This window comes from Brachionichthys hirsutus, chromosome 12, assembly GCF_040956055.1.
Source record: "Brachionichthys hirsutus isolate HB-005 chromosome 12, CSIRO-AGI_Bhir_v1, whole genome shotgun sequence".
Classification (NCBI taxonomy): Eukaryota; Metazoa; Chordata; class Actinopteri; order Lophiiformes; family Brachionichthyidae; genus Brachionichthys; species Brachionichthys hirsutus.
This window is the reverse complement of record NC_090908.1, coordinates 7,731,777-7,791,541: the sequence shown is the minus strand read 5'-3', so window position 1 is coordinate 7,791,541 and position 59,765 is coordinate 7,731,777. Positions and strand designations below refer to the sequence as shown.

General features: G+C 42.9%; 3 protein-coding genes across 3 annotated transcripts; 1 reads left to right on the top strand and 2 right to left on the bottom strand.

Moving 5' to 3' along the window:
• Positions 1-3,718: 3,718 nt before the first annotated feature.
• marchf4b (membrane associated ring-CH-type finger 4b) lies at positions 3,719-12,910 on the bottom strand. Its single transcript, XM_068746498.1, has 4 exons — positions 12,545-12,910; positions 6,407-6,562; positions 5,469-5,661; positions 3,719-4,137 (listed from the first exon to the last, which is right to left on the bottom strand). Exons 1-4 carry the CDS (start codon positions 12,908-12,910, stop codon positions 3,719-3,721), a joined length of 1,134 nt encoding a protein of 377 aa, XP_068602599.1.
• A 3,369-nt stretch (positions 12,911-16,279) lies between these two features.
• smarcal1 (SWI/SNF related, matrix associated, actin dependent regulator of chromatin, subfamily a-like 1) lies at positions 16,280-26,573 on the top strand. Its single transcript, XM_068746227.1, has 17 exons — positions 16,280-16,567; positions 16,698-17,037; positions 18,828-18,878; positions 18,983-19,243; positions 19,728-19,778; positions 19,880-20,063; positions 20,251-20,401; positions 21,836-21,997; positions 22,091-22,156; positions 22,510-22,650; positions 23,562-23,780; positions 24,429-24,499; positions 24,600-24,702; positions 24,862-25,044; positions 25,819-25,919; positions 26,088-26,199; positions 26,306-26,573. Exons 1-17 carry the CDS (start codon positions 16,280-16,282, stop codon positions 26,417-26,419), a joined length of 2,598 nt encoding a protein of 865 aa, XP_068602328.1. The 3' UTR covers positions 26,420-26,573.
• A 450-nt stretch (positions 26,574-27,023) lies between these two features.
• nme9 (NME/NM23 family member 9) lies at positions 27,024-33,684 on the bottom strand. The gene is made up of 17 exons (XM_068746535.1): positions 33,652-33,684; positions 33,520-33,577; positions 33,218-33,321; positions 32,967-33,038; positions 32,077-32,193; positions 31,421-31,505; positions 31,163-31,245; positions 30,998-31,090; positions 30,342-30,496; positions 29,891-30,087; positions 29,613-29,757; positions 29,440-29,547; positions 29,069-29,220; positions 28,833-28,977; positions 27,979-28,241; positions 27,608-27,798; positions 27,024-27,095 (listed from the first exon to the last, which is right to left on the bottom strand). The coding sequence occupies exons 1-17, from the start codon at positions 33,682-33,684 to the stop codon at positions 27,024-27,026; spliced, it is 2,073 nt and encodes a 690-aa protein (XP_068602636.1).
• Between the last annotated feature and the right edge of the window lie 26,081 nt (positions 33,685-59,765).

Here is a 59,765-nt window from a genome sequence, read left to right as displayed (position 1 = left end):
ACATTTGTTTCCCATTGAGTATGATTATTGATTAGAAACATTAGATTATGTTTGATCCATAAAACTGTCTACATTGTTCAGAACAGTTCACAATTGGATTACGGCAGTTTCTGGACCAGACTATTTTAGTCACAGGAGTGACAGCCATTTGGAATGCGTGAACGTACACGGCTGTTTATCAAAGCTCGAGGCGGTGAGCTCAGGAAGTCCCTCATCAGCAGCTCAATTAGAGAAAGGCACTGATGCTGCTATTGACCTGCTCACAGAGTGTTGCTGCTGTTTGCAAAGCAGTGCAGAGTGTGTGTGTGTGTGTCTGGTGTGTGTGTGTGTGTGTGTGTGGAATTGGTGCATTTCTGAGGAGATGCTGAGTGAGCAAGTGAGGGATTACGAGAGAGGCAGGCTATCTGGGATTCTCCGGGGCAACATCCAGTGTCTGCAACACACGAGTATCTTACGGTACACCCTTTATTCATGTTATCACATTGTATGCACAATATAGATACTGGATTTTTAAAAGGTTATTAAGGGAGTACAGAAGACAAATGTAATTGACAGAATTAGAAGGATCAGTCTAGACACTGGGGAAAAACAAGGGAATTAAATTCAGGTCTGTGATTTGACCCCCCTTTTAGTGTCAGTGTCCGGTCTTGTTATTTCACAGAAAGGTCATCTTTGTCTGTGCTATTCTTCCTGTCGTGGGCTTTTGGATCATTAGAAGCCAACCATTTAAACAGTTTCTTTTTCTGTGATAATGTATCCCAATTATTCCACCTCTGACTCTGAACAAATATAGAGGACGATTTGACCAACTCTGCTTTCCCTACATGACTTCAGCTTCGTTTTTCATATCTGTCATTTCCTCTCAGCTCTTCAAAATGCATCCTTTCCTTTTCAGAGATAGGAGCAAATGCTGTGAGTGAGATTCAGGCATGCAAGTTATCAAGTTTCATAGGTTCAGTCTTTTCTATCGCTTGCAATAAATCTTTTTGGGGCTATTTTTCTGCAGGAATGCTTACAGCACTTTTACTGCAGTGCGCTGGAGAAAGATAATGATTCTGAAATCACCAATTAGTGTGAATTTGACACATTCTGAATTTCCAAAGTGCTAATTAATTGTTTGTCTAGGATATTTAAAGCTTAAAATTGTTGTTGAAAAGTAGATTGCTTAGTTGTATAAGAGTAATTAATAGTTTAAGCAATAGCAAAGCTAATATTTACCATAGCTCTGCAGAAATTGCAAATTTTAGCAAAAAAATAAATATATATATATATATAAGTATATGAATGTTACATGCTCTGCAGGGGTTGGTGCATTGTGTGTTGAGAGCAGAGATAACTTTAAAACCAAAGAGACAGCATCCACAGAGAGTTTGACTTCATATTCCCTGCAGCAAATACATCTACAGGAACCCATTTTTAACATGCAGCATGCTTCATGAGCATGAAATGGATTTGAGCACATAAACCATATCGCATTTAAACACCTATCTACTAAAGAGTCTCTGTGCAATAATCAGCAATAATCAGGCGATACATTCCTCTTCACTTGGTTGTTTTGTGAGTTTTGAATTCAAAGAGACTATATAGGTGTGAAGGAAACTGAAAGAAGCAGATTCATGAACTCTCTGTAACCCCCCCCAGCTCCGCTCAAATTGGCTCTGCATGGCAGCTTTTCTACTCATTGATAGCAGCGCTTCATTGCTTAAATAATTCAGTTGAAAATCACTCCACTACCTTGATCCTCTCTATATTCTGGAATTTGATTAGAATGAGGAATTACAGAACTGGAAAAATGGAAATCCACCTTGTAATGTGGATTTTAATTACTAGGCAGAATAATAGAGGCTGAAGAAGGAGCTGGCCATCACGGTCATGGCCTTTGACAGCTAAATTTCCTACACGTGGAATACTTGAACCTTGATGAAGCAATGGAATTAATTAAGTTGTTCAACTCGTAATCTAAAATGAACAGTAAGATACTGACAAGACTACAGTGTGCTGCTGCAGTGGCAGAACCGACAGGGATAAAAATAAACGACACCAGCTCCAGTGTCATGTAAATGAAGGTAAATCAGTCAAATCAGATGCATTTTTAAGTTAATGTGTTTTAAAGTAATCCAAGATTTTTTTTTCTTGTGTAATATTAGCATTAGAACATTATTAGCATTAATGTTCTAGTCTCTCCAAATGAGAGACTAGAACAACGAGTCGCTTCACTGCCTGTCTGCTGAGTTGTGGAAATTAACAGTCGACATCATCTTTGTTGCTTTGAGCACATGTTTAAGTCTCCTTCCTACCGCGTGTTGATGCCTCCCGGGATTAAGCTGATCTCCTACAAACACGAAACAAGAAGAGAAGAAATATCAAAGAGAATCTCTGAATCTTGGAGTCTTGAGATGCAGAGATAACTAGATATTCAGCATCAATGGGAACACGTCCCTAGTGGACTGCCAGCGACACCACTGCTTTGGAGTAGAGACGTGTCTTCACATGAAGAGATCCTGGCATAAAAGCAATTATGCCAACAAGATGATGACTGTTCTCGGCATTGTTATTCTTCATTGTTCAGATTTATTGTTAGAAAAAAGGGATCCATTTTGAGATTGGTGCATTATTGCTGCCAAAGGTACAAATGCACTCTCCAAATTCTCAATCCAGTCGGTAAAACTCCATAATGGCCTCTGAAAAGAAAAAATGACCCTCGCTTTCAAAAGGGTACATAGATTTGGTGGTGGCGAAAAACGGAAAATAAGCTTTTACAGATTATTCACACTTCCTATTCACTTCTTAATATCTGGTCATTTCCATCGGGTCAGCTAATTCACACTGCACTGCCAGGCTGTGCCCACACTATTGCTTCTGTTTATTTATTTATGTAGCAGGTGTCACGCCGAGTATGACTTTGTATGGCTTCACACAGATAATCGGCTAAACGTTTTTGTACCTTTTTCTACCCAGATATAATTTAAAAAAAAAATATTTGTTAATCTAATCAAATTTAATCTGAAATTTAAATTTGATTCTTGGGTGAAAAGTAACAGCCTGGGCAAAAAAAAGAGAAGTTTTGGATCACTGAATTAGCATTCTGAGACAGACCATAATACAGGAGATCTGGACAATAAAGTGCATTTGCAGTAAACTGTTTTGTGATTCTACTAAAAGAAACTCACTCACTACAATACATAAAGCTCCAAATGCAACCATAATTGACACAAAAATGTATTTAATGCTATAATAAATCATGATGCCAAACTAAAAAGCTGAAGCTTTTGTATTTGGTGCTCTCAAGTCTTATGTTGTGTCAACATGCCATCATTTTATGATGAGAACACTGGAGGTCAATGATCGTTTTTATTAACTGGGACTTTTACACATCCCACATTCATGGAATAGAACTCACTGGGGCGTCGCCTGAGATGTGGTTGAAAGAAATGTGATCAATAGTGGAAGGCGGCTTTAATACTATTCACCAAAAAACAGATTGACAAGCCCAGGCAGGATCAGATTCATGCCCGAATGCCAAATGTGCAAAATAACTATTTTACAACCAATTCTGCAAATCAAACAACTTTTATTCAATTAGTGTAAGGACATCTGAAGCAGTTTAATGAAAACAACAAGGTCTGAATCCAGTGCAGTAAGAGAAGACTTCCCTGCATTTGTCAGCTGGTTCATAAATCCCCTCCCCTCCTTGTGGGATAAGGCCTCAACCGACTCCTCAGACTGTGGTGACTCTCATGACCAACTCTCGTGTGCCATTGCTGGCTTGGCTTCGGCCTTCTGGCTGTCTCAGGTGACTGAGGAGATGCAGGATGTTATAGGGACTGTGTTGGTCGGGGACTGTGCCACCGTTATGGGGGTCCACACGTGTTCCAAGTCCCCCTGCCATTGCCACGGCAGTGGAGGTGGAGCCAGCGGCTGTGGAGGCTACCACCATCAGAGAGGACGTGGAGGTGGACGCTCCTACTCCAGTCTGATAGCCCGGGCTGGAATGAGTCAGAGTCCTGTCCACAGCGGCGTTCTTCAGGTCACCGCTGTCCGTAGACCTATTGTAGTTCAGGACCTTCCACTGCTGGTTCACGGCCTGCCAGCGGTGGAAGATACGAAACACCGAAGGGCCCTCGTGGACAATTAGAGCTGCGGAGACAAGAGCATCAATTAGACGATGTTGGGAGACGCAGCATGTCTCTGCAGCGGTCGATTTACTGCAGAAAGTATTAGCTGAGGGAGCAGAGGAACGAAACACCTATAAAGCATCACACCACAAACCCTGGAAAATGTGAAGAAGCGGCTCAAAGTACGACACAGGAATAGACACCGCTTTTAGATTGATCTTTCGGCTAGTGTTATCGATTGCTGTCCACTGAACTTGGCATCTAGAAAATTGAAATCAATCTGTAACAGGAGATGCTTGGCCCAATAATGTTCCGCGTTTCCCTCTGAATTTCAGTCACGTAGGGGAGAAGCACCGTGTGAATGGATGCTGCTTACACTCTGTACCGTATCAGAACAGGACAAGAACAACACTGCCCTCAAGTAAAAAAAAAAAAAAACTCTGTCAGCCAAAGATGGACGTTACATAATTCCCATCCTCCTCTATATTTATTGACTTCACACACAATCCTCGCCACCAAAACCGGAGGCAATCAATCTCCTCTGCCTCAGCGCTAGTTAGAATTTTCTTCACGTGAAATGATATCACACAGTCACCACAGACAAGGCCTTCAGAGAAAGAGAGGACTGAAGGCTGCAAGTGGATGCTGCAAACCTCAATTTGAACATACAAAGAAATCCAGAGGTTTCATGTTTGTATTTTATCAGTGGATGCTGGAGTCTTAATTGATTACCTAAATTGGAGGCTGCGGCTTGTATTGTAGGGAAGAATGCATTTTAAAATCAGCTCTAAAAAAAACAACTGCAGTTGATGCAAAACTGTCACGGCTTGTTTAATCCGACAAGGTTCCACGCACTCTGGCATTAACAATCATCTGTGCCCCTGTGGACAGTATAAATATCGATTGCTTTGAAGTTGGATCAGCTTTGCCTGTTGAATGCAGATTGCGCCTGGAATAATTTGAACACACTTTAACACAGGGGTGGGCAAACTTTTTGTCTCGCGGGCCACAATGGGTTCTAAAATTTGACAGAGAAGCCGGGCCAGGCTGGAGTGTTTGTGTGAACTAATATAAATTACATGTAAAAGCCATTACATGAAAGGATTTGACCTTTTGCAGGTAGCATTACAGGGAAAAAGGTAAAATGAATGAGGTTTATAATAAAATTTTATTTAATGATATTATTTGGACAAGTTCGGCAGGCCGTATTATAAAGCATAACGGGCCATATATGGCCCCCGGGCCGTAGTTTGCCCATGCCTGCTTTAACATCATCTTCAGTCTTCCAATGCACACATTTATTGCAAAAAGGAATTATGGGAATAATAAAAAAAAAAGTAAGGACTGGCTCACCGATGCAGACGACATCCATGAAGCCGTACATTCCATAGCAGATCTGGAAGAGCAGATCCTGTCTCTGCCAGCGGGCTGACGGGCTGAAGGACGACCACACCAGCCAGGAGATGCTGGCCATCAGGAACAGGGAGCCCAAGATGGCTGCAGCTATCTGCACTCTTTCTATCACCGTCAGGGAGATGGCCTGCCACTGCGGGGAGACACCGGCCACGGCACAGCTCAGCGCTTTGTAGCTTACTCCTAGTTCTCGTTCAATTTATGCAATAGTTGACGTGACGAGAATGAGAACAAGAAGGGACTGAATGCACTGACAGCATGAATTAAGGCTTTCATATTATTGGGAGCAAGAATTTAATACTATTCCAGCACAAAAACACTGACCTGCAGGGAATGCTGCGATGAGAGGACACAGATGCGAGTAAGCATCTCTATCATTTGCTTTAATGTAAATTTGTTCTTAAAAAAGGTGCCGCTGAACAGTTTGTATGTAAATCTGTCGTTCTCACTCCTAAAAGTAAGAGACTAGCATCTTCTATAAAACGTCCTGCCTTTGAGAATAGTAAAACAAAACAACAACAACAACAAATCTTTGATTCTTGAATAAACGTTTCAGTTTATGATCAGAACACAACAAGAGCTGGCGAGGAGGCAGTGTGCTTTCTGAAGATACTGGTCTATTGTCCCTCGTAAATCTTTTATATGAAAACCTAAAATGCATCCAAATGAGTCTCATGGGGGAAAAAGACTTGAGGCTACAAACCCCTATTATCATAAAACTCACCAATTTTCTTAATGGCATGGCAAAACAGTCATTTTAGCGCTCAGTGTTTTAAGTGCTTCGTCAGACTGATAGTTCAGCCAAAGGGTTCGGCAGCCCATAATTCCCATGGTGATGGAGTAGAAGGACGGTTTGCCCCTTTATACCCACAGCTCACCTGTAGCGGGTTCTTGGTGCTGATGGCGATGACCTGGTATTTATAGTAGCAGAGCTCACAGGCCCAGGAACCTCTCTCACTGATCCACTTTATGAGGCAGGGGTGGTGGGTGCAGCGGACCGACCCACTGCACCGGCATGGGCTCAGGAGCTCCCCCTGTGGGGCAGAGGCAGAACAGCTCATAATTTAGCTCGTGGTTTTCAGATTTTTGCTTCTCGTGGATATGCTGTATAATTCAGTCCCAGATGGATGCTGATGGGATGAAGGCTGAATGTTCTGAACTGAAGTTTAAAAATACATTATTAGTCCTGCAAATCAGATGAAATAACTCCTTATAGCAAACACTGAGCAGCTGATATTCATCTCCTCCTGCAGAAAATCGTTTTAAATGATCTATGAGAAATCAAACTCAGAAGTGAAGAAGCCTTCTTGGACGAGAGGTGAAACGTCTTCAACATTTTCCTACAAGTCCAGTTGACTTTATTCCACACAGCGCTCTACCATGACCTGGACGACTGAGAATGATTGGACTTGGCCTGACCTACTGAAAATATGAAAGAAAACTGCTTCAGCCTCGTTCCTTCTTTGCTCGCACATCTAAACAATAAAGCAAATAAGGTACTTAATTAAAAGACAGTGTGAAAGCAGAGCGAAGAAACAAAAGACAATATAAAACAGCAAGATAAAAATACACATCTATTATTATTATTAAGTAGAAAAGAGTAAAATAAAGTAGAAAATAAACATAAAGTAAAATAGAAACAGACATAATGGGAGAATGCAGCATGAAATAAGGTAGCTCCCAGTTTATAGACTTAAACGTTGGAGCTGACCTCAGGAGTTCTGGGACTTTGTTCCAGATATAAGGAGAATAAAACCCTGTTTAATTTTGTGTAAGCGGATTAGTCGTGATATTGACAATGGAATTGCAAATCAGAAAGTCTGCGTCTGGACCTGCCAGTGCTTTGTCAACCAACACGAGCATTTCAAAACTCGTCACTCAACAAGCGATTGTAGTAAACAAGAGTATTCTGAATCATTCATCTGACTGATGATTTACAGAGAGTTGTGTGCATGATTGATTTCACTGAAAGACAGAATGACATTTCCTGTGCGTTTAACCTCAAAGCTCGTGGAGTAAATGTCTGCTCTCAAGGGGCGTGCGATGGTTTTACCTGCAACGAAAAATCTCTCATTTACTCAAGCAACCACAGTTAATTAGGGTTTATTTATTAAGCCTAACCCTCTACTGTCGAGTCACCTGCTTTCAGGCAGCTGCTTAACAGGATACCTCGTCAACGCGTCCCCCAAAAAGTGATATGCAAATATGGAAAATGATTTTAAGAGCAATAGACCGGGATGGAGCATATCTCCACCACGGCAGGTGATTATTTATCCGCACCAAGCGCTGCATTACAGCAAAGGCACATTTAATGTGGGAAAGCAAAGGTGTAATTGAGAAACTATTTTTATTAGGAAATAATTAGATGTAAACAATAACTATTTGGATGTAAATAACGCAACACGAGTCAAAAGAAGTGTACTTGTGACCTCTTGGTACTATTTACCCAAGAAAAAAAGTACAGTATTTTTCTTCCTATAGATCTGAAATTCATCACCCAAAGTGAAACTATGACAATAACTTGGAATTATGAGCTTTATATGCAAGAGCAATATGCTCATATTAATCACAAATTAAATTCAGCCCCCGGAACAAATTAAAGATCCATAATTGCTCACCTTGGGCTTCCAACTCTTTAAAAGATATTAATAGTCTTGTCATAATTGACGATGACTCAGAAGATGTACGCCTGCCATCTTTTTAAGATTCTGACTTGCAGTTAAAGAAATGTGAGGTCCTGAAATTCCAAGAGCAACCTTTGTAACCTGGCTGCCTGTTAATCTCAATGGCGCTGAACAACCGCTTATGTCGGAATGAAGGCCTTCAAACTGAAGCGCTAATTTTCTGATTCATGATATTTATTTTTTCATTCCCTGTTCATATCATTATTGAGATTTTATTTTTAACTAATGCAAAACGCAGCGAGCTTTCCATTGATTTCTCCAAAGCCGTCGTTGTGCTGACATCCCACAACAGATGGAGGAGCACCCCGGCTGAGGAGAAGGGAGAGAAATGCGGGGAGTTAGAGGAGAAAAGGCCCATCTACAGATGGCTAATGGTGGGAGTGTGTTGGCAGGAGTACCAGAACACTTCAGCCCGGTCCAGTGGGACTCGGACCACTAACTGTGACTGGCTTGATTGCAGCCAAGAGCTGAAACCCAGATCACTCCTTTACAACTCAGGCTGGAGAGAGCGCAAGAGAGACTGATAACAAATGTGGCATTACAGCACACACACACACAGAAAGTGATAACTAGATGCCCTTTTGTTGATCGGACAGCAATGATGATAGAAAAAACACAATAGAGTGGCGTAATAAAAAGATGTCTGAAAGTCGTGACGGTCTTATTCCATTCCGCTGTGCTGCATTGTCCTGAAAACTCCTTAGCTCACCTCATTTTCTCCTTGTAAATTGTATTCCAATCCCAGTGTATACAGCAAAATGCAACTAAATTAGAGATAGCTATTTGCATTTCTTCAGGGTTTCAAATCAATGGAAGTCAATTCCTTTCACGCTAGGTGCAGGGAAAATGAGTTATAATAAAGTCGCGCCTGCAGAGAGAATAAGAAATAGTCTGAGAAATAGTCTCACATAGATATTATCGCCATGTTTAACAAGTTAGAGGGACGGGACCATCACTGAAAATATCAATTGAGGGCTGTATAATTTCAAATGCATTTCTCTGCTGATTGCTCATAAAACATACGCTGGTGTTTGCAGTCATTGCTTATTTTATGGGAACCATTAGGCCTCCAGTGACAGTTAGCGGCGCTTTAAAAGTAATTGAGTTAAAGCGCGACCATGGGTTTATAATTTCAGTTCATGAATTCACAGCTGCTGTCTATAAACTTCAGATGGTACAGATATTATTGTGCTTATGTAACTTATTTATATCCCATTTCCAACACATGGCAGAGGAGCGGTGCTATGATGGAACCATATAGATAGAATGATGGCGGCGCGACCCCTCGAGGTTTCTCATTGTGCCTCAGACAAACACGCTGTGCGAGTACATTATCTGTGTTATGATTTAGAAGGGAACGCTGACATTTCTTTATGCGAGCAACGGAGGCTCACATATCCTCAGCATCCTGCTGAAGCAGTGACAGGGCAGCAGACGCATCTGCCCCAAAGGGCACGTCAATATAATGCTGTATGGCGTGCTGGAAAAGGTTTCCATGCACAAGGAAATATACTGTGACTTTTCTTCCTTGAACTCTTTTTAAATATCTTTATCCGAATACATTTGTGTACCACATGACTATTTCCTGATGGTATCTGAAGACAGGATTTATTCAATGAGAAATTGAATAGACAGACTCAGTAAAGACCAAATCTGAAAGCGCATGCTTGACTGCAGTAAACACCAAGCGAGCACACGAGATTCCGTTGTGAAGATACTGCCTGGCCTTCAGCGACACGGAGAATATGATGGATTGAAAAACTAAAACATGAATACATTGGGCCATAGAGGTAAACGTTTGATCAATTCATTGTATTTCATCTGGTCTAGGGCAGCTGTTCGTTGTGCTGTACATTATGTGGATTGAAAATAAACACAAGCATTCTGGATTTAAGTCCATCTTAATATAAAACGATCTTGTATTAAGTGTGTTGGTGTCACTGCCATCATTTCTCCGGTTCACACTGGTTCTCTTTGCTGTCATGGTGGATGAAAACCAGCCTTCTGTGCGACCAACTGGGTTTTATTTAAAGTTACATGAAGTTCCTTATCGATGTTTCCTCATTAATCGTCTCTTGTTAAGCCGTTGGAAAGATTTACCCTGAAGTGGCTTCTTAGGTGCCTGAGAGAAGAGTTTTATGTCTAGTATATAGGGAGGAACTCTCACAGTAACAGAGAACTGGTTGCTATAATTGGTTGCTATGTGTGTGTTGTCTAACACAGATGTGAACATGCAATGCTGCATTCATGGCGTCGAATAACTGAAGGCACCGCAAATGACATCGCCACAAAAACACATGAATTCAATTAAACAGACTTGGTGTTGCTGTTTAGTGTTACAAAGACTTTTTTTCTTCCCTCAGACACTCAAGGCTCCTTTCTAGTGGGATGCTTGAGGGACAAAATAATATCTTAGTCCCTTTTTGACTCTGTCTTTAATATCCCAGCCTTGGGGGTGGAAGTGCTCTAGAAGTGGATTGTTAGATCTGATGCCGGCAGCTCCGGTCTACGTGGCATCTCAAAGGCTAAGGGAGAATAGAGGACGGCTAATGCCTCCACTGCCTGGTCTACTCGTCTCTCATTTCAAATGGAGCCTAATTCTCCCGGTTCACATTTACACCTCGTCTGGACTTCACCCAGACAAACAGCAGAGATGAAAAATGTAAGGTCAGTGAGACATCATTACTTGCATCATGATGGAACGCCATGAAACCAGCTGCCATATCGAAAGGAAGCACTGATGAGCTGAATTTGAGAAGTCCAAGGGAAATACTACGAACTTTGGCAGCAGTACTTTGAATGTGTTGAAGAGTGTGCTAACAACCTAGAAAAAAGCTGATTGCCGACCAAGGTCATGACTCGACCTCTGGTCAGTAATAATTACAGAGTCTGTGCTCAGAGTTGGAATAAAGCAAAGAATTGCTGTTGAAGTATAGTTGATGTAACATTAGAGAGATTACAAGCTATACACGGATAAATAACCGTGAAACAATACTGCAAATCTGTGAAAAGCAAGTCTGTGAGTACTGCACCGACTGCCAGATTATAAGGCATAGGCTCCACAGATCCTATACTTCCCATTATACAGCCTCCCTACCTCTGTAAGTAATTGGTGACGTTCTACATATTCATGGTTGTGGTCTTTTCCAAACGCTTCCACAAATTGCAACTGTGTTATAATTTTATGCAAATTGTCATTTATTTTGTTACCAGGTGTGAGTGAGTGGGATTCTTATTTTTCTTTCATGTATTAAATGCATCAAGAGCCTCTTGCAGTGTTTTGCTATAATGAGCTGTTACTGCACCTCTGTGTATCCTCCACACTCGTCAACCACAGGGACCTTTCATTATCTCCTCAATACGATTGTTGTCTTTTAGAGCAACACATATAGGGATGAGAGCAGGATGCAGATCCGGCCATATTTGTTCTCCATGGATGCTTGAATGAGACACTGGGAAGCTTCAAGAAGCTTGAAGTCTGCATGTAATAGATGCAGGGGATGATCTCGTGCAACTTTCCAATGACCTATAGCCTGGTCAACTCTGGTCAACTGGTCCACCCCAGGCAGAGCAAATAGCTGGGAGTTTTCATTCTAACAAAATAACACCCAAAATACTTTTTGTGTATTATTTAGTTTGTAGTATATTTTGACCCAATTTTAAATGGGTCAAAATATAAGGGACCTTAACGTGGTGAAATTCTGCATCTTCCACCATCAGCCCGAGTCAAACAGATTTCCACAAGACTTTGTGGAGGATCAAAATGGAAATAATACACACAAATAAATGCATATATTTTGATGCAGATTCACGCTGATGCTGGATTTTGAAGCATTCCTTCTTCAGGCTTATAAAGACTGTTGTACAGATTATCTTTGTTGCTAGTTTTAATGCTGCTAATACACATCTGTGTATCCACTCCTGCTGCTGCTGTTTTGTGATGTGTCTGTACTTGTATGTTTTTTGTATTTTGTCATTACTGTTACATGTAACTTCACCAAGAAAAAATCCTAGTCTGAACCCTCACTGACAATGGCAATAAACACCTTCTGATTCTGATTCTGATTCTGATTATACAGTACACTGTAATTTAACAGATATATGCTACACTGTCTTTCTTATCTGTTTTTAATTCTCTCTCTTTATTTTAAAAATAAAATAAAAATGCTATCAGACCACTTTTTTTGTATTTTATTTTTTTCTTTCTATAACCAGACAGGCGTCTATTGCTCAGTACGCCCAAATGTCGTTCTGATTAATAATTAACTGGAAATAATAATAAAAAAATGCCCTTCTTATAAAAAAAAAAAACCCCGTTTCTATTCGACTTACGTGTTCGGGTCCCTGGAAGCAGATCCTGCACACCGGCGTTCTGAAGCCACTCTCGGTGTAGCTGGTGAGGGAGTACCTCTCCTCCAGTTTGCCCTTTGAGCAGTCATCGGAGGAGCTGCTGCAGCCGCGCAGAGCCGCCGACAGCTCCGCAGCGTCCACCCAGCCCGGCCCCGCGCCTGCCTCAGGCTGCTGGCTCCGCGTTAACGCGCTCTTGTTATTGTCGGGGACGGCGACTCCTGTCTCGTCGTTTCCCGTGGTTTGGCCGCTCATGGGGTTCAGCGGCGTCGGCGGAGCCGGTGGCCCGAGGAGGAGCACTCTCAGGTCACCGAGCAGGACGCAGCAGTGGCTCTTCAGCATGCCCTGCATGGACGCGCAGCAGAGACTCGCAGTGCTGGAGGAAAGCAGCATGTACTCCACGCGTCCACGCGAACCGGACGCGGGGGCTGCAGCGGCTTTGTCACTTTTCTGTGTTGATGATCGTTTATTCCGATTTAAAGACTTTTACTGGCTTCCCGTGAGAATGGAAATCCAGAATCGATTCAAACAAGTGTCTGAAGCCATTCAGGTCCATGAATGGAACAGCTAAAAGAGGAAAGTGAGACGTTAGATTGATCGGATTATGCATTCGGGTAATCAGGCTACATGGCCTGCCCGCTCCGCGTCTGCTGTCATTTCATGGCCTGAATAGTCTCCGTGCTCCGAACAGCATAAACTCTCCCGACGAGAGCAGCATCAAAGGGCTACAGACTCCAAACCCGCACGTCAGAGCTCAAGATTAAAATCCGAATATATCCAAAAAGAGACATTATTTAAACAGGCTCCGATGACGCGACGTCTTGTAACGCGAATCCAATCAATCGATGGCGTTGCCACGTATAAGGGAGGCGAAATCTTACCTGGCGAGCTCCCGCGATTATACGACTCTCGGTTTCAGGGTTTCTCTTTGATCCCTGCAGACAGACTTGCAGGTCCGCCGACAACTTACATCCCGAATCACCGAATCTCCATGTCCGAAGAACAAGCCGATGGGTTTAAACCCCCCCCTCCGTGAAAATCCAACGCGATTATCGGACTGTCCTGCAAATGAGTGAAAGCATCCGCGTCCCCGGATTCTCACGCGATCATTGGCTGCTGAGCTGGCGCTGCTGCAGCTTCAGCACCATCATTCCTGGGACAGCTCCCAGACGCCACGCGTCGGTGACGTCACCACCGCATGGACGGTGATGGGAGCAGCAGCTCGCTACTTACTACAGATGCGGGCAGAGACCAACACGCAGGAAAAAGGCTCATCAAGATATAGATGCAGGACTTATGACGATGTGATACCCCCCCCCCCCCCCCCAGCAGGAAATAATAATTATCAACAAATATATATTTAAACAGCCTAAATGCAATTTTGCGTAAATTAAATATCAAATAGGCTGATACGGCATGTTCATGAAAATTGTATCATGAAATTGAAATACAAATCAAACCCAGCGGTGGAGGAACAACAGAAATGTTGGCTTGAAAAAAAAAGTAGCAAGGATGCAGCTATTGGTTAATCGATAGGTAATTTGATCTAGGGTAATTTCCCAAACCCAAGTTTGTTCTTTGTTTTAAAAGACAAAAAAATAATAATTCAGGACTAAAGTTGCAGAATAATAAAATGTACAAGCTTTGCATTTAAAATTTTCTTTGAACAATAATACTTCAAAAATATATTTATTCAGGCACCTGATAAATAACAAGAGAAATGTATTGAATTATTTGAAGTGATGCTGGACAGAAACAACAGTTTGCTGGTTAGTCAGCTGAAGAACTGAAAAGGCCATGCCTGAGACTGGAATGACTCCTGCCTGCTAAAAACCTGTTTCTTTGTTTTGTTGACAGCTTAGATTGTAGCTCTGATGCTTTTGGCTTTTTATTCTGGAAGGTAATTGCCAAATGATTGCTCTTAATGTATCTCAGGTATTAGATTTTACATATCGCTAAAAATAAGCAAAGCAAGGCAGTGGATCATTTAAGTTTAGTGGAAAAATAACAGGAATAAATGAATAAAACTGGCACCATAGAGTAAAAACACAAAAATCCTTAAGCACCAGTTAACATTGTTAAGATAACATTGGCTGATGATATACAATTATATATTTTAACAAGCAGGTATTTCGATTTGGTTTGAAGGTGGCCAAGTTAAGGACAACGTATCATGCTTTGTTTGTGGACAATTGTGTTTGGCAACATGAAACTTCTTAATCAGCGAGTAATTATTAGCTAATGAAATAGAAATAGATGGTGAAATAGATGAAAAGAATGTAGTGTCTACATTTGTTTTGCAAAATTAACTTTATTGCAATAAAAAAGGGACACATCTGTTCCCATCAGTCAGCGAGAGTGTCGTTTTGCTGCCACATTTTCCAGAGACTTGGGAGTTATTATTTTGCAGTATCTTCAAAGGCAGATTGTAAGGGAGAGTGCAGTAAATGCACTTATGGAAATTTGTCTTGCTTTGTCTGTCATCTTTATTCCCCTTTCATGTGAAATTCATCTTTGACTTCACAAACAAACACCGACCTGACGGGCCCCTATATGCTCACAAGTTTCTTATGCTGGAATACATGTGCTACAGTCTCAGACAATAAATAAGAGGGCCTGTTGGGATGAAAAACGCAATACACTAACAATAATTTAACAAGCAATACATATCTTTTGATATTTGTTGAGTGAGATGACAAGAGGACAGAATGAAATAGCTCTTAAAGATCTTCCTCTTTACTGTTTCTACCTGACAATTTTTCATGAATCAAATGATGCAAATACTCCGTTTGCTTTTTGTTTGTACGGCATAAAGCTCCGTGAACCACATCTTGGGTTTAGTGTGTTTTCTGTAATGGTAGTGTGCGTGTCTACTACAGGGCGCTCATAAAGTACCCATGCAGGGAATGTTCTTTAACTCTAAATACAATAAGCATTAGTTTGCTGCAGTAAAACTAAGGAAATGTGTAGTACTCAACCATAAAACCAGAGGATATGAGTGTTTATGCTAATCTTGTATATGCTATAGGTCCATCTTTGGTGAAAATTACATGCAAGTTAATTAAATAGATTTTGCTTAATCATGTTAAGCACAATACAAGCAAAGAAACGAGCCGAACCAATCACATATCCTCCTTTGCAGAGGTAAATATTTAGGTACAGTTAGGCATCTTATGGGTAGCCTCAAAGCTAACTAAAAGGGGGTTGCATTTTAGGTCTATGCGACGCATGCGCAGTTCCATTGAACTTGACCTAATTAGCTAATTTGTTAGATGAATGGTTGTTTTGTAGCCTGTCCACGGCGCATGCGCGAACCGCAACCCTGAAATTCACCGTGCCACGATGCCACGCCTCCCGCGTGACTTTTTTGTTTTCCTACGTCACTTCCTACGCGGCAAATCGAACCAGGAACTGGTGACGCTTGGTTTGTATTCTCTTCTGTCGTCATGTCACACATTGGTGGGCCGTCTGTTGTCGGAGGCTTCGCCGCCGACATTTGTTTACCAGCGCTGCGTTGTTAACGGTGTCCGGAGCTGATCGCTGCGCTGTTGCCGCCATCAGCGCTCGCGTTTAGCTGCAACTGCTAGCGGAGCATCCGGCAGAACACGTTTCATGATCAAGCTGATAATCACCAAGCCGAGCACTTATTTTAGTGCAGTGTAACTTACGCTAGATGCGTTGTCTTATTCGGAGAGTGGACGGATAGTCCGTAAATACATCATGTCACATCAGCTGACTGTGGAGCAACAGCGGAAGATAGAGGAAAACAGGAGGAAAGCTCTGGAGAGAAGGGCCCAACGGCGTGGACAGAATGCCGGTAACAATAACCAGGCCTCGGCAGGCTCCAGCAGCACTTCGGTGCAGGCACAGCCTCCCAGACAGGGCTGGGGCTCAGATCCTGCTCCCCTTGATCATCACAGAGAAACACCAGGGCCACTTCCGGCACCCTTTACAAAAGACTCACGGAGCCCCGGAAACCAAATCCACCTGTCTGCTCCTGCGAGACAGGTAAGATGTGATGATGATGAATATATTTATTAGATAGAATGTTAGAGTACAGGTACAGTCACACAGTAGAATGTATTACAGTACAAATATATATATATGTGTGCTGTTAAGTTCTCTCATTTCCTTGTAGGTGGGTATCACTGACCCGCTTCGACGTGTGAGCAGCCCTGCCTTGTCCAGCGGAGGAAGCTTTGGTGCAACACTGACTCATCCCAAAATGAACCTCACCTCCAACTGCTCTGGTGGTGCAGTAGGCTCATTCTATAAGCAAACTAATAATAAACCTTCCCAAAGTCCTGCGGCACAGCTTCCCTCAAAGTCATCCATTTTGAATGCTGTACCTGCAAAAAAGCCGGCCATCTCTGTAAGAGGAGAATGTGTGTCTCACGCGGAGGATCGCTTCAGAGTGGAAGTGAGCTACCACGCAGGCCTTATTGCAGTTTTCAAATCCATCCCCTCAAAGAACTACGGTAAGTGTCTCAGTGTTCACAATGTTGCTGAATTTTTGACAACATTTAAATAGAGGTTAAAATGACTTGCAGAGGTTCTGCATAAAAACGGATACATTTTTAACATAATTCTTTAAGCCAGACAGGAGAGTTGGACACTCTGAGTGTCTCAAGCTAATTAAATGTCGTGGATACACCTCGGAGCAAAATAACCACAATCCTCGTTAGAAGTAGGTTTCTGTTTGTTGGATTGTGGTCTGTAGCAGCCATTCCAAATAATGAGCAGCGCATCTGTGCGCATAATCAGGATATCCTGTAAGACCAAACGAATAATGGGCAAGAATTTCACCCATAGCGCCACCGAAGTCCAACTGTCCCATGCATTTAGTCAAGCCTTACCCCGAATCAAGATCATAACCCCGAACCCAGAGATTATAGGTACGTATTTTCACGACCTTATGACGCACCTGCTGATTCGCCGCAGCCTCATTAACAGCTGATTTTTCGGTATTTCAAACATACAAAGGGCGCGCGGATCAAAAGGCGCCGGCATGATAGGTGCGCAAAATAAAGCAGGAGCAAAACTGAGTTTGGTACTCACATCTTTAATCGTCATCAATCAAACAAGCATACTAGTGCGCGTTTTCAAAAATAGAGCCGGAGCAAAACAGAGTCATTAATCAAACCGATCAAAGTCCTCATCCTCTGTTTCTGTAGTGAACAGCTGCGCTAGATCTCCGTCAAACATGCCGGGCTCCCTTTCTTCACTGTCAGTCTCTTTTCGTGCGGCGGCGTCGGTGCCTCGGAAATGATGCGAACAACAATGCTAGCAGACAGTTAGCCGAAGCAGCTACAATCCAGTCAAACTGTGGCGCTGCGCTGCCTTCCACTCTGAGTGAAACTGTGGTCTCCTTCTGTCGTCCAGCGCTCCCACGCAGCCCGCAGTTTAACGTTGCGCGGTTGGAGTTCTTTGGTTAATCCACCGGGGATGACGATGTTAAGCTAGCTTGCTAGCTAGCCCGTCAGCGCGTTAGCTTGCTTCACTCCGGTGTAGACAGTATCGGTGAGATCGGCCCGCACGGAGTCGCTGATCGAAGGAGCCGAGTTGCTGCAGGTCTTCTTCTTGCTTCCTCCTCTTCCTCCATGGATTCATTAATGCTGGATTCTCTCTCCGCTGCTCTATTCCCGTGTTCTGCTGCGGGACCGGCAGCCCCGGCAGCCACTTCCGTCAACACGGAACATGGTGAAGCGCATCGGCATATCACTCCGCGAGGCGCCTGACTGAGTCCGCCTTACAACAACAAATAGGCCGCGCGGACCAATGGACGCGCGGCACATTTTGAAAAAAATCTAAGACTTTTGGGTGCGTCCTATGGGTGTGAAAATACGGTATTTGGATTATTATAGAGATTATAGCTCCCTGTGAGAATCTGATGGATAGGGATTTATGACATTTTGATAATCATTCAATCACCATTCCCCCTATATTTGTACCTGGATTAAGAACTCAACCGGAAAAGCGTTAAAATATAACGGGGACTATTCCAACCTCGGATCCATCCTCCCACAAGTTTCATGGAAATCACTGCAGTAGTTTATGCGTAATCCTGCTTGCAATCTACAAGCAAATGAGAACATAGGTGAAGTCGTGATATCCTCTTACAAGCAAGGTAGACAATCCTTCATATATCTAGTGCCGGTGTTCTAAATAAAACATGCTAAATTCCAAACGGTTGCTATTCTATGCCATGTGTTCATCTTAATGTTTGCAGTGTTTTTACTATTTAAATCTCTACTGCTACCCGCCGTAGACCCAGCTACAAAGACGTGGAACTTCAAGCTGGAGGACTACAAACACCTTAGTACGTGCATTATGGAAATATCTGTGAGAACTCGCAGCATTCCTTTCCCCCCAGTAGGAGCCTAAATGAAAGGCCTGTTCTGGCTGCTTCGCTCTGCGCTGCAGTGGAGGAGGCGGCTGCTATTCCCTGTGTGTGTTTGAGGCCTCTGGAGGGAATGGAGGCGCTGGATGTTGCGGCGGCCGCCAGCCGAGCCTGCGGCAGTGCGGCACTGGGGGCGCTGCTGAAGCTGTGCAATGGCTGGCAGAGACCTGGAGCCATCCTGCAGGGCCAGTGCGTCCTGCTGTCTCAGACAAAGTTCGAGGTCGACGTCGGTTATCACGTCGACGTCGTCGCAGCGTTCAAGCAGATGCCAACCAAGAACTATGGTAAACGTCATAGTGCGGCCCCTTTATTTATTTATTATTTATTTATTTATTAATTTGTTTCAAGCAGAATAAAAATTAAAAACAAAACAAAATTATACCTTTTTGCCTACAAGAAACCATATATCGACTAAAGAAACAAAAACCCAACAAATATGTCCAAAACAACCACCAAAGTTCATGTACACAAAAATAGCAATAGTACATTATATAGTGCTTGAAAAGGAGTGGGAAGAAGAAAAACTTATTAAATCCCACCCCCCATAATACGACAATGAAGATGAAAAAACAAACAAAACAATTAAGTAACATTTATACATAGGATAAATTACGAAATATATATATTAAGGAGCCATTATAATAGGCCAGGATCAACATTAAGCCCCGCCCTCTCTGTACTGCATCAAGATCATGCGTTTATAAATGAATTTAAATTTTGGAATTTAAAGGTTTTTATGACCTGATGAAGGATTTCTCTTTGTGTTAGACATGAAAACAAGAAAGTGGAACTTCTCCCTTGTGGATTACAAGCGGCTCAGTGAGTAATGGTTCTCTCTATCCATCTAGCTTGCCTTTGTGCTCCAGCATGTCTCTGTTTGGCCTGCCATCTTGTCTGACCGCGGCGTCTTCCCCACCCAGTGGATCTCCTCGGTGGGGTGGCAGCAGTGGAGGTGGAGCCGCTGCCCAGGGCAATAGTCCAGGCTTTCTCTGCCAGGTTTGACGGGACTGAAGCCAGGTCTCCGCACGCCCCTGAGGCAGACCTCTCCAGCGTCAGCCCTTCGCTCACCTGCAGCCTTATGCCCTTCCAAAGGGAGGGGGTTAAGTAGGTGCTTTTTAAAATGCCGGTTTTGCTCTTTCTGCAACTCGTCTCTGTGTACCATAGTAAGTCAATGTGTGTGTACTGTTCTGCTTTGATTGCATTAGATTTTTAGATTTAAAGGGCGTCTCCCGCTCACTCTCATGCTGCATCCTTGTGCTCCAGTGCTGACGTCGCTTACGTTCCCCTGTAGTTTTGCAGTGTCTAAACAAGGCCGCCTCCTCCTGGCTGACGACATGGGCTTAGGAAAGACTGTGCAGGCCATCTGCATAGCAGCATACTACAGGAATGAGTGGCCCTTGCTGGTGGTGGCGCCGTCCTCTGTGCGGTTTACCTGGGCTGAGGTAAAAAACGTCTAACTGAGCCCTCCTGCGCATTGAAATGTGCTTTTGAAGAAAAAATAGTCCGCATTAAGTCCTCACGACGGCATCCTTCTCCTCTGTTGACAACGGCTCTGTCCTACACTTTAAAAGTGCGGATTTCCGCTTAAAGCGCTCTGCATTCTCCAAGGACGAGATGCTTTATCTTCTCTCAGGGAGATGTTGTAATAAATGTCAAACTTCCCGTTTGGTTCTCCTGAGTGCAGATGATGATGTGAAACTTGAAGCAGAGATTTGCGGTGGAGATGCTAATACGCTATGTTTACTCTTATTCACGCGCCACTTAAATGTGTGTGTGAACACCGTGTGCTCCTCTGGTACTGATGCAAATACATTTCTGTCTTAAACGCTTGTTCCTGTGGGTTCCTCGTGCAGCAACATCTCTGTTAACTGTGAGTGGGGAGCCGATGCTAAGTAGCGGTGCTGTTTGTAATTCAATTGGACTTGAGTATCTGATCCAGCATCTTAGGTAGAATGGGAGAAACTCCAATCCTAGGCAAAGGGCAGGGTGAAGTGGAGCTGGCTGATTTGCTGTGGCGACCCCTCATGGGTCAAGCCCACAGTTCAGTAGGACGGGTTTTGGTATCTAAATCCCAATTCCTAAAAGTCTGTTCATAACGCATTAAGGCTTGAGCTGATTTACCTGTCGGGGTTTTTGCCTTTACTTTGGTCGATGCAGTAAAATACTAGATGCTCCAAATTCTCCCATGAGTCACCGTAGTCATACGGTGTGCGCTGGAACTGCTCGGCTACTATGGCAAAGCCACACTTGGTTAGTTCCTCTTTTTCCGCGTTCTTCCTGTCCACGACCGATACTTTCTGTGTTTTTCTTCTTCTTCTGTAGCATTTTCTCTCTGCTTCACCTCGTATCGGTGTTACCCGGCTGCACCAGCAGAACCTTTTCAGAAGAGCTTCACTCTGCCGTCCGTCTGTCCGTCCGTCGACGGACAAGACAAGACAAGACAGGCTGTTCTCTAAATAGATCCAGTATCTCGGATCAGAGACGGTCCCGCCAATCAGGACTTGGCATCACGGAGGAGAGTTTAGTCGCAGGGCGTCGTCTCCGTTAAAGGACACGCTGTCTGGCTCCGCTCTTATCTGCGCGGTTAGCTTCGTGCATTTGGCCGGATTTGCTGCAAAACCTGGGAGGTGTAACTAAGCGAGTTTAAACCAGGTTGACGGGCGAACAGAGCAGGAAGGCCAATAGTCAGAGACGTTTGGGCCACTGTGGATATTTTCCTAACCCTGAAACCAACTTTCAGGCTCAAAATGATTCTTGATTATTATTATTTTTGACCTTTTCAGAGCTGTTTCTGTCACTGCTGCCGTTTCGGCTGTAGCGACCAGAAACGTGCAGCCTGAGAATAGTGGCGTTACTCTGAGTGTCTCCGCCTGCAGGCCTTCGGACGCTGGCTCCCCTCCATCAATCCCGACAGCATCAACGTGGTGGTGAAGGCCAAAGACGACCTGCAGTCTGGCTTGGTCAACATCATCAGCTACGACCTACTGAGCAGAGTGGACAAACGGTGTCAGAGAAGCCCCTTCAACGTCCTCATCATGGTATCTCCCGGTGGCTCGAACACAGCTCGAGTCAACAGTCAGTCATTCTTTGTGTGATCTATTATTTCGTGTTTTTAAAATATTCTTTTACAGGATGAATCTCACTTTCTGAAGAATATAAAGACCGCTCGGTGTAAAGCTGCCTTGCCTTTGCTGAAGGTGCTTCTTCTTCTCTTTCATTTAATGCTATATTTGAATGGATGTTATTTTTGCTAACATCAAAGGGGTTATTTTTCCACTTGTTGGTAGCATTACCCGGCTCTCAGCGGGATGCCTCAGAAATGTTCGCTGCAGCAGATCAAAGAAAACCTGGAATTGCTTTCTGTACAGTCTTTTCGATTTCATATCAGATTAGACGGTGTTGCACATTTATTTTAAGCAAAGTTGTAGTTTAAAAAAAAAAAAGGATTCACAATCCAGCCGAATTTGTCACGTCTGGCTCGTGGCTGGACTTCACTGCTTGCTCTGTCGGCTGCAGGGCTGTGATCAGAGTTGTTTTTCCCCTTCCCCAGGCAGCAAGGAGAGTGATTCTCCTGTCTGGGACCCCCGCCATGTCCAGACCCGCTGAGCTCTACACCCAGATTCTTGCCGTCAGGCCCGCCCTCTTCCCGCGCTTCCATGAGTTCGGGATGCGTTACTGCGATGCCAAACAGGTAGCTTAGTCTTAGAAGCCTTTGAATTGTGATGTTTAATGTCATGCAGCTGTAGATTCTAAGACGACTCCGAGAACACGGACGCTGTATGGATGAGGAAATAGTTATTGATCAGCGTCACTTATCTTGGTTTACTTTACTCATTTCCGAACGTGCATCTTGATATCTTAAGAGTTGGTCAAAGCTAAACTTCCTAAAGCAATTCGATTTTGTCTCAGATTGGGGGGGGGGGGGGGGGGGGGTGCAAATAACTGTATGAAATTATAATATTTTTTTAAATGTTTGAAAATAACTTTAACATCTGAAATCTCAATAGATTTCTCTTTTTCTTTTGAAGCACGCATCAGAAAGCATTCAGTGTCGCCTTATGCTTTATAAATCGATATATTGTGCTGTATAATTCCTCGACTGAAGGTGACATCGCATCACGCCGTCATCAAAGTTGGGGACAAGCTAATTTGCCAAAAGGACTGCTGCTTGTATGATTTTGTGGGTTTCTGATGTTTCAGTCTGCAGCCGCTTCAAGGCGGCGGCGGCGGCCACAAAGCGTTTCGGGTCTGCTGACAACAGCAGAACAATATGGATGAAATTAGTGCTTTTAACCCAGTGTGCCGTGTGAAAATGTTGCCTTTATCACCTCAGAATCTGCACAACATGCCTCCTCTGCATCCTGATGGAGACTCAGGCCAGCAGGAGATGCAGCTGTGACAGATGTTTCACTTTTATGGCTGAAGGCGAGCTTCTCGGCCCAGTTTGGGTTAATTTGCATTCAAATTGGAATAATTTAAAGGAACCACAACATTCAAATTTACCTAATTTATTCTACGTCTTTAATCCATGTAATGTCGTCATCCTGCATTAGTTACAGTCCCGTTCTGTGTGCCTCTCTCTGGCTGCCCCCCCCCCTCTAGATGGCGTGGGGGTGGGACTACTCTGGCTCATCTAACCTCAGAGAGCTGAAGCTGTTTCTGGAGGAGTGTCTGATGTTACGCCGCCTCAAGTCCGACGTCTTGTCCCAGCTCCCTGCTAAACAGCGGAAGGTTGTCATGGTGACCATAGATGTTATCAACACCCGCATTAAAGCCGCCCTGTCAGCTGCTGCTAAGCAGTTATCAAAGGGACGTCAGAATGTAAGTCACAAATGTTTATCTAAATGAAGAAAAAACTACATTTACCACAAGGATTCACAAAACCCCAAAGAGCAGCAAGCTTTAGCAATATTACCATATATGATCAATACATGGCAGCTTGTGGTAATAGAAGGGAATTATTCCTGTGTCATTCTTGGCTAATGAGGGGAGGGGGGGGGGGCATGCTGGAAGTAAGTCACATGACAATCATGTCATGGAATCGGACTGATCAATACTATTTCTTTTTTTCCACCCAGAGTTGGCTGAAAATGGCATTGGATCTATTTTAGAACCATAAATGTGCATCAGCTGTATCAAAAAGCGAGGTTGTGTGTAGGTTCAAGTAAAATATGCTATTGATACAGTGTTTATTTTGTGTTAATATCCGAGTCATGTAATTATGGCTCCAAACGTCAGCTCTATCAGTTTGTCCTCTTCACACGAGGGAGTCCTTCCAGGCCTCAAACGGTTACAAGCCCCTTTGAACCGACCCGGAAAACTCCAGCAAGCTTTATTCTAAGAGTTCTTGCAGTCGGACAGGACTGAGCCGCTGAGCCTGATTGCTCATAATCACGCAGTCTGATCCAGACATGGAGCGGAGTCGAGTGGCGGTCCTTATCTTTCGCTGCTTCTTATCTCTTTTATCAGAAAAAGGAAGAGAAGGAAGCCCTCCTCGTCTTTTATAACCACACAGCTGAAGCCAAGCTTCAAGCCATTATGTAAGTGCAAGTCCTCTAATGGTGCCGGATCAGTGCAGAGCTGAGAATGTAAAATGAATCAGAATCTTTGGTGGTCAATAAAGTTTTGTTTCCGTCACAGGGAGTACATCACGGACATGCTGGAGGGTGGAAGAGAGAAGTTTCTCGTGTTCGCCCATCATAAGTTGGTCCTGGATCATATCACTGCTGAACTGGTCAAAAAGGTTGGTCTAATGTAGAGTCAGCCTTACAGGTGAGCGTCCGGTGGGATTGACGTGTCGACCGCTGTCCGTAGGGAAGTGCACGTTTGCTGGTTGCCCCGAGCCGCCTTCACGTTTAAGTTGGCGGCTGCAGTTAAAGCTTTCCTTAAATTCCGTCTGCAGAATGTCAGTTTCATCCGCATTGATGGGGCCACTCCGTCAGCAGAGCGGCAGCAGCTGTGTGACAGGTTCCAGTTCTCCACAAAGACTTGTGTGGCGGTGCTTTCTATTACTGCAGCCAACATGGGCCTCACCTTGCACTCTGCTGACCTGGTGATCTTTGCAGAGCTTTTCTGGAACCCTGGGGTAAGCCGTAGCTGTTTTGCTACCGTTCTACTTTAGAGGTGACCAATGAGCTTAAATAAAAGAAGAGTTTATTTCTTCAGGTGAGCAGAGATCTGAGTAGATAGATTTTACTGAGTCTCCTGCTAACTGGCAGCGTTTTGGTGACGTACAAACCAGGGTGTCTTCATAACCCAGTGAAACAGATTATTTTCTATTTATCTGCCCTCTAGTGGCCAACACTTGCACATCTGCAGCATCTGCCCCGGCTAATTTATGAGTGATAAGTAGAAAAGTCCGTATGGTTAACAAAGAGCAGGAAGAGAGGGAACGCGTTCTCATCCCGTCACCATGGCGGCTCCCCTTTGACTTAAATGGGAGACACCGATATTCATGCCTACGGTGTTTGTAATCGGTGTCTGCGTCCGTGCTGGAGAGCTTTTCAATCTCCTCTGCAGTGGCCGTGCAGCGAAAGGTTGAAGCAGGTGCAACCTAACGTCACGCCGTGGTGACCAGTCAGCCAGACATGCTGCCATTGTTGCTCCAGCTGTTTTTTTTATAAGAGTTTCGATTATTTAGCGTGGAGACTGGGCGTAATCCAGATGGGCTTTATTGACCGGACCGTGAAATTGTCCCGGTAGTGTTCTCTTCCACTCCGTCACACAAACCTGCGCTTATTACTGCAACGCCAGAGTCGGTCTGAACGAGGCCTTTGAGGTCACGGCTGATGACGGAATGCAGTAAGCATTTTATAATTACAAATATAATACCTCACACTCTTTTTTTATTTTCCTGTAGGTACTCCTTCAGGCTGAAGATCGGGTTCACCGTATTGGACAGACCAGTAGTGTGAACATTCACTACCTGGTTGCGAAGGGATCTGCTGATGACCACTTGTGGTACGTTTCAGCCAGTATGACCCAGTAACTAAACTATATTTGATTGTCTGCCACTGAGCCGAACATTTAAAACTGTGGGGGGGGGGTTCGGTTTGTGTGGATTGGGAGATCTGGGAAGTGAACTGAATTGTATCTGCTCTAATAACTGTCATGTATGTAACGATCCAGGCCAATGATCCAGGAGAAGATGAACATCTTGGAACAAGTGGGCCTGTCTGAGTCCAACCTCTCTGACAACGCAGTGAATGCCAGCTTCCACTCTAAGCTACAGCCTGCATCCGTATGTAAATATATTGTGTGTGGTCATTTTCATCGTTTTAAATACTATATATTTACATGATAATATATCTGTAGATAAGGTTACCCAAGGTGTTGTCTGTGTTCAGGACCCTAACCAGAGGAGCATTAAGGAGATGTTTCAGAGATCGTTCTCTGAGAACGACGACATGGACGAAGTCCTCTTGCAGGAGGCTGTGAACGAATGGGAGGACGCGGCCTGAAACCGGCTCTGGTCAGCGCCACGGCGTGTCGGACAAAAGGAACATCAACGACTGTTGAACACCTCCCATTCTGACCCGTCCTATTCAAGTCACAGTTGCTATTTTTCAGACCATCATGACTGATTTGAGTATATTAACGAATGCTTGTTATTTAAGTAGATGTAAAATAATACTGTCCTTTTGCATTGTATGTTTTCAAGAATAAATGTGTTCTATAATCCTTCTTAAACTGTAATCTTGTTACTGTTGTTATGAGATTTAGTATTCGCTCTTCTTTTCAGATTCTAAATCATAAAACCTGCAGTCCCAAAGGATCCGCTAGTCCAGTGGGAACTCATTTTCGTTCTTAACTCCTAAACAGCTCATTCAGCTTGAGGCAGTTGTCCTCAATTTTTAAGCTGTCCTCTTAATATTGAGGAAACGCATCCAAGTCTAATTTCTCTAAATCAATTTATTCTGGGCAATCCAAGATGTATTATATATGCATCTACTCCTTGCTATTAACCCACCACTAACATGCAGTATGCAGCATAGTTTCAATTTATTTGTAATGTCACATAGTAAAGCCTACAGCAGCAGAGAAAGTGAACTAATCGAGTGGTGATTAATGCAGGGCCCTCTGGATCCTAACTTCCTCCTGCTGTTGGACTGCACGGATCCGAATTCTGCGGGTCACCTGAAAGGAAGGAGAGGAAAACCAGCTCAAACACAAAAATGTCATGAGGACTTGAAGTGCAATTGTCCTCCAGAATTGTCAGTATTAAGAAACGCTCTGGATCCTCTTGCGAGACTCAATTCTCAGGATGTAGGACACAGTGATAGTTGTAACGCAGCTTAAGGAGATGTGATAAAACATCAGAAAACAAATGAGGACTTGATTTGCTCAAACATAATTCAGTAGGTTGTGGGATTCCAGTGAGTGCAAAGACATACTGATCATTCATGATACTGTTCAGCTACATTTTAATGCTGCCTGTGATTGATTTGGGGCCTGAAGGATGGGAGATGGGGCCTCCATTGATTGGACAATGTGCATTCTCGTGCTGGAGGGAACACTGCTAACAGGAAATGTGATTTCCATGAGGTGGTGTAGGCGGATGCTACAGGACCCACGATTGTCCTGCACTACACTGTAAAGAGATGGATCCATGATACTTCTCCTGTCTGTGCTGTAGTGCTTTGGCTGACTGGACTAACCCGGATCTGGATGCCCGAATGAGGCTGGAACAAATCTTTGCTCTCCCAGTGAACTCTGGAGGACTGAGCACTGAGCACTTCTTGCATACCTTCTTCTCCCGGGAGACGGTTATTGGAAGCTTCTTGATTTGGAGATCTCGATAGTGTTGTGCTTTCATCTGAAGAATGACCTTTCTCTTTTGCTGAAAAGATTTGATCTTTCAAGCTCAAGTTTCCAATGTTTGTCATTTGAAAACATCACAACAATATATTCAAATTAATATTCAGTAACAAACATAGAAAAAAGCGGCAAAAGCAGAATTATTTGAATGAAAGCAGATCTGTAGCAGATCAAAGTGTCCGTCTTCATATGATTGCCGTACCTAACGTGGTTTTGTCGGGCTCTCCCTCACCAGCGAGCTCTGCGTCTGACGCGATGTCGCCGAAGATGAGGCGTATCTTCTCGTCGGCATGTTGCTCACTCGAGGAGCCGTGGACCGCGTTACGGAGGACGTCGGAGGCAAAGCGAGCCCTCAGAGAGTTTGGGGATGTCGTCTTGGCTTGATCAGGGTCCGTGGGGCCCATCATGGTCCTCCACTCCTGCACTGCATTTTCCTTGGTCAGGACGAGCATCATGCAGGGCCCACTGAAACACAATGACAGCATGTTCAACAGAATTTTGTGCGAGCCACATGTTTCTATGGTTACGCAAGCGCGCATAATTTGCTGAATAAAAAAAGAAAGAAGATGTCTAGACGTCAAGGCTAACACTTGGCTGGATTTGAAATGTGTAGGTCTGAAAGTTTTTCCAGATGCCGAGGAGTTCGATTTTGATAAATGCATAGCGTTGCTATTCGCCTAGTTCTTAAATACCTTACAGGAGATAATGTGTTAACGTAGCTAAGAATAAATGTGGAACCTTCTTAAATAATAGGAATAAAACAACTAAACCTACTGACAGGGGGCCCAGCAGCAACCGAGTCTCACCCCCATTGTGTCCAAGGAGTTGCGTAAAAACCAAGTGAAGAGACTAATCGGAGCGGAAGACAACTCTAAACGCGAGCTGTGTGGCGGAACAGAGGATGGAACCGAGATGGACTTCCCCGGCTCTCGCCTGCGGCTGCCTTGTTCCTGAGCTGCTAAGATTACTGTCAGAAGTGACGTTAAAAGAATTAGGGCAGGTTGGCCTGTTCTCGCTTTGCCTTTCCTCTTCGGCTGTGTCCAGGGATAGACTAACCGACGCATGAATTCCACCAGCGGGCTGAAGAAAGGCTTCTCCCTGTGCTCTTTGTAAAACTCCTCAGCCAACTCCTTCGACAGCAACGTCTCCTTAACCTGCGTTACGGAAAAGCCGCTGACTCGGATCTCCTGCAAAATGTCCTCTGTGAGGTTGAAGAGATATGAGGAGGACGTCGTTATCTATTACAATCTACACAAACTCTTCACACGGTGATCATGATCATAAAGTAGCACCTGCATGTCCCCCCATTGCGTCCGGTTTGATCACCGCCAGCGTTTTCTGTTTAGGGAAGAAGAAGTTGATCTCTCGTTCGGCGTCCTCGTGACTCGCGCTGCCGTGCAGCCGGTTGATGGGTTCATTCTCTGCAGCAAACTGGGCCCTTAGGCTCAGAGAGCGATACCAGAGACAGCATATCAGAGTTAACATCTACATCCCGCTGAGATTCGCTGGTTTCAATGGTGCCTTGTTAAGAAACCTACCTAAGGAACTGCATTAAACGTGATGCACATAATTATTCTGATCTAAAAGTCCACTTTGCCCTCCTACAGTAAGGCTCTCTCTCTCTCTCTCTCTCTCTCTCTCTCTCCTCTGGTACTTCACTCACCATTCAGGGCTCTCCTCTTTGGCTTTATTAACATCAGAGGGACCGAGGATGTTCTTCCAGTGATTGACGGCTCCTGTTCTCGCTAGAACCAAAGCTAGCGCCGGCCCGCTGTAAATACGCACGTTATAAATGAAGACCGCTCAGAAGAGTCTTCAGAATACGGTGTCGGTCACCTGGTCATGCTCTGGAGCAGTGCGGGGAAGTAGTCCTGGTCAACATGCTGGAAGTAAAACCGTCTGACCTGCTCCTCTGTCAGCGCTGCCTCTCTTTGGAGAGCGACTGTGAAGCCTGACTTGTGGATCTGAGCCAGGATCTCGTCTGCAGAACATCAGATACACATTATACAATAAAGTCACGAAGCGTCTCCGTGACGTCGATGTGACCCACGTGTGTGTGCGTCTGTGGTTGTGTAAGCGCGTGCGTGTGCGTGTGGATTTTGGCGCGGCTCTACCTCTGTTCCCTCCGGCGACGTCAGGCCGGATCAGAGCCAGCGTCCTCTCCACACGCTCTTCCTCCCCATCCTGCTCCGTTACCGAGTCGCTCCTGAAGTTGGGGAAGAAGAAGGCGAGCTCCCTGCCGGCCTGCTCGATGCTCTCGCTACCGTGAACCGCGTTGAACAGCGTCTGTGTGCCGTATCGTGCCCGTAAGCTGCAGGAAGACATGGGGGGGGAGCAGATGGTTGCTCGGCTGGTGTTCAACTCGAGAGGAGCATATTGTTTGGGTGTGTCTGAAAGAGCTGGCGAGAATGTTCTGTTCTTTCTTTCTTCCCCCAGACTTTTAAGATTGTTTCACGCTGCTCTAATCAGCATGAAGACGTGTCTGTACTGAAAACAAACGTAGTTTAACGTCATCATACGGCGTCTTACAGCTTTAACGCCATCGTTTAATGTCCAGTGACTCACCTTTCTGGCTGCTCTCGCTTGGCTTCCTCTACGTCTGCTGGGCCAATGAACTCACGCCAAGCTGGTATAACGTCGGCTCCACCGTCGACCTGAGAGAGCACGAGAATATGGGACGGACCGCCGGACATGAAATGCACCAAGTCCTCAAAGCAAGCCTGCAAAGCACCATCACGCACACACACACACACACACACACACACACAGACGTTAGTGTAATAAAGAGCAGAAATGAACAATCAGCGTTTCATTTCCAATAAAGAAACCCCGTAAGAGGGAATGAGAGAAGAACATTTTTAAAATGAGACAAGGAAAATGTACGTTTTCATCCCCGCGTTCCACGTTTCCTCACACGTCGTGTATTCCTTAATCTCTAATCATCCACATCACAATCAGCACGATACGCACAAAAAGCCGCTGACACAACAGAACCTATGTTCAGCTCCGTGCAGAGAGCCAGACGGACGTGTGATGTCTCGCAAACTAATTGAACTGACTTTGCACTGGCTGGCAGAGCTCTCCAGTCAGGATCCTGACTCAGAATTTAAAGCCCAGCCTGATGTCACAAACACACGCTAAACCGATTAGCGCCAGCCTCAGGGATGAGACGCAAACGTGCTATAAGTCAGTGTGCTACGTCTTCATCTCTCTCTCCACACCTCTGCTGCTCTGTGCTGGTAAAAACCTCGAGCCTCAGTCTCAGTCAGCGTGCGCTCCTCGTGGGCCAGGATTTCAAACGCGCCATCCTGAATCTAATGTCAGATAATGAGATCATGTCAGTAGGAAGACTGGAGACAATCTCGATAGCAGTGATGTGCGCGCACCTTCATGATGATCTCATTTGCCTTGCCGTGAGCAGCAGCATCTGGTTTTATTATGGCAACCGTGAAGGATTTACTGGCAGGAACTACAGGAAGAAAGAGCGGCGTGAGTTCTGATCATTAAAGCAGATGAAAATGCATAACAAATCAAGATGGCGGTGGTCAACAGCATTTGTAATCACATCAGCGACATCGTCTCTGCATCAATGCCGATGGAAATAACAAATGACCACTTATGCGGTCGTACTGTTTTATTAGTACCAATTATTGTTTCTTCATTTCCCCCCCGCTGAGTCGTCTCCTCCTCTTCGTTCTTTTCATCATCCACCAGACCGTCATCTTTAACCTGAAAGACACAAAATAAACACGGTGACCTTTAACACTTTTACACGTACGCCCTCGTGACATTGAATTAGGAGAAGAACTGTTGGTTATTTTAATATAATTAATGTAGGGTTATTTTATTAGTCAATTATTAATTGTCCAATATTAACACAAGTTAATGAATGAATGAATGACTGCAGCTTACTGATTACTGAACGAGTGTGGCTGTTTGGCTTACAGCATTTAAATTACTTTTATTAGATGTTTTTTGATTTACCTTGATTTTTGTAATCATACGGCCTTGTTGGCAGAATAAAGACAATTCCAGCCTATAAAAAAAAAAGGGGGGGGGGGGCTTTTCTTCATCTCATTTTATAAATCTACTTCAGCTTCCATGTCCTGCTATAGTACCGTCAAACTCTAAAGGCTCTCTGGGATACATTAATACAACAGAGGCCTTGTTCGTGTTATTCTGTGCTTCCCCTACTATGACAAATGAAAATATTGGAAAAAGGGACCCTTGTTTCATGTAGTATGTGTGCATGAATGTGTTACGTCACTGTGCATGTGATTGTGTGTGTCTTATGGCTCACCGCTTTGCGTTGACCCCCTTGCTCCAGCACCAACTTCTCATTGGCCAGTTCCTCCACAATCATCCTCTGAAGGAGAGGAGCGTTAGCCCCTCGCAGCGCAGCCACCAGCTCCCCACCCTGTTCATTCAATGCAAACACCTTTAGCTTCATGAAGAGTGACATAAAATAAAAGAATGCTCTCAGAGGAGGAAGACTATTAATACCTCAATAATATTCAGCTAAGAAGCTTTATTATTATGTTGATTCATTTATTTACACGGATACAAATCAATACAGAAAAGAGAGCCTTCTGAATGTTTACATTTATACATCTATTTTTTTTAAACTTTTAAATAACATTGAATACACAAACATGACAATCTCAGAAATAAATAGAACAACAGATTTATTAACTTGCAGAACAGATTTAAATGTATGTAAACATTTGTAGAACATTCTGATAGAACTGTTATTAAAACCTTTAAGATCCAAAACATTTGCAATACTTAGAATTTAGAGTATAACTTTAAGCAAGAAGAAATTAGATAACATTTTAGAATCTGGTATCTGGATTCAGTTGCACATCGTGGTGGAAGGACAATTATTATTTTTCACACTTTTGGAAAAGTTTAAAAAGTGAAAATAACATTCTGTCTTAAATTAATTAGTTAATTAATTATTGATTAAACACAAAATGACATCAAAATAAAAAAACTGGAAAATATTTTTCATGAGTTGATGAAATGGAGTGGGCTAAATTCTGATAAAAGAGAATTAATAAAGCAAATGTGACCATGTATAGACATAATGAACATATTCTCTGAAATGATGATTTGTATACAGAGGACAAAAAAAGAAAGAGCCGATGCTCATGTATCTTAAATCAGAACTTCTACTTTATGTAGACTCACTCCGTAGAAAAGGAAGGTGGGCTCACATTTCCCTCGATATTTCTCCAGAGTATCGATGCTGTCTGCCTCAGCCTGCACACACACACACACACACACACACACACACACACGCGCACACACACACACACACACACACACGCACACACACACGCACACACACACACACACACACACACACAGCTGTGAGGTTCCTACACCCTTTCCCTGGTTTAAATTTGAATTTTGAGCTTTTACATCCATTCAGGCCTTACTGTAGCAAAGTGTAACAAGTCTTCACCCAGTTCATTCTTTATTTTGCGGAGGAGTCGAACCACAGCTCGACAGGGCCCACACCACTGTTGGTACACATCTACAACTAGGAGAAGAGACTCGCCCTTTGAGTGTTTGGAGTGTGAAACAGGAAGGAATGGTGTAGCTGCAGTTATCGTCCCGAACACAGGGGGGCAGCAGCGCACAATAAATCACATTAACAATGGCTCATTCACAAAGAGCTGAATGGTGAACGTAAACATGGAGTAGAAAGGAACACTATTTACCTTTACCCATTTCTCACCTGTTAAGCCTTTGGTGGCGAGCATCTCCTCCCACTGCTCTCGGTTTGTGACAGAAACCTGTAAACGGTAATATTATGACGTCACGCAGGTTCGCGTCACGACTCTCGTCGTCGATGCTGAATTCGTCTAACCTGAAGACTTGCTTCTTTCTTCTTCCCTGCCATTTGCAAAACACTGAACTTACCTAAAAAAAAAAGAAAGAAAAATACAGCTGTATATTAAAGGGAGGTTATACCTTAAAACAAGGTCAAACGACGTCAAATTAGGCTAATATAAAGTTGGACTATCCACCTGAATTGCTAATATGCTGATACACCCCCTGAACAAGGTCAGATTTGGCTCTTGAATGTTTGGACTCCATGTCGCTAAGCAACGACGCCTTCCGCTCCCCTTTGTAGGGACGTGTCATCTGATTGGAGGACACTCCAGCATAGATCTGAACGTTGTGTTCGTGAGGTCACTCTTATTACATCAGCCAATGAGCGCTGGAGGTCATTTGATCTCCTGCGTTTCTGTTTGTTTGTTTGTCTGCAAAATATCTGAAAATTATTGGAATGGATTTTGGGTTCAGGATTTTCATTAATTTACGTTATTCAACTGAGAAATAATTGCATTATAATTTATATGATCATAAAACACCATAAACAACACCACCAATAACTACAATGGTCCATCCAAATACAAATATCCATGTAAGGACAATTCCTGACCAACTGATTAATCGGACTCAGATGTGGGAATTTAAGGTGCTTCTTTGGAGGGGCCAGTATGTATGAAGTCACAGAGACCGATGGCTCAGCCACCAATATGTAGCTGAGATAATTCACATTCATAGTAAGCCGCAGCTGCAGTTCTGAACAACTGAAGATACATTTTGTGTGAACTATGCAGAAAAAAACATAAATAATTCATCATGCCTCACCATGAGAGGTGTCACAGGATTATATTTTGAAATAGCCTGGAAACTATTTCCTTATTGGTTTTGTTACACCGCCAAATGTATGGGTAGAGGTACGGGCTCCGAGTCCGTTACCATTTATTTTCTTTTATTTTGTTTCAGAGCTTCTCAGCTTTTCTTTCCTTCTATGATAGTAACCTGATTATTTTTGGGTTTTGGACCTGCACAAAACAAAACATTCAACATCGGCTTGTACTTGGAAATTACAAATGGCATTTCTCACATTGAGTTTTTTACATCTTGTAGTGCAAATGATTAATTCATGAACAGTGAAAAAAAAACCAAAAAACATTTGTTTAAACCAGAAAAGCTGGTTTCCAAACAAAAGATGTGGGTGATTACTAAAAATGGAGCACTAAATATACGTGAGTGAAGTAAAAATAATTGTTAATTGCAGAAGACGATATGTGATAATTTGTCAGAAAGGCACTCAGGCTCTTCAGGGAAATTGTGATTGAGGGGTATTTTCTCTGAGCTGCAGGAATATGAATCTGCTCCCGGAGTCTAGACACAGGTGATATAACAGAAATGGTGAACGTAGAACGTGATGAAACAGAGGCTGAAGTGATGAAACTGAAAAATCTTCAAAGGGTACGCAGTGAAAGGGAGGTGGATGGCATACATAACAACAATATGAAAGACCCAGAGGTGCAGAGATAATAATATTATAAAGACAGAAGCAAGCCGATAAGCTAACAATGGAAGTATGTCACTGTGGTTTTAGAACAGCTATAGTGACATCCGCAGGCACCAGCAGTTTGCACGAGAGGTGTTAACGTCTGTATAATATGAGGATGAACTACAAGCGTAAATGTGCAAAGCAGCTATCCTCTTGATTGAACATCATTTTATCTGTTTAGCTGCACCGGTTCTCTTTTCTTCCTGCACTTACAATTAAAGTACAATAATAAAACACTTGAGTGCCATTAGCAGCACAGAACAAGAGAGAGGACAGCATTTCTGAAATGTGGTCGTTTATGTTGCTGTTAAAGTGCTGTATAGAATTAGGTATTTAAAGCAATATATTAACATAATAACAGTTAGTTAACTTTGCCTTCCCTCAAAAACACACCGCAAGAGTCAGTCCGGATCCTGCGGTTGGTGTTGAAGCCGGCTCTTATCCGACGACACCTCAGACAAGCTTCTTCAAACCGTAACATTTTATTTAAAATTGAAATAGCACGCTGAAGAAATCAGACCACTTTTTTCTGCTCTTCCCACATGAATTTCAATGAACTGCTGCACTTCAGCTGGCAGTTCAGCGCCACAGCCCCCCCCCCCCCTCCCTTCATAAAATAAGACCAGAAAAACAAGCTGAACAATTAGAGTCATTTTGCAACGTGACAGTGAGTGGGGAAGAAAATCATAAATTGAAACACTCAAAAGAGATTGGTAGGACAGCGCAGTTTGTTTTCCTCCCGCTTCGCTGTATGATGTGCACGTTTCTATTAGTAACCCTTTGTCTCACTCTGAGCTCATTATGCAGGCAGATGGGAGCTACAATCACCTCCCCTCCATCATGGGGGTTGTGAGAAGGTCCTGACACAGAGGTTGCCCACAAAATGACATTCATTCAGCGTGTAATACTCAAGCCTGTCTTTTTGTTATACTTTTCATCATAGCGACCCCAGGAAGAGAAACAACGATAAGAATTGATATGACACTTTTTCCACATGCCCAAATTAAATATTGGCCGAATGCTGCTGCCAGTCTGCAGTGGACTCAATGCTGAACAGTTAAATGCTCCTGCATGCAAAATTAAATGTGATTGTTCCGTCCCAGGGAAGTGGGAGAAGATGGCTGGTGAACATTAAACAGCGAACAAGACGGATAAAGAATGGATGCAAATGTTCGACATTAATGTGTCCTGTACTTGTCCGTGTATTGAGGAGGAGTTAGGAGTACTTTCTACACGGGGTTTGTATGTTCTCCCCGTGTCTGCATGGGTTCTCTCGGGGGGTTCCTCCCACCTCCAAACAGCATGCAGCCGAGGTGAATTGGTCACACCAGATGTGTCCGTAGGTGTTAGTGTGAGTATGCGTGGCTGTTTGTCTTTTGTGTGGCCCTGCGATGAGCTGGCATCTCATCTGTGGTGCACCTCGCCCGTAACCACCTGGGGTAGGCTCCAACAGGCTTACCCACCGTGACCCGCAAGGTGGGTAAAGCCGCTGTAGATGCATACGTTCTTTTTGAAATATCATCCTAATCAGTCAAGCTTCTCATATAATTAATTAAATTATGTCTCCAGGACAAAGGTACACATTTACATGACAGACTTTAAAGCTCTTTGCGTGAGTTAGAGGGTTCCGTGGTACAGTGCAGGCCCTTCTCAGTCTCCCAGGAGGCCTTTAGAACAAGAAGAAGAGGAAAGTTTCCTTTAATAATCCCACATCCATACTGCACACTTCTTGGTCCATGCTGGTCTTAATCCAGCCACGCTCTGGTTCCCAGGCCAACTCTTTACGGACTGCCTATAGATGCCATGTAAACTTGATTAAACTGCTTATCATCTTCCCTGCTGGATTGCTGTTAATCTCTCTTTAAGGATGAAAAACACAGTGGATTTAAAGCCATGATGGCACTGAAGATTAATCTCCATTTGGGCATCTTAAGCAGAGAAGCCTCATTAAAGAACTCTATTAGTAGTGTTTATTTTTGGAAGAGCTTTTCACTATCGTCTTTAAAGCACAGGCCCAGTGGAGTCATGTAGCAATAAATGTAGAAATCCCAGCTGGTCTGCTGCATCATTTTTTCCATCATCGCCTGGCTCTTTGTCTTTAGAGTCATTTATGTTCAAACTGAAGGGATGGCTCTCGTGCTGCAACCCGTGAATATTTTTATTATCCATTAATTAGCAAATTATTTCAAGTTAAAAAAAACCCGGTATGTAGGTAAGAAAAGGTAGGAAAGCGAGATTAATTGACTGTCACAATCAAATAAAATAAAATTCAATAAAGATTGTGTTAACTTGATCATTATTAATGGACTATATGGTTACTGCAGTGTAATATAAACTGCTAACAAAAGTAATGTTTTCAGCACACAAGCGACAAAATCACAAAAGATCTTAAACAAATTGTTACAATGTTTGTATTTATGATGCCAAAGTTTTACGTAAATGTATGTCATTTCAACCCTGGCACCAACGAAATGAAACAAGATACATATGAGATCATTGGTGCATCAAACTATATTACAATGTGATGAAACAGATATTTTTTCCAAGAGGGCACTGTTGCCTCAACATAGTTCCACCGCCTCCCTTCCCAGTCACGCTCATACACATTTATGTACGTATAAACTCTTAAGAGCTTCATTTTTTTAATGCATTCAGTACACTGGCTGCATTCTTATCAGCTGTTCCAAGCCTAAAAATAACCCATAAGCAATACAGCAATTGAATACACAATAGCTTAATTTTTTTTGCTGGCATATTTGTTAAGATTCGTGCTGCATAAAGTTTACGACTGTCAAACTGAAAGAATTCCAAACATGATTTAATCCTGTAATTTAACCAGGCTGAATTGAGGAGTGCTGTGCTTTTGAGTGAAATGCTGCTTAGTGTAATGAAGCAGAGATACAGTCCCTGACCTGTTCTCCAAAGTATAGCTTCATATTGTCACTACACATGATGACAACTATGACTGTGTGAGATTCTGTGCCTTTGTGAACATGAGGCAGCCCAACCGATAGATGATTCTGTTGTTATGCATTAATGAAGAATTTATACAGAGGGACAGGGAAACAGTGTGAGCAGGAGAGCAGTCAGCCTCTCATACAGAGAGGCAGCGACAGTGATTGAATGTCAGTGTAGAAACAGGAGGGAGCTTTCGTCTTCTTCTTTCCCTGACAGGCAGTTCTATGAGTGACAGAGGAAGCCAGTAGAGGAAGTCATCGGCATCTAAATAAGGACCGCCAATGGCTTTGTCAGAGTCCATTAAGCAAATTGCCATATTTGATGGATACATCTTCTCCCCCGAACCCGATTGCGTAAGCCAGTCAAGGCAAAAAAATGTTTTTGTTTTCTTTCCTACAAAGGGAGAACATGTGATAAACTGAAGTTGATTGCACTGATGATTAAGATGTAGGAATTTTTGCAGAATCACTGAATTCAATCAATATTTGAATTACAAATATATATATATATATATATATATATATATTTATACACAGACAGAGGGGAAAAAAGCGAGGGAGAGGTCTGTAGATAGATAGATAGATAGATAGATAGATAGATAGTGTCACTTGAATGCATTTAAACAAGGCCACTAAACTTTGCTCTCTCTTTTCCAAATTGAAGTAGAGGATTGCTGCTTTGACTCTGTAGTTTGGAGGCAGGTCTCTGTTATCTAAGCTCTAACAGCTCCAGGTTAATAGCTGCACTCACTCAGTCTACTTATTCAGCTCTGCTGCTTCCGGGAAGTCTCACTTCCCAGATGTGTGCCTCACTCTCTCTCCTTGTGCAGCACAACCATATTAGCTCAGACAAAGTGCATTAATGACAATCATTTACATGCATGGGAGGTTTTCAGGTGTCACATTAATGCCATTAAATATTCAACATTCTACGAACATTGTGTCTGATATCCTGAAATTAAATAGAAATGGAAGAAATAGAATAGAAATAGAAAGCCTTTATTGTCCTTGCTTAGTGGCTACACAACGAGATTAGGAGCGCTGCCCCGTCTGGTGTTTAGTAACAACATAAAATTCAAGTTATGTAACTAAAGGCTTTGCATTGAAACAAAGAAACCCAGAAACAGGTGCTGTAGTGAATAATTAGCTAATCAATGAGTCAATTAGAAAGATAATCAGTCACTATTTCCATAATCATATACAGTTCAAGTGGATATTTGTAGCCTTATTTGTCCCAATGGAATGTGAACAAAAATTAATTTCGCCTTTCAAGTGCTGATTATAATTATTTTTAAATATACATTTCCGAGGCTATTTTTTTCTGGTTCATGTGTTACTAAAATCACGGAGAAAATACACAGAAATAGAGTTAATATAATGTTGTTTTTGTATTAATTGTTGAACCTCATTAACGGTATATTAGTACTTACATTAACCAAATCATAAGGAGCTCAGGGGTGCACTGAAGATGTGATGCTGAAACGGGAAGCCATGCTCTACCCCCACCCCCCCACCCCGGAGCTGTCATCAGTTCGCCCACACAGGCATGGAAACACTATCAGGACCTCCAGGAATTTGGACGCCTGTTATCTCAAATCTGCCTCCAATACTGACATTTCAAAGTGATACCCAGCTCTGAAAAAACAAAATCCTCTAGGTGACCGTGATGGAAGGGGAGAAGAAAAAAGAAGTCAAGTCAGACATATTAAGTGGATTACGAGTTATCTGCAGCACAGCAATTGGTTTAGTGTTATCATTGTACCGTCAGATAGGTTCTAATTGAAAAGTCAGTTTATTAGTGGGTAGACGGCCTTCAGAGGGTTTGGCTCTGGGTATAAGGTCTTGTTTCAGATATCATTCCAATGATTGGGGGAGATAGACTGCTTCCACCCCACCCTGTTTTTCTGTAATTTCATTCTCCTTTGGCAGCAGGTCTTGTGAGAATAGAACTCCAATGTGATAACAGTAATGTGGTTTTTTGTAATATCATACTCTTCAGCTGTTTTTATTACTTTGCAGAACTCTGAACAAAACAAGAGTGGTGTACTTGTATCCTACAATTCTATAATTATTTACATGTGTAAATCTTTGAATTTGGTATGCAGGTTTTACATGGCAGGAGATGATTTAAAACCAATTTCACCATGACCCACTGCAAAAAGTATAGAAGAGGGAAAAAAATACCTGTAGAGCTCAAAGTGTAATCCTAAAATCTCTGACAAAGCTGCAACACCTGAGCGACAAAACAAACATCTATGGAGTCTTTCCATCTCACATTGTCAGCATCTCAATCCTTTCAGAAATGACTGACAGTACACAGTTATTGTCACAAAAGAAGAGTCTGGGGGATTCTTCTGAGGTCATGTCACCTCATGGTAAGGCTTTTTCTATGAGCTATTTTTCCACAGAGTTCTGCAAATGGCACAAATTGAAAAAGAAAAAAATGGGTCATGCTGCTGCCATCTTTGGTGTCCATACACAAAGAGAGCCGAGGTGTTCATCAACTGGGTCTGCCTCACCGCTTCATCTCTCATGTCGGCACATCTCTGTAACTACTGCAGCACTGAGGGAGTAGTATACTGTGGAAAACAACTGGTTTATCCTTTAATGACATCCACTGCTGACAGAATCTTCTAAAAACAGAACTGTTTGGAAGGCGGTGTTCACTTCACGCGAGTGGGCCATTCATGCCCACCTTTTTGGGATGCTGTACGCTCTTCTGCTGTTCCTGAAGTGTTCATGCATGCAGAAGGGGCCTCCAGTTTGACTGTGAGGAGAGAATATTTTTCTGCATATGCTGCTAATGCGTGCAGCTACCGAGAATGCATTATTCAAAGATGGAATGCAGTAAAGAGGATGTGGCTGACTCACATCAGAGGATGCATCGCTATGCAGTCTCACAGGTAGCCATTACCCTCAGTACTGCTCAGAAGTTTTATATGTTAACTTTTTTGTGTTTAATTAAATCCCACCAGCACCTGTGATAATGTAGTCGCTGAAAATGTGCCCAAACATGCACCAAAGCATTCTGTTTGATGCTATTATTTATGGCAGTAGCTGCTGAAAATGTGGCGCAGCTGACTCTATTTTTCATCAGACGGGATCTATTCATTCTCTCAACAATCAACTACCATCTTCTGTATGTATGAGCAAAGTGAAGGTTCATTGAATTAGCCTTGCCTTTGCAATTGATTGTTTCAGTTTACTGCAGGCCCTTTTAGATCTAAAGTGTGTCAACAAAAACAGGCTGAATTACTCCGAAATGAAAATGAATCTGGAAGGCATGCTCCATCTCACTCCAATTCATGCTAAATGCGTTTCGTTTCAAATTATGACATCTCAAAATGAATACAATGGCTTTTGTGTATGCAATGCAGATAAGTACACAAGATTGCTCTCGGATTCGCCTTTAAATAAACTGCAACAGTAGAGACTGCCTCCGACTGTAGATTCGATCTGAATTTACACTTGAAGCCTGATACTTGTCTGGAAAGATGGCACACAGGAAAATAACCTGCCAGGCAGGCAACCCTAATAATATATAAAATGCGTTGAGTGTCTGCTGGCCTGCTGTCACATGTTGTCTTTCTTGTGTGACTGATGACAGAGATGAACCACCACAGACAGATAAGAACAAATAATCATTCTTATTCTATGTCAAATTGAATCCTTTTTAATGTAGTTGGTCCCAAAGCTGACATGGTGGATTAGAATACACAAATCAAATACACTATCAGCTGCCGAAAAGATCCTCAAAAGTTCATGTTGTATAAAACATATAAAACGCATCATGCTGTAGCCATGTAATAATTCCTGCTCTTGTGAAGCTAATTATTTTCTATATTGATGACTGTAAGATACAAAATTATTGCAGAGTCAGATGACATTTCACATTGTACATTTTATTAATTGTTGATTGAAGTCTAAAATATTCATTACTGCCGCTTTAAGACGCAGGTGTTTCTGTAGTCTTGTCAAGCTCAGCTGCATAATATAACATTGCTTCTAGAAGAACAGAGAACTGTCCAGAAAGTCAGTCAGATCCAAAGAGGCAGACGTGTAACAGGTGCATCTCGTTCAGTTCAACGATGCCCCCGCAGCTGTGAAGAGGCAGAAATCAACCTACAGCAACAGTCACCATAGCAACGCTCACTAACGGGGTTTTAGTGTTAAAATGTACGATTTTGGATCAGATCTAGAAGACCTTTTGCAAGATAGTGCAGATTGGACCTCTTTGTAAATGTGGTTTTTTGTGAGTGAATTGAATGCATATTGTACAAGATGTGATTTTTTTGAAAAAGCCTTCATTGTAAGTAAATAGGAAAATCCGGATCGCGACTGTATCTGCAATCTGGATCCAATCCGGATGGAATTTGGTGGTGAGATAGAGATCCCCACCCTACATGACTGCGTCAAATTCCATAAACATGGGTCAATAATCAAACAAGATATTGTAGCGATCGCGCGAGATCACGTGAGGCGCAATGCATCATGGGAGTGACTGGGTTGTGCTGTTGGCACCAGGAGTGAGAGGGGGGTTGCGTTGAAAGACCCCAGCGTGGCATCCATGTGCAGTTAGGTTGTCCTGTGTCGCGATAAAGGCACTTGTTGACACAAGCTCGATTCCAGTGTGGTTCTTCGCTCGCTACAATATTGAGGAACACATTTTGAAGCTCCGTTGACTGCAACGTTGCCAACAACTTCAAAATGATCCAGCATCCAAGATCTCTTCTGGAGGATTACCAAAATGTAATAATCTGTTTCTAACATTTCCTGAAAATTTCATCAAAATCTGTCCATAACCTTTTGAGTTATCTTGCTAACAGTCAGACACACAAACCAATGCTGGAGAAAACGTGACCTCCTTGGCGGAGGCAATGCATTTCTGACGCTCTTGAGTGAGCTGGGCAGATCTCCTCTTCCAATTGAAGCACAGCACAGACAGGAAATGGAAAATAATGTTAAAATGGATTTATAGCTGGATCAGTGAGGCAGATGCCAGTCGCTACAAGGCTGAAACGCATGATCCAAGTGACTCTGTAAGATTGCAGAATTTTTGTTGTGTCTGAGTGTACTGTCTTGAAATATGAATTTAGTCTTATATTTATTTTGTGGAAGTAATTGTCAAAGATAAATAAGGTTTATTTGAACAATTAATATAGTTTCATATTTGGTGCTTAGACTCAGGGCATCTATGAGCAGCAGAATTTGGTGAAGCTTTGAAGACTTGACACTAATTACGGTCCAGATGATAACTGCTGATTCCACAATAATGGCCCTACACCAAAATAACACAAGACTGAGCATGTGCAAGAGGTTTTCTTGTGAGTAGTCTTCGTCCCTGTCTTTATTGTTACATTGTTTCTTTACATTTACTTCTTTGCAGCAGCAATCCATCAGCACTAATGGATGAAGTTATTGTGTGTGTGTCATGCAAAGACACACACGTATTTAAACAGAACTGGGACAACAAGTATCCCCAGCACTCAATGCTGCATGGAGTGATTTAAAATTGTAAATTTGTATATATACTTAAGAGGTAGAGTGGATCATTCAATTATCTCCGGCTCGGAGGTTCAACAGTCCTCATGTCGAAATTTGGCGTTAGACAATGAACTTTAACTCACTAATGGCCAGCCAACGGCAAGCAAGAGGATTTCTAGCTTTGTAAAATGGCTTTTCTCCATGAAACAGTTTCTGTATCTATAATAACAATAGCAATAATGTGGAGGGCTTTTTAGGGGAGAAGGATATTAAACTCTATGTGTTGTGTTCATTCATATACTTAAATAGAAAATATGTCACATGCAATATGCTCTCACTCCATTCTGTGTTATGCATGTGATAACTAAAGATTAACCACAGAGAACTGCCCCCAAGCCGTTTCAAAGGAGTTTTGATTGTTTAATTATCCATGCATGCTGATTGAGCTTGTCCTGTGTGCACCCGCCCTGCTTCCTGTCTGCCCTCCTCACCACTTCCACCCCCGCCTATCACAAACAACCCTGAATGCCCCACTCCATAGCACTGAAAGTTCAAGGAAAAATGAGCTGCCATCAATCAGTGATGCAGATGAGAGAAACACAGCAGCTTAGCCTGTTGAACATCACACGGCACAATTAAACCCCCAGAATGCAAATCATCCTCTGTTGACCACTAAATGAAAAGAGCCTCCCTTTCAAGAGCACTCAGTGGCGGCAGGATTTTCAAAGGGCTCTTGCTCATGCGTGCAGTTTATTGTTGAAAGTCAGGAAGGAGTCTTTGCACCCGGTTTGGGAAGGTTGTTACCGTGACATTTAGCAACAGTATCAGGCCTATAAATGAAGACGCTGTAGCATGCTGCTTCAGTGATTTCTAAGTGCTGCAGGGAATTACACAGTGGCATTATTATACTATTTTACTTTCTGGATTCCCCCCTAACTGTTTCAAATTGGAACTTATTAAGTCATGTACCTGAAGGGACTCCTTGATTTTGATGTTTGAATTTCATTAAGTGTTTGACCTTTACTGCCTCTGTTAGAAGTTTGAGATTGATTTTTTTTTTTTTTCTTTTTTTTTTTTTACCTTGTCTGCATTCGTGCTCCACAGTGACGGACATAACGTCAGTCACTGCTGGAGTTCTATGCAATTTTTATTCTTATAGTGATTGTGACCGTCACCTGCCCTCTTGGCAGCCTAGCCTATTCCTATTTTATTTGTTTTATTACCTGCTTACCGCCGTAGAGGGCTGTGCACACCGCAGTGAACATACAACATGAACAAACAAAAAGTGACAAATACACAGTGTTCTGAGAAGAAAGTGCAATGGATTTATTTGTGCCCCTTAATTCTACCCCTTCCATCCAATCATCACCAAGAGTTGTCCCAATACACCAGGTTCACATTCGTCTCTAGAGGAAAGTATGGATCACCAAGTTCTCAGATCTGAAGAAAAGAGAGAGAGCATAGTGAGAGCCACAAGCACTAACCCAGCAACCTCCACTAACTCAGAGATCTGTGTGCGGGGTTGACTCTCTAAACGAGTTTTAATAGGTGCTGGAGTGGTGGATCTGGCATGCGTGAAACCTCCACCTAAGAACGGGGCAGCCATCCCGGACCCAACAATGGCGACATAAGCCCCCAGATCACCCCAAGCAGCCACAGCAACCCAAGAACGACCACCATGGCCCCACCAGAGCCACACGCAGAAGAACCAGTCCAGGGCCCGGGGGCGACTTACACCAACACAGCCGACGAAACCTAGGCCAGCGCAGCGGCACGGGGCACAGCGGGCCGGCCCGGCGCCTCACCAGCACCCAACACCACGCCCCCCCCAACCACCCGCCCCCCTCCCAGCACCCTCCACCCATCCCACACACCCCCCAGTCCCCCAGCCCCCCCCACGGCCCAGCCCCCCCCCACCCCCCCCCCCCACCACCGCCCCCCACCCCCACCCCCCGCGCCCCCCCGCCCCCTCCCCCCCACCGCACCCCCCCCCCCACCACCCAACCCACCGCCGAGCTCGGGCAACCCCCCAACCCAGCGAACCAACGTCTGGGGAACGGGAGTAGACAGTGCAGGGGAAGTTTGAGATTGAGGTAAAATGCTTTTTGCAAGACTCTGGCTGTGACAAAGTAATTAAAAAAAAACCCTATCAGGCCCTAACCTTATTATGCAGCCTCAGGGAAGTACTTTCAAGTGTTTTTACGCAGTCCTCCTCAGAAGACGTAGCTCGGACAGAAGGGTCTGGATACAGTTTTGCCTCAGGAGTTGCACTGCAACATTTTGAAGCTAAGAGTCGTTCTTATTATGAATAGCTTCGCTTTGCATCCCCTTTAGATGCTTTGTCCTCTTTAGCTCCAGGGTACAGTGGGTTTTCATACTGACATGCACTCTGTGTACTTCACATCTTGCTTTGTCAATGAAATATCAAACATATTTCTCAAGGTGAAGTAAAAGCGGTGCAGATTCAAAGCATAAACTGAAACTCACATTAGACTGGTGGACTATCCCGTATATAAATAATTCAACAATTTGTCAAATACCTTTATTAATAATCTTATTGATATTTAGGTTAGAATATCTAAATCGTCAATTTATTCCTCTGTTCATCAGAAGGCTGTAAAAGGTTTGCTTAAATAAATGTTGGACAAGCTCTCCTACACACAAAAACAAAAGATATAAATAAGACAATTTCACAAGCTGGCACTGAAGCGTCCCAGAGGTTTATCATCACTGGGAAGTGTCTGCGTATTCTTCCTGAACTAAGCTGCTCGTTGTAGCTTGATATTTTATTTGTGGACATTAGTGCTTGTCTCATCTAACTCTCGACATGAAGTTAAATAAGCTTTTCCAGTATGTAAAATATTCATTTAGCATGAATTTAGTAGCATATCTGCTACTAGAGGAATACATTGTAGTTTCACATCCACTGCAGACTGTCACTCAGTACTATTTCAAAAAGTCACAAATTGTCAATTTTGAATCATTTAATATTGTTCAAACTGTCTTCATGTACCTAATTAACTATATATATATATATATATATATATATATATATATATTGTCTCTAGATATAGTATGTATTGCGTGGAAGGAAGTTCAGGCTTTTTAAACAATGACACTCGATAAAAATAAATGCAAAAGCTGTTTGCAATTATCATGCAGAGTTTTTTTAAAAAAAGCAAAAAACACAAGCGGTAGTGTGGACCAAACATCTGTAAATTATTCATCAAAATATGAAAGATAATATAAATCTCTTAAAAAACACTCTGAGAGGCCAACTAATGAGGCCACCCTGCGTATTCAGCATTCTGATGAGGGCAAACAAAGAGAACCTCCCACACAGTTTAGGACAGCTGCAAACAGAAGGCCTGCAGCTTCGGCTCAGATTTACCTCGGTGCCGTCCATCAGCAGGTACACGTTCACTAATTAGTGTGTATACCCGCATTAGCTAAACGTGTTCCCCGGTTTCCAGGCAATTATAGTATTCCACTTTTAGCGAGCCTGACAGTATCAATATAGTTTTCACACCGTTCCTAACTTAAAGGGCAAAAGTTGAAGCTGAAGGCAATGGTTTCATTAACACCCTCATCGCTGCTTACGACTCTCTGGACGTGTGATATTATTTGATTTTATTGTACTAATGAGAGTGGGAATAGCAGTATTCTCTTCCTTGTGTACTGCGCTCCGGACTCCCACCTAAGCATTATTATTCAGAGATCCGTCCCACATGTAATCAATACAATTATTGCCTGATCGGCAGCTGCTGATGGAATTGAGACAGAGAGAGAGAGCGAGAGCGTGACAGTGAATCAGATGCTTTCCTCTTTTCCTCCACATTGGGGTTGGGATTTGAACCAGTGGTGGTCACAGCAGCCACAGAGATTATTATTGTTGACATTCATTAGTTTTAGAAAACCAGGTTCTAGCAGAGGCGAGAGGAAATTATTTATTTTCAAGCATAATGGATTTTGAAAAAAAAAATGCTCCTTATTTATTCTCTAAACTTTTGTAATTAGATTTTTTTTTTTTAGCGAGGTGGGGAGCGCACAACCAGCTATAAACACAACACAATATCCTCCTGAGACCCAGCCCGCCAGTTAGCATGCCCTCTGTAATGGACAAATGTCCACTACAGAGGACATGCTAACTGGCTGGGTCTCAGGAGGATATGAGGACAAAAAAATAAGGTTGGTTGGAGATGCTTCTTCAGTTCTCACGAGGACATAAATTCAATATGTTGGCAGTATGGTTGCAGTTGCACGTCTTCGCAACAGTGAGCAACATTATCATCAATCACATATGACTCTGGTCTTTTGATGAGTTTAAGTTCACTGTTCAGTCGTCTTTCTTCTCAGTTTTGGACTCCACCAACTCCTGGAGGAAATATCTGTCACTATATCCGCCAAAAGCTTCGCAAAAATCACCATCTGTTCGCTGAATCTGTCTTTGTTGTTTGATGCTGGGCAGCGAGCAGGCATCCTGCTGCTGCTGCTGGAAATGATGCTGATGAAACAAAAACAAAAGGCTGCAGACTGTAAACCAAAACAAATAATGGAATAGTGGTCAAATCCCATCTTTGGATTGTAGTGCTTTTGATGAAGAATATGCATTCATTTCACTCACAGAGTCATAAAGGGGTCCGATATGCACTAACATGCAAAATGTCTTCTGGATCTGATCCAGAATGAGGTCAGGAAAAAATATGACATTTTAACATTGAAAAGCCCATTTATAGATTCATAAATCAGTTAAAAATACACATCAACTCCGATTCACTTTTACTTTTCATGGTTGGTGTACAAAGATACCAATAACAATTTAGATTGATGATGATCCAGATCACCATGTGGACGATGTAAATCCAGTTAGGAGGGGAACGAGCTGCGTGGCGGAGGTCTGCGCTCTCTGAGTGCTTTTCTAGTTAAATATAAATTTTAAATCCCTTACAGCATGGATATTTTCTTTCTTGTCATGCATTGAAAGAGATGTGAAACAACCACAGCCTTGATACAACCTTAGCCACTTAAAACGATTCACTACCTCCATTATTGGAGCAGAAGACGCTCACGTTTCCCCAACAAAGGAAAATCAGTGTGTTACACTCCATAACTGAACTGAACTGAACTGAACTGAATGGACGAAAATGTTGTCTTGTGAAATGAATTAGTCATTAGCCGGGAATGCTTGAAAGAAGCAAACATTTGATTCCGTTCAATTTTCGCTTCTGGTCTCTACTACAGTCAATTAGGTAACTTAACAGTGTGTGAGCATCTTTGTGCACAACATAAATTTGTCAGGTTCTTAAACACCTTCCCTGAAAATGAAGGAGAGAAAAAAAAAAACCACTCTGCCGTATTTTGCATACAAATTGGGGTCTCCATTTGTGGTACCGAAATAAAATAATAGACCTTGTCTTTAATGTGAGGCCGCTCTGCACGTTTCAGCGCATCTCATACTGTGTCTTTGTCTCTTGCACACACATCCCTCCAAGGTTCATTATGTTGCTCACAAGAAGCTGTTGAACGTATGCATTCAGTAACAGCATGACTAATCTCAATTTAGACAGGCATCCTGTGAAAAGAGGAGGCAGGGGTGTTGTGCTGTCTCTAGCAGCTACTGCTCTAAGAAACTCACTCTGGAAAATCAATCTCTCTCCTACCTGAGATCAGATGTGTTGATGTTTCAGAGGGAAATAAATATTCTGACAGCTCCGTCACCTCCTGAGGTTCCTCTCAAACACGTTTCCAGCATGGAAATGCTGTGAATGCTGTCTGGAAACTGGCACGGTGGCTCTGGATGGAATTAGGCGTAGTACCAAAGTACAAAAGATGGTAATTTCCCTCTCATCCCAAAAAGTATGGGTAGATGTATAAATACATAACATAATTTGAGATGCTTTCAGCCAACTCTATCTGCCTGTATGATCTACAAGCTGCAGAAAACAGCATCCACCCTTGCGGTCCAGCATTACACAACGGCGCTACAGTCACAATGCTTGAAGTTAATTTGCTCCGCGTGCAGAGATGCAGTGCACCTCATTGTGCATACTAATGGCCCACACAAGGCTTTCAAAATGATAGAACGACTCTGTTTCGGAGATGACAATTGGAAGTTAAAATTGGTTCCAGCCCATGGACACTGCTCTTCCATCACTGTGGCAATAATTATGTTGATGTATTTGCAAAAGAGTAAACAATGCTAATCCACTGTTGGGTCTCCCCAGTGCAGGACAATTATTCTTGAGGAAGAAGGTTTTTTTTTTTTCTTTCTTTTATATGAGTTTTTGCTCTGAAACAGTTATTTCACTTCTTACAAATAAAATCACTCTGAGAGGTTTACTGTCTTTGCAGGATGAGAAATAAAACAGATGGCTCTGCTGTTGCCCAGATCTCATCTGTCGCAACTTTGTCCTGTCAAACAAATGTTCAGCAGCGCATACACAGCAATCGCTGCTATCTTTCCCGCCTCGGTTTGCACCCCCTTGAAGTCTTGAGACTTCTAAAGGCAGAAACAACACACATCAGCTTTCAAGCTTTGTGTGACAGTATGATAGCTGCCAGCTGCTTTCTATGCAGCGCGTGTATGAATGGAGGCGCACACATACAAGCACAACACTTGGCCATCATTGAGATGCCATATTGAAAATGCAAGTGCAAAATGCTTGAATTAAAGAATAATTTTGCAGGTTTGCAAGTCTCTGTTATGGAAATCAGATAAGCGTCAAATTTAGTCATTTGTATTTCCACTGTATTTTATTTTTACTATTAAGTAATTATTCAATAAATCAGGTAGACATTGCAGCTGAATACTCTTTTTAGAGAACCCTCGGCATGGTATTTGTGTTCTACCGCACGCTGTGGGGTGCAGGATGTTTGTTCTGTTCTCTGCTGCATATCACATCATGCACGCAGTTAATAAAAGCACAAAGACCTCTTCTCTCTTGGTTGCTTGTGTTGAGACGCTGCCTGTGCATTTGACCTTTCTGCAAGAATCCTTTTTGTTCTTGTTTGGACTCATTTAATAAAAACTTCATCACATCGCAGGCTAGTTAATGCCTCCTTCTGTGGCTCAGACAGAAATGTCTCAACATCTATCAGACAGATTGCAGTGACTACAGCGCAGTAGCTTTGGTAAAACTCTTTGACTTCCTAATCTAGCGCCATGTGGTCAATATTTCAATGATGATCATCTTTATGTTAAGTACTAATTGGTAAATGTCAGAATGCTAAAAAAAAAAAGACACCTCAGGGTGATGATTTATTTTAGAGGCAATGAGAAGATTAAATGCTCTGTCAAAAAGAAGAAACAAAGTCTGGTGTCTGTGGCTGTTACAGACCTGTAGTATGAATCAAATTATTTCAGTCAGCCTGAATGAGAAGACTGAAGAGCCAACTTACCTGTCTGTGTGTCGACATACCTGCCGAATCAAGCGCATTCTCATGGCCTCATTGCACATGCTTAGACTCCGCAAGGCCAATCAAACACAATGCAAGAGAGATTAGTGAGCTCCTCACACAACCAGGGCCAAAGAGAGTGCAGTGGGAAGTGTCTCAATTCCAACATTCTAGGTGTGAACGCTGACATGCGTATTTAGAATTTGTACGTTTATTGTGATTGTCAAGGAGAGTTCAGAGATTGAAGGATATCAAGGCAAAATAAATTGAAACGTGAGCACAAAAACCAAATCCAACTGGCAGCGTCTGGTTGAAAATGTGCAACGCTGAAGGGGGGCGAGGAATCAGGTGATGGGAAAAACTGGGAAGGCTGGCGTGCATCGGGTGGTCAAGTGAATAAAGGTAAAGAAAATACATCTGGCATGATTTCCTAAATGTGTAAAATAGGATTATTATCATGACTTAATGGATTTTGTTGCCATTTTGTAGAAGGGTAGGGGATCAAGGAATATACACCCATTTGGGATAGATTCAGATGAACAGGGAGGCTGTAGTTTGTTATTTTAAATAGTTTTTATTTTAAGAGGATTCTGAGTGCATCCATGGAATTCAAATCAGGGTTTAGTCGAAACGGACTGATGGATCTTCTACATTATTTTTGTATAAGATTATGAATTGTGAAGATTGAATGATTGAAGTTTAGCTTAATCCTGTAATTTTCTTGCTGCGAATCCCATCTGTAAAGTAAGCATGGTAAATATCTGCTGAGCGTTCTCTTTTTGCTTGTTTGAAAGTAGCTCGGCCCTGCGATGAACTGGCGGCTTGTCCAGGTCCACGACCCGCAACGTGGTAACAGACAAAGCTATTCAGAAGATGAATGAATGAATGAAAGTAGCTCACCTCTCAGGCACATTCGGTAGAGATTCTGGAGATTTTCTACAATATGCATGGAAAAGGTGCGTAAGTAATATCACATGATCTTTTCCTCTTAAAAATCAGATCAATCAAATAGACCTCAGTTATTCATCTCTAAAGTTGTTTACTTCCTGAAAATAATCAACGATATCTATCTATGAAGCTTGTGGTCGTTCGACTGGTGAGCAGGCGAGAAAGGTCGACCCGGTTCTGCTGGAGGCTAAGCTTCTGTCAGGCAGAAGACACTGATCTGTTAAACGTCCTCATTAAATGGCCTCGGCCAAACAGGAATCACAGCTGGAAGCAGGAGATCTGCTCTGCTGGTGACAGACATCAAGACCCCCACCCCCCCACTCCCCTGGGCCTGTCATGGGCCAGACGAGCCCTGGATGGCAGCTCACACACCTCTGGGCTCTCAGTCATGACTTCTCGCACAGAAAAGGGGACACCCCCCCCACCAGTTATTGGTTTTCTGCCTCGTGCAGACAATGTGCTATAAGGGGCAAGGTTATCTACACTACACAAGTAAAAGCAAGCAAAGGGCACATACATCTTTCTCACGTTTCATATAACCAGCGCAGATTTTCAACCATCCAATTTAAAATCTGCACTGAAACTAATGAAGGAACTCAAACTAGGTGATTTGATCCATTTGCCTAAAAACAAAAGCTATAAGGAGCCACATTTGATGCTTCATCCTGCAGTACATCCAGTATAACAGCCCCATAGAAAGCTCCACCATGGCAGTGATCCTGCTCCTGCATTATCCTGTAGCTCTGCATGTGCACTGTCTGGTAAGTTTTCATCTTTGTTCCTCCTGTGCCAGAGATTAGATTAGTGCCTCAGCGTGAAACTGTGGAGGAAGAAAGATCACTCCTACCTCTTTCACTGACGAACCGCTGAATTTATTTCTGCTATCAGTAAAGCCTGTATGAAGGCATGCCCCCCCCCCCCCGAGTCGGGACACGAACATGTTTGATGCTCCAGAACAAAGAGCAGGAGGAGGGCGGCAGAACACTTAAAGGAGTGTATATGCAGTAGCGAGTACTTACAGTATATATAATTTTTACTCGATAAAGACATTTAATTTCTTCAAAATTTGGAAACATCTGTTGCAACATGTCATTAAAAGTCAATCCATGTCTAGTCGCGTCTCTGTTACTGCACTGAGACCCTACACGCCGCCATGTCGTCTCATCCAGCTGCACCTAGCGGTAGAGCATAACGACTACAACATGATCGACTATAACTGGCCTGTCATGTTATTATTCTTGATGCTAGTAAAACATCTAAACAGGCCCTATTGTGCAATGTTGAATCAAATGAAAAAAGCAATCCACAGATGGCATTTGACAAGTTGCCATGTTTCTATTTCTCTGAGGAATTTGATCCAGGGAGAGAGAGAGAGAGATTATCCTGTACTTGGTGCACACATGGAGTGTTGAATGAAACCCTAATGGCGTATTCCAACAAGCTGTCTGGGGCCAAAAGATCTGAAAGAAGTTGTTGTTTTCTGAGAAAGTAAGTGACGAGCATAATTATGCAAAACCTGTTAATTGTATTCCAGGTAAATCAGCTTTACTGTCTGATGGGGTGAAATAACAGCTTCTGAATGGCTGCCATTGAATGTGTGGCACCTCATTTCACCTGTTGATAAATGATGCAGTCTGACTCACTGTCATGTCACCGCTGTTTCTCGTCTAGGAGCGGTAAAGGTAAGGAGCAGTGTGCCTACCTATCTGCTGCCTGGGCAAACCTCTGGCCATCAAGGATTCCCATACAGATAAACAACCGTTCCTGATCAGCCATCTGTCGTTTCCAGCTATAACGCCGGCACTCCGAGCTCAGAGCGGCGAGAGAAGCTACTTCACATGAACATCATGCATATTTTTAGACAGACATTTGGAGAGGCCATGCAGCCTTTGTGGCACTTCTTCTGTCACCCTTGCTCTCTCGCTCTCAAGTGTGATTCTTGTGAAGACGGCAGGAAGGATGAGAGGAAAACCATGTAGTGAGTCACATAGAGGAGACAGGCGAGCGCCCAGTGCGACTTGCCTGGCCGGCTGGTTTGCTTCATGTATACTTGATTCCAGCAGCAAAATCTGTTACGTCACACTCTATTTTGGTCACGATACATTTCATGGTATTTTATGTTTTTGCCAGCGTTTATCTGTCTGTTTGTTTATCTGTCTGTCTGTTAGCAACATATCTCCATAACCTTACGGACGGATCTTGATTAAACTTTCTGGAAATGTTGGGAATGTTACCAGGAAAAGATTATTACATTTTGGTGATGATACAGAAGAGATCCTGGATTCTGGATCACTTAGAATTGTTTGTTAACATTCCAATTTGTTCCTCAATATCTTGGTTGATTATTGACCGATGATTATGTAATTCGAAAACAATTGGGTGGGGACCTCTGTCTCACCACCAAATTTCATCCAGAGCAATCCTTCTTAAAAATGGGTTAGGGTTAGGCCTACTGTGGATTTTATATTAGAGAGAGAGATTTCTAACAAGCATATTCTTATAGCTGAGTCAATTCCACATCAGAACATGTAAAAAAAAAAAATCTATCTTCAATACCTGAGGAAACAGATCCAGTTGAATTCGGCGTATATTTTAGACACTTTCAATAATATATCTCTTATTCCAGGTCTGCGCTCTCCGAGTGCTTTTCTAATTCAATATGTAATTGAATCAGTGCTATGTGCCGATCATGAGGTCTGAGCTGACGTGGCCGACAGCACTGTGTGAATCCATGTTCTGTCCATGATGTGTTCTGTTGAAACTCTAACTTTAGAGCAGCTAAAGTAAATAGAGCAGAGCTGAGGTATGAAAGTTTCATGATGCCTTTGAAGAGCCAACCGTTTTTGATGTGTTTTTTTCCTGAGCGGTTTATTGCTTTAATCTTTTCAACCATTTTTTTCCCCATAAACTGAAGATATAATGTAGCCTTTCCTATTCATTAAATGTGCATCAATTGCTGCAATATACAGTAACAATTTTCATTAAACAGTACACGGACTTGGTTATTTTGGATTTTTTAAATGAGCCACTGGTAATTTAGAATAATTAGAATAATGACAAAAACATTTCCCAACAAGGCTGGTGATATTCTTGACTCCACCCTAGCTCCTCCTTCTCTTCTTGCATCCAATGTCTCTTCTTGCCATTGACGCCTGGTCTCATCTGAATCAAGGTCTCTCTAGGCTTCTTTCTCTGCTTTGATCTTTCTGTTAAAAGCTCAAGGAAGGGCAGGAAGGTGTGCTCGTCCTGCTCCAGGCATTCCATGCTGGGACCCGGAAAGGCAGCGAGGAGTCTGAGCAGAACCATACCATCAAATACATGGTACTGAGAATAAAAAACTACAGTAATATATAAAATAAATATGAATAAACTTTACTTATTTTTGACTAATGTGTGCGTGACTGAGCTCCTGCGGAAGCTGGACCCTTAAGAGGGCATCTTACCCAATAATGATTCGCGTCATTTCAAAAGCACAATGAAGTTTAATGCAACACTTGAGAACACAATGATGCCGCTCTGCCGCTGATTGCATCAAACGGAATATAAGGTTTCAAAAAGTGCTGTAAAGCTGCTGATTATATGCCATGATTGCAGGATCTGTCCATAACAAATGACGCTTCCTCATTACTCAATGTCATAGAGAGCAGCATTTCTTAATCATAGTTACTGTGAAGATATGGAGCAAAGCTTCGCCCTTGAGGCCAAATCATTTTTCATTTTAAATCCTTCCTCAAACAGGGCGATGATGCATATCACTCTGCAGTGGGACCGAAGCAGGTTTGCAGGAGAGTGTTATGCACATATACCATTTTGGCATATGGACGAGGAAAATCCCACACCGCCTTCGGATTGCATGTTTATTTTCGCTGCTCCTGATGACCAGACCTCGGCAATGTTTAAATTAGCTTCTGTTTAAAAAGGAATTCTTTCACACTTGCGACAGACTGAGAGTGAGAGTGAGAAATAGTGGCTGTGGCTACATCAGGGAGACTAACGCAGAGAAGTGCTTTATGAATAGAGTGTGTGCTACTGCTATATCTTGAACTGAGCCATGCTCGATTTCCTTTATGACAGAGACTAATGTGCGTCTAAATGAGTGCCCTTGTTCTGGGTGAGTCATGTTTGTATTGATCAGCTATAAGGCACTTGCTGAATTATACATTTTAACATCAACAAAGTTCAAGAAAGAAAGAATCCGAACCTCTGTGCCGCCTCATGCGTAACCATGGAGCCTGTCTGCAACATCAGTCTCTACAGCAGGATAAAATACTGACACTAGGAAGTGCTCCTCTGCTTTCATAACCTTTCTTCCCCACGTAACTCATCGAAATACCCTCCTGACAAATAACAAAGGCACATTTTGACTGGCAAAATGTTTTAATACTAGCTTTATCGCCCCTCCCGAGGAGATTAAATGGCTGTAAGGCTTGTCTGCACAGTGGTTTGTGTGTTACAAAAAAATACTTGATGGATTTCTTTAACATTGGCAGAACTCAGAGGAAAGCAATGTGACTCCAAAAATGACAGCAGGTTATGGATTTAACTTTTGTGAGAGAGAAGCATCTGGGATGGCAGCACATGAATACAGAACATGTTTGGGAAGAATCTGCCTCATGGAACTGGAAAATGCTGATTCTTCTGGAGTGTTTGCTCAATGCGGTTGTGGATGGATCCAAATTCTAGGTGTATGTTTTCATGCAGGTGGTGCAGTGGATGAATGAATGAATGAATGTTTTCATGCTGAAAGTATCCGAGCACAGGTGTTGCATATAAATGGGAAGGGTCCCTTTGGAGTGGATGCTCAACCTTGGCAGAAGTTCACAGCCTCTGCCTTTAATTGGCTCTGAAAATTCAGACAATGCACTCTGATGAACTGTAATATTTTTGGGACGCTGTAGTTTTTATTCTATACCATTATACGTTGTCCTGCTACTGTACTCACCAAAATACTGTTATCATTAGCACCAGACAACTGCTACCCTCTATTGGGGGGTACAATGCTGGATTTCAAAACTAGGTTCTACACTGAAAATAATTCTGTATTTGAAAAACATATGAACAAGACTAGATTCCTGCATCTTATTAGTAGTTTAATCAAATCACTGTGTGCCCTGGGCTTATGCTCTCTGAATATGGTGTGTGTTTTAAACAAAACGGGGGCTCGCAAACACTCTCGGGACTGAAAACTACTAAATATAATCAAAGCAATAAATCCAATTGAAATTATTTTGCAAGATGTACGAGAAACCCTTTCCCAGTGGAGAAGTGAACTGCACATGCACGCAACTTCACCGCTGCCCTTTGGCGTGTTCCCCACAAAACTGGTGCGTGCAACGTCTCGTACCGTTTTATTGATAGTAAAGGTGACCACCACCGTTATGTCCAGAGGTCTCTCATTCAACTCTGCCAAATACCTGATGCAGAGTTCTCCTCACTGTCCACAGGGAAAATACATTGGAAGAAAATAGCTGGAAGTGTTTTAGCAGCTTCTGAGTTCACCTCATATTTATTCCGAGGCATATTCCTTTTAGACAAACAGGGAGGCAGACTTGTCTGCTCTTGTCTTTGCATTGCAAACATTCAGAGCGCAGCGCCTGACAGGGAGACTGGTGCTGTGTTTCCCCAAAATTACCCACCAAAGCATTGATGGGGCTCATAGTTATTCTCATTCATGTGAATCCGCTCCTCCTCGCCCTCTTGCCTTACTGTATATCCCCCCCGTCTCCCTCACTTGCCCTCTCTCCCTTGCAGACCCATTCATCCATAGATGATACATCATTGGCTATCCTTTGTGTCGTGTCTGATGCTTGCGGGCTGCTCTCTGTTCCTTCTCTCCTCTCAGAAAAAGATCAGATTAATTACTTCACTTTATTCAATTGTTCCTCTCCCACCCTCTCTTTGGCCTGGCATTAAAAATGCATTCACTCTGTGTATAGTGTCAAAAGCACATTATGCAAGACTCTAAATATATATATTCACCCTCCTGGGCAGGAAGCATTTGTCCCTCTTTGCTTATATCTGTGTGCTTCTATATTGTCGACATTTGTGTGAGCTGAGGGCTTTGTCTTTGTTAAAATGCTGCATGTGTTAGTCTTTGAAATCCCAGAGGGGGGGCCAGCTGCAGTGCTCCGGAACCTCCCTCGGGTGGCAACAGGATGCCGAACAAACAGGATGCATTAAGTAAGGATCTTAATGTAGACCTAGCTTAGTGCTAAGCGTTCACCTCCTTCACCTCCTTCACCTCTGAGAGATAATTATTCCTGCACAATTTACCCAGTGACTCTAAAGGCTGTTTATCACACGGAGATGGACATGCAGAGAGGGAGAAAGTGCTGCTGTGTGTATCAGTCTTACCCGAGGCCGGTCTGCCTCGATGCCTCCAGCAACAAAAACAGACAGTCTGCCTCTGTAAATGACGGCTATTATAAACTGTGTGCCATCCTGGACAATGAAAAGGGAGAAAATACATGTTCCTGTCACCTTCTTTTGGAATCCTGCATCTTTAAAAAAAAAAAAAAGCTAAATAATTTCATTACAATATTAATGGAACATTAAAATGCTCCGCTACTCAGTTGATTAAAATCCCTTTGATTTAGATACTGGCGATTTGTGTTTTTGCAGATCAGTAGTGTGAGACATTACTACTCGTGTATTTGGCCTGTTCAATTAAAATAATATGTGTCACTAATATGTGTGGAGAATCCAATTTGAGCAGCTCTGGAGCCGTACATTGTGCACACACACACACACACACACACTTATGATGCGTTATGCAGCGTTTCCTGGATTGTGGTGATGCACATGGATTCAGTGGATCCATGATGAACATCACAAGGTTGGATTTGACAGTTTAAGGATTTGTTCTGTTTCCCAATTGACTCCACACATGCCTTTCCCCCCAGCTCACTCCACTCTGCGTTGATGTGCTGCATTCCTAACTCAATCACAAACACACCTGCAATCGAGAAATAGTTCTGGAATGGCAGCTTCAATCCATGTTGAGATGTGCTTTTGGACTCCGTGTAGCTCCCTTTCTTCCCATCCTCCTTTGGTTCCTTCTCATCACCAACCATGAACTATGAGACCGGGAGTATCAATTTCTTAACTGAATGGAAGGAGTGGAAAATAATCCATCTGAAGCCCCATTGTGCTTTATATTAGATACCGTAAGTCACTAAGGCTTGCCATTATTACCCTCGCCGAAGCGGAGGAGATGGTATTGCAATTGGGTGAGTTTGTTTGTCTGTTTGTCTGTCTGTCCGAGCGCATGACTCAAAAACTAGTAACCCAATCAACTTGAACATTTTACACAAGCAAGTTTCTGTCCGTGGCTCGGTCCTCCCCGAGAATGGCGTTGATCCGGATCTGGATTCAGATTCTAAAATTATTTTTACATCTGGAATTGTGCCTGTGCTGTAAACTGTCACTTTAAGAGGGAGGGAAACGAATGGCATGATGGGAAAAAAAGTCCAGAAAGTGTCTTGTAGTACGTTCCGGAGCAGCAAGCTAGAGCAGGTTTGGCCCCTCTGATCCGGAAGCCCTGTTTACTGTCTCACAAGATCCAATAGTCTATTGGAGGCGAGGGTCTGCAATCTCTGATTGTCTTTCTAGTTAAAGCTGCAAACAAAGACAAGAGGACGTGTGTACGTAGGGTACAGTGCAATCTGCCGTTGGATGACAGGAGAATATATTACTGAGATGTGGCTCCGCTGAAGACCAAACAGCTGGTCTCTTGTGGCCAATTCCTCCACTTGAGCACAATGCATGTGCAGTGTCCCCGTCCTCCCTCTGTTCGGCAGAAACCTGTCTGAGAGGCAGTTGTTG

What these genes read in the sequence shown, in the direction of transcription:
- marchf4b (XM_068746498.1), bottom strand. Translation starts at nt 12,910, where the DNA reads ATGCAGGGCATGCTGAAGAGCCACTGCTGCGTCCTGCTCGGTGACCTG. An exon ending in GCACCAAGAACCCGCTACAG is followed by an intron (nt 5,662 to 6,406) that starts GTGAGCTGTGGG and finishes GTCTCCCCGCAG; the next exon opens with TGGCAGGCCATCTCCCTGAC. An exon ending in CATGGATGTCGTCTGCATCG is followed by an intron (nt 4,138 to 5,468) that starts GTGAGCCAGTCC and finishes TTGTCTCCGCAG; the next exon opens with CTCTAATTGTCCACGAGGGC.
- smarcal1 (XM_068746227.1), top strand. Translation starts at nt 16,280, where the DNA reads ATGTCACATCAGCTGACTGTGGAGCAACAGCGGAAGATAGAGGAAAAC. An exon ending in CATCCCCTCAAAGAACTACG is followed by an intron (nt 17,038 to 18,827) that starts GTAAGTGTCTCA and finishes TACCCGCCGTAG; the next exon opens with ACCCAGCTACAAAGACGTGG. An exon ending in AGCTTTTCTGGAACCCTGGG is followed by an intron (nt 25,045 to 25,818) that starts GTAAGCCGTAGC and finishes ATTTTCCTGTAG; the next exon opens with GTACTCCTTCAGGCTGAAGA.
- nme9 (XM_068746535.1), bottom strand. Translation starts at nt 33,684, where the DNA reads ATGGCAGGGAAGAAGAAAGAAGCAAGTCTTCAG. An exon ending in CAAATGAGATCATCATGAAG is followed by an intron (nt 31,091 to 31,162) that starts GTGCGCGCACAT and finishes ATCTGACATTAG; the next exon opens with ATTCAGGATGGCGCGTTTGA. An exon ending in AAGCGAGAGCAGCCAGAAAG is followed by an intron (nt 30,088 to 30,341) that starts GTGAGTCACTGG and finishes GTCTTCCTGCAG; the next exon opens with CTTACGGGCACGATACGGCA.